The sequence below is a fragment of the Chenopodium quinoa genome, unplaced genomic scaffold (genome assembly GCF_001683475.1).
Source record: "Chenopodium quinoa cultivar QQ74 unplaced genomic scaffold, ASM168347v1, whole genome shotgun sequence".
Taxonomy (NCBI): domain Eukaryota; kingdom Viridiplantae; phylum Streptophyta; class Magnoliopsida; order Caryophyllales; family Amaranthaceae; genus Chenopodium; species Chenopodium quinoa.
This window is the reverse complement of record NW_018744026.1, coordinates 1862906-1934994: the sequence shown is the minus strand read 5'-3', so window position 1 is coordinate 1934994 and position 72089 is coordinate 1862906. Positions and strand designations below refer to the sequence as shown.

Genomic DNA, 72089 nt, shown 5'->3' with positions numbered 1-72089 from the left:
AAGTATTATCTGGTGGATTTCTTCAAGCATAGGAAATCGCCAAATTCCTTTATCGGCTTTCCTCAAGCATGGAAAGCATTATCGGTTGATTTCTTCAAGCATAGAAAAACGCCAAAATCATATGTCGACTTTCCTCAAGCATGGAAAGTGTCATCTGGAAGGTTTCTTCAGGCTTAGAAAGCTACCAAACTCATCTGTCGGCTTTTCGCAAGCATGGAAATTAAAGCATTTCAACAAACGTCATCCGGTGGATTCCTTCAAGCATAGGAAAATACCAAACTCACTTGTCACAGATACACTAGTGTCAGATAAGCGTTCTATCCCTTTACTCTTTTATCTGTAGAACTAACATTTTTCTGCAGGTATCGGCGTATACAGAATGATTTAGGATCGCAGAACGTCTTAAATCATTATCCGTCCCTATCGACTACTTTGACTATCGTTTTTGAAACTGACATTTCTAAAAACTCAGTCAAAGTGGGAGCCTCTGTAGACACCTAAAAATGTCTCCCCAAAACCAAACCCGATGATGAACAACCTTTCACCGCCACTATTGTATTGGTCGGGTTCAATATTTAATCTCGAGAGTGCTTAAAAAATCGTATTTGATTAAATTCGTATTTTTGAATAGTCCATGAATTAGTCTTGATGTTTGGTAAAAGCATAGTTTTAATTTCAGCCCTGTAGACACCTAAAAATGTCTCCCCAAAACCAAACCCGATGATGAACAACCTTTCACCGCCATTAGTGGTCGGGATGATTAATTTAATCTTGGAGTGCTTAAATTCATATTTCCATTTCATAAACCAACCCAAATTCTAGCCCATTTCCCCAAACCATAACTTACTTTCCTCTTTTCGTGCCTTTAAACCCAAAATAATTCATTTCGTGTCCTATCATTCATTTCGTGTCCTTTTTATAAAAACATTTATTCTAGTTTAATTTGGTCCATAATCTGGGTCCAATGATTGAATATTTGGATGGGGCTTTAAAAGATCTTTCCAACGATATATTATAAGCCCAAATCCGAGTTATAACGAATAAGTTATGGCCAAAATATTAAATTGAGCCCAAGCCGAACCTAAGCCCACCTTACCTACGACCCAATGATCATGTGGAGGGTCCAAATTATTTAATCCAATTCCTAAAACACTTAGGATTAATTAGAAGCTTATATAAGTTTCTAAAATCTCTTAATTATCCTTTTTGAAAAGAAAAGATTAAAGAGTTTGAAATTGAATAAAACTTTCTTTTTGAAAATCCTATTTCTATTCGAATTGAATGATGTTAAAAGATAGACAGATATTATTTTCGTGCCTCATATTCTTTATCTGAATTTTATATGGTTGTATAGCCCTTGAAATTATCTTTCCAATGATATATTATAATATCAATTCCGAGCTATAACGGATATGAATAAATGTCAAACTCTATCTAAAACTGACACCGTCTCACTATTTCGTCCATATCTTTTATTCTACAAAATATTTTAAACTAATTCTAATTGGGTTAGAAAGTAGACTTCAAGATATTTCCAACTATATCTTATTCATCTTATTCCTATTTCTGAATAAAAAGATATGATAAAAATAAAAACCGCAAAAACTGTTGTCTATCGTAAGAGTTTTATCCGATTCGAATTCTTATCTTTTCTTGATTCTTCGACCCTATTTTTTCCTTATAAATAGAGGTCATATCTCCCCTTTTTCAATCATCAACAAGCTTGATCATCAAAGAATTCTCTTCTCCCTCTTTAGCCTAAACACTAGCCTCCTCATTCTTTCACTATTCCTTCCTTTAAGCACTCCAAGGAGTCCATACAATACCTGAAGTTCTATACTTTAACCAAGGTGTGAAAGGTATAAATAACTGATGTTTTGGACCAAATCAACTCTACATTTATTTAATTTAATTTTTTCAATTTGATTTATATTTTTATTGAAGTTACTAACAGTTTATTCATGATGTAGCAATTCAAGTAAACGCGGAAAGTGAGTAATTGATTCACTTAATTACTCTTATTTTTATTCTTATTGCTAGCATCGTGAATAGGTTTTTTTATATTTGATTTTACTAACGATATTATTGTTGAATTGCTTCCAATATTAATGTTTATTTTATTCTATTATTTTTATTGATCACCATATTGCATGTTTAAAGGGAATATGTAATTGAAAATCACGCCTAATAAGATAGTTTGGACAACCGGTTTAGGTTCCTTTTTAATTTTTTTGTTTAATCAAGTGATCACAATATTTTAGAATTATGTGTTGCATTAATATTAAACCAATTTAGCCAAATAATACTTTGGAGCAAATTGAATCTTTGTTTGTATGCCTTTGAGATCGCAGGAATAACTTTTCACTATAAGAATCGAGTAGAGGCCAATACGGGCGAATATGACTCCATGACTCACTTCGTACCATCATCCCCATTCCTATGAGTGCCAAGCATATTCACCACATGCTTTTAACGTAGGGGCACTTCGAGCGACGCCGACAAGCCCAAACATATTATTTAATTTTAGCCCAAACGTTTTTCATTTTATTGTTTTATTATTTATTTTTGGCCCAAACCTTTTATTTATTTAATTTGCCTATTTTCTTATTTTAGCCCAAATAATAATAAATCAGAAGAAGGCCCGAAATTATCAATCGGCACTTAAAATGCTGAACGAAATTAGGGTTAAAAAATGTATTTAGACGAAAAAGCGGACTGAGAATTATCGCGCCACGGCAGGAGTCCACCGTGTCATGGGAATCCTTCCCGTCTGACGGTGGGATTTCCCGTGACACGGGAAACCTGCTGTGACACGGGAATTTCCGTGTCCTTTCCGCGTAAACCCTTAACGCGTTTTCTTCCCTGTTTGTTAAATATTTCTCGTGTCACACTAAAATTGCACCGTGTCACGGGAATTTTTCCCGTGTCACGGTGGGACTTCCCGTGTCACGGTACAGTTTACCGTGTCGCGAGATACGTTTTTAGGGTTTTTATCATTTTAGGGTTCCGTGTGTTCCCTCAGCACATTTTCTCTATAAATACCCCCTCATTTCTGATGTACGGGGCATCAATTAATTCTCTATTTTTTTTTCTCTTCTATGCTCTAGCCTAAACACTAGCCTACCCTTTTTTTTCTTTCAAAATTCCTTCTTCAAGCACTCCAAGGAGTCCGTACTTTACTCGTGGTTCCGTCCTTAAGCCAAGGCGTGAAAGGTAGAACTGTTTGAGGGTTTGGCCCCAAATCAACTCTACTTTATTTAATTTAATTTAGTTATTGTTTTATTAATATTTCCTTGAAGTTACTAACTCGTTTATTATTTTGTAGTTGCAAACAAACCGAATCAAAGTAAGAATTATGTTCCTTTTATTTCTATTATTTTTCTAACGATTTTGTATTGTTGGAATTATGGTTAAATTGCTTCCAATATTGATGTTATTCTATTATATTTTTTATTGATCACTATATTTCATGTTTAAAGGGAATATGTAATTGAAAATCACGCCTAATAAGATAATTTGGACAACCGGTTTAGGATCCTTTTTAATCTTATTGTTTAATCAAGTGGTCACAAATATTTTAGAATTATGTGTTGCATTAATATTCAACCAATTTAGCTTAATAATAGTTTGGAGCAAATTGAATCTTTGTTTATATGCCTTTGAGATCGCAGGAATCACTTTTCACTATAAGAATCGAGTAGAGGCCAATACGGTCGAATGTGACTCCATGACTCACTTCATACCATCATCCCCGATCCTCCTTTCGTGGTTCCGAACCATATGGAGTTAGTAATCTCATGGATTATGAATGGGGTGTAACCTTCACGGGTCAATTGTTGTTGCCTTCGTTGTCCCTTTATTCGTGGTTGCCTTTTATGATCCGTGAACGGTTTACAAGTTCCTTACAAACTTGTTGGCGACTCCCTACTTTATTTGCCCTTAATCGTATATGTCAATTCCCACTTCCTATGAGTGCCAAGCATATTCACACATGCTTTTAACTTAGGCGCACTTCGAACGACGCCTACACCCAGCAACAAAAGATAAAGTACTTTGAAAAAGTCACAAGAGAATATAATATTTGGCGGCTATACACCCCTAAGACAGCAACAAAAGCTACGTAGTCACTACAGATCTGGGTGCGGGAAACTCAAAGAACCACTAGAGTAGGAAGGTGACAGCCGCCATAACCATTGTTGTCCACCAGCCAAGTACTCCATCCCAATAGCCGCAGCAATGTCAGGATAAAGGGAAACCTCTAAGTTCAGCACGGCATGGTCAGGTACCTTGTAGTTAGCAGGCAACTCGAACAACCTAACCTCGCCAGCATCCTCCACCTTAGCCCATAAGGTGTTGAAGCGAGCTTGCTGCTCCGCACCTTCACCATACAAACTGCTCACATAGCGGGCTGCAGCCTTCCATCCACCGTCATGGCGACCAGCCAATAACTTAGCAAAAGCAGGGGAGAGCGCAAAGGCCTTAAGTTCCTCCTTCCTAGTAGTTTCCAGCTCGGTTATATGCCCTGCACGCAGATCAACAATCTCTGCTTACAACGCTTGAACCCTAGCCTGAGAGGTTAGCAGTTTCTCCTCATATCTCGCCAGCTTGGTCTGGGTGAGCTGAAATTCTCCCAACTGGACTTACAGGGCGTCCGCCCTCTCCCTCTAAGGAGTCACCTCGCTTACCATGGTATCCCTCTCCGCACGAGCCTGTTGAGCCTCCTAATTTTTCTAAGAAAGAATCAGGGCCTAATTCTGATACTACTTCTCCACTGAAAGAAAGGCATTGGACAAGCCTCTGTAGGCGTCGCTCGAAGTGTGCCTACTTTAAAGCATGTGTGAATATGCTTGGCATTCATAGGAAGTGGGAATTGACGTATACGATTAGGGACAAGGAAAGTAGGGAGCCGCCAACAAGTTTTTTATGGAACTTTTAAACCGTTAACGGATCATAAAAAGGGAACCACGATAGACAACAACGATTGACTCGTGAAGGTTACACCCCATTCATAATCCATGAGATTACTAACTACATATGGTTCGGAACCACAAAAGGAGGATCGGGGATGATGGTACGAAGTGAGTCATGGAGTCACATTCGCCTGTATTGGCCTCTACTCGATTCTTATAGTGAAAAGCATTCTTGCGATCTTAAAGGCATACAAACAAAATATTCAATTTGCTCCAAACTATTTTTAAGCTAAATTGGTTTAATATTAATGCAACACATAATTCTAAAATATTTGTGATCACTTGATTAAACAACAAGATTAAAAAGGATCCTAAACCGGTTGTCCAAATTATCTTATTAGGCATGATTTTCAATTACATATTCCCTTTAAAATGCAATATGGTAATAAAAAATAAAAATAGAATAATTATTAATATTGGAAGCAATTTAACAATATATCCAAAAATATAAAATCGTTAGAAAAATAATAGAAATAAACGGAACATAATTCTTACTTTGATTCGGTTTCCTTGCAACTACAAAATAATAAATGAGTAAGTAACTTCAAGGAAATAATAATAAAACAATAATTAAATTAAATTAAATGAAGTAGATTTGGGGCCAAACCCTCAAACAGTTCTACCTTTCACGCCTTGGCTTAAGGAGAGAACCACGAGTAAAGTATGGACTCCTTGGAGTGCTTGAAGAAGGGATTTTGAAAGAAGAAGGGTAGGCTAATGTTTAGGCTAGAGCATAGAAGAGAGAAAAATAGAGAATTAATTGATGCCCTGTACATTAGAAATGAGGGGGTATTTATAGAAAAAATGTGTTGAGGGAACACACGGAACCCTAAAATGATAAAAACCCTAAAAACGTATACCGCGACACGGCAAAGTGTACCGTGATACGGGAAATCCCACCGTCAGACGGGAAATATTCCTGTGACACGGAGTACTTTTGTGTCACGCGGGAAATATTTAGTGAACGGGGGAGAAAACGAGTTAAGGGTTTACGTGGAAAGGACACGGAAACCCCAGTATCACAGCAGGTGTCCCGTGTCACGAGGAACCCCACCGTCAGACGGGAAGGTTTCCCGTGACACGGTGGACTGTTGCCGTGACGCGGGAGTTTTCAGTCCGCTTTTCCGTCTAAATTCTTATTTAACCCTAATTTCGTTCAGCATTTTAAGTGTCGATTGATAATTTCGGGCCATTTTTGATTTATTATTATCTAGGCTAAAATAAGAAAATGAGTAAATAAATTATATAAAAAGTTTGGGCCAAAATAAATAATAAAACTATAAAATAAAAAAGGTTTGGGCTAAAATTAAATAACAAAACAATAAAAAAAGGTTTGGGCTGAAATTAAAAAAAAAACTATTCTTTGACCAAACATCAAGACTGATCCATGGACTATTCAAAAATTGAATTTTATTAAATATGAATTTTTAAGCACTCTCGGGATTAAATACTGAACCCGACCAATAGTGACGTTGAAAGGTTGTTCATCATCGGGTTTGGTTTTGAGGAGACATTTTTAGGTGTCTACAAAAGCCCCCACTTTGACTGAGTTTATAGAAACGTCAGTTTCGAAAATGATAGTCAAAGTAGCCGATTGGGACAGAGAATGATTTAAGACGTTCTGCGATCCTAAATCACTTTGTATTCGCCGATACCTGCAGAAAAATGTTATTTCCACATATAAAAGAGTAAAAGGATAGAATATGTAACTGACACCAGTGTATCGGTGACAAATGAGTTTGGGAGCTTCCTATGCTTGAAGGAATCCACCGGATGACGTTTGTTGAAACGCTTTTCATGCCTGAGGAAAGCCGACTGAGGAATTTTGTAACTTTCTAAGCCTGAAGAAACCTACCGGATGATACTTTCCATGCTTGAGGAAAGTCGACGTATGAATTTGGTGTCATTCTATGCTTGAAGAAATCCACCAATAATGCCTTCCATGCTTGAGGAAAGCCGACTTGGCGGTTTTCTATACTTGAAGAAAAATCCACCGATAACGCTTTCCATGCTTGAGGAAAGTCGACTTGGCGGTTTTTTATACTTGAAGAAAAAACCCACCGATAACTCTTTCCATGCTTGAGGAAAGCTGACTTGGCGGTTTTTTATACTTGAAGAAAAATCCACCGATAACGCTTTCCATGCTTGAGGAAAGCTGACTTGGCGGTTTTCCATACTAGAAGAAAAAATCCACCGATAACGCTTTCCATGCTTGAGGAAAGCCGAGAACTACTGTAATCGCTAAAATTTGCAAGTATATGATGGTTCGATTATCCCCGAAAGTAGGCCGCAGATGATTCACACCTTCAAGTCGACTATCCGACCATATTAAGTGTTTAAAACGTCGACAAATTGACTTCTGCGCTTGCTAGGGGAAAAATAGTAATTTTGATACCCTTTAAATGTCAGTTAGAATTTTCTGCGTAATTTTACTGAAAAACTAATTGTCCAATTTGTATGGAAAATTGTGCAATTTTAGTCAAAATGCCAGGAATATTCGCCGACAGCTTCAAGGAATGTACATGACACACGCGAGACCACCGTGTCACGAAGCAAAGTTCCCGTGACACGGCAGTGGTTCCAGTCACGCAAAGTTCCATCCCATGACACGGGAAATTTGTGGTTGCCAATTGGTCAACTCGTGTTTTTGACCAGTCCAGTGCACGTGCGCTATGTCAAAATATTGTCGTTACATGGTAACAGATACCATGGCACGGGAAAAACGAGATGCTTTTTGTCTTTAAATTTGAGCTGCTCTTCACCATTTTCTCCATTTCCTTTCTTCTTCTGCTCTTTCTCCTTTCAATATTTTTTTTTATTTTAGGCTTCTCAGATTACTGGGCCACGGCGAGCATACACCGGCGCACGGCCATCTTCATCGTGTCACGATTAAGATCACCATAACACGGCGGTGCTGCTTTGTTTTTTTATTATTTTTTTTATTTTTTTTGCTACTGCTTGTTGCTGCTGTCTGGGTGTTTCCTGCTACTGCTGGAGTGTTTTCGCCGCTGCTGGGAGTCACCGTGCCACGGGAATTGTTGTCGTGCCGCGGGATTTAACCATTGTGCCAAACCCTTAAAAATCAATTTGGGGAATTTTTTTATTTTGAAGTTTATGTTGAAATTCTTGCCATGAATTTACTTGTATATGTATGTATGTGTGTTTGTGAGCGATTTGAGACAAAAATTGCATGATTTGGTGAAGAATGGAGCAAATCACCATTTTTGGTACTACTTGTGGGAAATGGTGTTCTTGTTGTTCATGTTGTTCTTTTGCACTTGAAATGATGACATATTGGTTGTAGATCTTGAAAATTATGCCATGATGCGTCGATCTATTGTTTTCGTGCAATTTTGAAACATGTTTTGTGTTGTGTATGTACTACATTGTCATGGAGAACATAGTATCATGCAATTAGGAGAATATAGTATTACTTCGTCATGAATAAACTAAATACTATAAATAATTCCATTATTTTGCTAATTTTTAGCCTTGAGGTAAAAATTTAGCGTATAATAGAAAATGCAATAAATAACTAAATAACTTAGGAAATGATGCTAAGCATTTAGATTTTTATTAAAATGCAACTTGAAATAAATAACTAAATATCTTAGGAAATGATATTAAGCATTTAGATTTTTATTTTTATAATAGCATGCCTAGACGACGGGATCGCGATCTTTCCACTCATGGCCGGCGTCAGGCTTTTTGGGAGGACACTCCCACGATTCCCGAGGGTATGGATGACGACATCTTAGAGTCATAGAGTTGACCCTCTACGGGTAGGGGTAGGTTGGCTCCACCTCCGTGGACACCAGACCAGTTGGTTTTCTGTCGTGAGAACCACGTTTCTCATCGTCCACTTGCCGGCATAGTCGACGGCACGCTTCGCCATCACAGTTCTGGAGCCGGAGATTTGATTCCTCGACTTCATGGGATTATCACGAGGGATCATGCTACGAATGCCTTATGGGAATCAGCTGGTCTAGTAGACTATTATTTGGCGATCGTAGGGTTTCGCAACCCCCGAGGTTGTGGCGCAACAGTCGTTCGCGCGTTGTTGGAGTATTTTTGGGATACTACCAACACTTTCACTTTGCTTGGGGGGAGATGACAGTGACCCCTCTGGATTTTAGCATGATCAATGGTCTATGCTTCACTGACCGGGCCATAGCATAGATGTCTGATCTTTCTTGGGGGGCGGCTGAGGCAACCGATTTGTTAGGTCCGATCGTTCAGCATATCAGGACTCAGCCGGTGTCTCGAGGTGGTCCTAGGAGCGGGCGATCAGAGTTGGCTTCTGTTCTGGCCCATGGTTTTGACATGAAGGAGAAGTCACCTCACCAGCGAGTGCGAATCTTCATTTTGATTCTCATTTCCATGACTCTTTCTCCTGATAGGAGTTCGCGTGCGCTCGTTTCCTACCTACCTTCTTTGCTTAGGATCAGTGAGATAGGATCCTATAGCTTGGCCAGCCTTAGATATGTCGATCTTCTCTTGTCGTTACATCATAGCTGTAGGCAGCTGAACGACGAGTACTCTGTCACTCTCTACGGTTTATGGAGAGTCGTAGAGGCGACGATCCTTTCCTCTTCTTGTTTTATTTTAATTTGTTCGACTCATGTGCTCAAATATTACTTGTCATTGCAGCTATGGTTCTATGAGTACTTTCCGGGGTTGGCCCCTCGACGTCGTCGTGGAGCGGTTCATGACTTCCCTGTCGGAGCCAGCTGGCGTGACTGAGGCGAGTCACGGGTGGAGTCTGTCTCTGCGCTACGCGGCCTGCTACGCCAAGGCACCTCTTCTGTTGTTTAAGAATTATTTTTGTAGCCCGTTGTTTACTACCTTGACGTTATTGCAACTTTTTGTGATTTTCAGGTTGCTATTGATGTCCAGTATCGACCTTGAACTGGGATGACTAATCTTCCCAAGGCCTTGCAGCTTTCAGCGTACTGCACTGTTTTTGTTGGTATTAGACGCTTTGTCTGGTATCTGGGGGAGCGTGTCGTTAGTCAGCATAGTGGTGATCGCTTTGTGGTGCCCTTGTTTCCACCGGAGTCGATGCTGGACCTATGCTTGCTTAGGGAGTTGATAAACAGGGAGAGCGCTACACTTTTCCTTGGCAAGAGCTTGTGCGTATGGAGGGCGATTATGCGCAGGACTTGCTTCCCTCTTTGGCTCCTCCACCCCATCTTCCTGAGGTATGATTTCTTTTGAGAAGTTTGTTGCTAATCTCTGTTTAAACAGTCAAATAACTTGATTATTCGATCGTATTTTCAGACGACTGTTCGCCGTGTGGGAGGATTGAGATTCCACCTCAATCTGTCCGTTACCCAGGGCCGATTGGTATTACTAAGGATCATATTGGTGACGCGCCAAAGGGTTTCAGACAGGTGCATGAGTCTCTGCCTGATGTTTTTGAGTCGGTAAGCTTTTGATACATTATTCATCCTTTTAAATACCGCTTGTTACTGATTTTTCTCTTTGCTTTGTTCTTAGCCTACTCACCCGGAGATGATGGTCTTCATGAAGCTAGTTGACGCTTTGAAGTACTGCATCATCAAGCTTCGGCGTGGCGCGAGTTGTCGATGCGGTTCTAGCGATGTTCTTGGGGTATGTTCACTTTTTTCATTTTTACCATTTGTTTTGTCTTTCGCCATTGACATCTTTTGATTTTGTGTCTTTCAGGATTGACGGAGGTCCCGCTCGCGCTCGAGGCATAGAGGCTCAGACGAGGGGGAGCCTAGTCGTGGCAGACGATCTCCTAAGGTTCATCGGCATTCTCAGTCTCAGCGGGAGCCTCAGATTTCTCAGCCGTTTCAGGAGGCTCAGTGGCAGCAGCCTCAGTTTTCCCATCCGTTCCAGCGCTTTCAAGGTCAGGGTTAGTGGCAGCAATATTCGTTTTCATAGTCTTCACAGCCTGAGTTTAGGCCAGTTATCACTCCCGTGGATCAGGGCCTATACTCAGCTCCATCGTCTGGGGTGCTTCCTCCCCCGATGTCAGGCCTATTTTCAGTTCCATTGTACGGGACGATGCCTCCACCGACGCTTCCTATTTCTTTGAGTCAGTCTACACCGTTTGCCGGTTGGACAGGTCCTGCTTTGAGTTTGACTGCTACTGGAGTTACAGGGACTAGTAGGGATACTACTCCTTGTACTCGGATGATGGAGGGACTATTTGGCTCGCCGCTCCCATATTCACAGGCTAGAGATGACACTGATCCTCACTCTTCTAGTTCTACAGATTTTTGACTGAGTGTCTTTATTTGTACATACTGTGATGACACTTGACGCTGCCTATTTATTATGACTCATTTTGTACATTATTCACAGTTTATGTATTTATTAGTGTGTGTTAGTGTGTGCTTGAGGCTGATTGTGTATAACGCGACAAAAAAAAAGAAAAAAAACGTAAGTGGAGTAACTGGAAGGTACCAACCTTCCCCAAAAAAAAAAAGAAATAAAAAGAAAAGAAAAATATGAATAAGTTTTACAACTACTCCAAAAAAAATATGTATGGAAATGGGACAAGGTTTATAACTTCCCCTAAGAAAAAAAAATAAAATAATAATAGAAATAAGAGTAAATAATAAAATAAAATAATAAATAATAAAGATGAATAGAAATAATAATAATAAAGTAAAAAATAAAATGATAAAAATAAAATATTAATAATAAAAAAAAGTTGAGATGAAACTCTTGAAAAACAGAATTAAAAAATAAACGGTGAAGATAAAACAATATAAATCCGGATAGATACAGGAAAAGGATTAAAAAAGAAAATGCGTGGGCGCCGCAACACGGCATCGTACACCGTGTCACGGCAAAATCTGTCGTGTCGCGGCATAAATTCTCGTGACACGGTGAGAAATCCCGTGTCACGGTGCGCATATTCTACAACGGTGTGGTTTACGCGTATAGAAAGATAGATTCTAATTAAATCCGAGCGTTTTTGCTATAAAATATGACCATTATATTTGTGATATGCATAATTACAAAACACAAAATAATTAGAATTTCATATTTCAATAATAATGTCTCGGAATTTTGATAATACATTGCGCGACTGGTCTTATTCTTTGACCAATGCTGACAAAAGAGAGTTGGAATTGTTTCATTTCAGGGGTTTACTAGCCCTGAGACATGTAGCGATTGAACATGATTTTCTTAGGGCAACATTAGACTATTGGAGTCCAGAAACACATTGTTTTAAATTTGATTACGATGAAATATGTCCCCTACCGGAGGAATTCGGTGCCATCTTTGGATTTCCTGCCATAAATCTTATTGCCATGCCTACCCTAAGTGAGTATTATTACCAAGACTTTGAACGCCATCTGAATCTAACAGATCCAGATTTAAATAGAATTGTGTGTGGTAATGAGGTAAACTTAGAAAAACTTGCAAAATTATATGTCAATCGCCCTGTCTCTGAGTCATATCATGTATACCGTATAAGGGCTTATATTTTTTGCATGTTTAGCAAGCATTTATTTGCAAACGATAGGGTAGGACATGCTTGTCTAGCATCTGTGCTTGAACATGTTGAATCTAGGAGGTCTCCTATGCCTAAGTGCCTTGGGGAAACTTTTCGCGGCCTTGACGAAGAAAAAGATGACCGGAAAGCCATCAGGAAGGGCTCTGTAGTACTGCTGCAGGTAAAAACACACTCTAAGTAGCCCCCGTGACACAAAACAGGCACCGTGACACATTCGTTAGGTGGTGCCTTGGTGGAGGCTTACTAGGATGGTTGGTACGAATGATGCTCCGTATTGCCGTGACACAGTAAAGTTTCCCGTGGCGCGGAAAATCCCCCCCCCCCTTTTTTTCTCTTGTTGTGACGCAATGCTGAACTGGCGCGTGTACTTGATCGACGGAGGAAGAATTTTTTTTTAAGTGGTCGGGCCCCCTTGAGGGGTTGCCTACGTATCCTTAGAAAGGAATCAGGCCAAACGTAGCTCTATTGGGTCATGAACCCATGCGACTAGGTGTAGAATTTCTTGAGTTGATCCAAGTTGGTTAAATTGTGGAAACTGTTACCGTCCATGTCTACCAATTGTGCCGCTCCGCCAAAAAAGATGGCTTTAACAATGTACGGGCCTGACTAATTTGGTCTGAATTTTCCTCTTGGATCCAACACATTTTTGCGAAGTGCCTTAAGCACCAGGTCACCTTCTTTGGTAGGTTTGGACATGATGCAAAGCTGCCAAGCGTTGTTTGTCAAGTAAGACTAATTCATCATATCTTGCTCTAATCCGGTCGACTTTATCTAGTTGGCTTTCCAACGCGATTCGAAGAGAAGGGATTTCGAGCTCTATTGGTTGTACAGCTTCAACTCTATAGACCAAAGAGAAAGGGGTAGCCCCCGTTGATGTACGAATAGAGGTTCGATAACCCCAAAGGGCGAAATGTAACTTACTTGGCCAATCTTTGTAATTTTCCGTTATCTTTTCGATGATAGTTTTCACATTTTTGTTGGCCGATTCGACCGCACCATTTGTTTGTGGTCTGTAGGTGATGATCTGTGATGCTTGATATGATATTTCTGTAATAATTCCACGCATTCGGCTTGGAAATGTGTTCCATTATCACTGATCATCTCATGAGGTACCCCATAGCGGCATATGATATTTTTCTCAATGAATTGAGCTACGTGTTTCACCGTTAGCTTAGCATATGAGGAAGCTTCGACCCATTTGGTGAAATAGTCGATTGCAACGAGGATGAATTCATGCCCCCCTTGTCCTGGTGGCGTTATTTTTCCAATGATGTCGATGCCCCAAGTGGAGAAAGGCCATGGAGAAGTATATGTGTAAAGAAGCGATGGTGGAACGTGCTGTAAATTTGCGTAGACTTGAAACTTCATACATTTCTTGACGTATTCGTGACAATCTCTCTCCATAGTAGTCCAATAATAACCTTGTCGTTGAATCTTTTGGACTAACATCTTTGCATTCATGTGCGTTCCACATATACTGGCATGAAGGTTTTCCATGGTTCTGTGTGCTTCTTTCTTGGCTATGCATAAGAGATTTCTCCCCATTGCAGTCCTCTTGTGGAGTTCTCCTCTGATGAGCACATATTGTGGGGCTAGGAGCCTCAAAGCACGGCGTGCCCTTTTATCAATATTAGGAGGGTATTCTCCTCTTGTCACGTAATTAAGGATATCTGTATACCATGGCTCTTCATCTTCTTCTTGGGATTCTTGTTCATCATCAAGTGCGTGAACGTAAGTTGGTTCATATCTTCTTTCTATGGTCAACGTCATTCTGATTGTATCCGCTGGAATTTGCACCATTAATGCTAATTTAGCTAGTGCGTCGGCGAACTGGTTTTCTTCTCTCGGCAAATACGTATATTCCACTTCATCTAGTTGCTCCGTGAGAGTTTCTAAATGAGCTTGATACGTAGCGAGACTTTCACTTCTCACCTTCCATCTCTTGGAGATTTGGTTAATGATTAATGAAGAATCACCATAGATTCTGAGCTTCTTAATTCCCAAGGCGACAGCTGTTTCTAACCCCAAAAAACATGCTTCATATTCTACGGCATTGTTGGTGACATCAAAGTCGAGCTTCATGGAAATTGGGATATGCTCTTCATTGGGTGATACAAGCAAGACTCCTACACCACAACCTTTTTGGTTTGAAGCTCCATCGAAATAGAGTGTCCAGCTATCATCTTCGGTCAAGAGTAAATCTTCGTCAGGGAAATCGTACTCATCTTCTTCTTTCTCTACTTCTTCTAGCGGAAAGTCTGCTAAGAAGTCAGAAACCGCAGAACCTTTGATGGCTTTTTGTGGTACAAATTTCAAGTCGAACTGAGCAAGATTGACTATCCACCTTGATAATCTGCCATTGTGTGTTGCTTTTTTGAACAAGTATTTGAGAGGATCCATCTTGGACACGACATGCACTATATGAGTGAGCATGTAATGTATTAGTTTCTTCGCAGCCCACATAAGTGCGAGACATAACTTTTCAAGTGGTGTGTATCGTGTCTCGTATCCTTGAAGCTTCTTGCTCAAGTAGTAAATTGCATTCTCCTTGCTTTCGATTTCTTGTGCTAGCATTGTCCCCATCGTTTCTCTTGTGACCGTAAGGTAGAGTTGAAGAGGAAAGTCAGGTATTGCTGGCGCTAGCACAGGTGGGTTTTCCAGGAACTCTTTGATTTTTTCGAAAGCTTTTTGGCAATCGTCATCCCATGTGACTGGGACATATTTCTTAAGCTTCTTAAATATTGGTTCACATATCGCTGAGAGTTTTGATATGAACCTACTTATATATTGCAACCTTCCAATGAAACCTCGAATTTCCTTCTCATTCTTGGGCGGTGGCGTGGCCATGATCGCTTTTACTTTTGTGGGATCTATTTCAATCCCTCAAGAACTGATCACATATCCAAGTAATTTTCATGACGTGACTCCGAATGCACACTTTGCTGGATTTAATCTCATATTGTACTTGCGGAGTCTTTCAAAGAACTTGCGAAGTGCAATGATGTGGCCTGGGCGATCTTTAGACTTAACAATCATATCATCGACATAGACCTCCACCTCTTTGTGCATCATATCATGTAACAATGTTGTGGCTGCTCTTTGGTAGGTGGCACCCGCGTTTTACAACCCGAATGGCATTACCGTATAGTAATATGTACCCCATTGTGTGATGAATGTGGTTTTCTCCATATCTTCTTCAGCCATTAATACTTGATTATATCCGGCGTAGCCATCCATGAACCATAGGAGTGCATGGTTTGCTGTGTTATCGACCAGAATGTCAATGTGAGGTAGAGGGAACCCATCTTTTGGGCTTGATTTATTGAGGTCCCTGTAATCAACACACATTCTGACCCTTCCATCCTTCTTTGGAACTGGAACCACATTTGCTATCCATTTTGGATACTTGGATACTTTGATGAAACCTGCGGCCAACTGCTTTCGGATTCCTTCTTTGATTTTGAGAGCCACATCCGGTTTCATACGACGCAGCTTTTGTTTGACAGGCTTCCTACCTGGAATGAGTGGTATTATATGCTGAGCTATATCCCTGTCAATTCCTGGCATATCTTGGTATGACCAAGCAAATACATCAACAAATTCACTAAGCAAGTTAATTAGCTATTTGCGTTCATCTTAACTTAGTGTTAATCCAATTTTTACTTCTTTAACAGTCATATCATTGGAAATATTAACTGTATATGTATCTTCGAGAACTGCCATTTTATTTTCGTGTTCTTCCATTGATTTTATTATTTCTTTGTCATTTTTATCATTAGCAAAGCAATATTGATCAGGGCTAGGGCAATGACACGCATCGTAAGCAAAGGTACTCATTTTATTGAATTCATCGGTTAATACATCAAGAGGGGCAAGGTCAGCTGCGACCTCACCGGAAAGAGAAGACTCGACAAGAGACTCAGGATTGGACTCTATAGCAGAAAGAGGGTCAGCCTCAGACTCTAAGGACTCGTCTGCAGACTTAGACTCAGACTCGGACTCGGACCCAGACAACTCAGACTCATCAAACATAGGACCTTCACCAACGGTTATTTCCAACTTCTCTCCGCTTGGCGTAGTGATCCTCAATGTCTTGCGCCATCCCTTTGAAATATTATCAGCTTAGACGATTAACTCAGAGGGGTCAAAATCCTTGTTTTCTATAACAGCTTGAACGAGCTCGGAATTATCATTACAGACGGGCTTAGATTCATTCTTCTCCATTCCAAAAAGAAGGTTAATGTCTAGATCATCAGAGCTTGGGCTAGCTGGTTTCTCAGTTGTGAAGACCTCTTCGTCTTCATCGACAAAGTCACAATCGAGGAACATCTCGAATCCTGGTTCACGCTTCCCATCGTGGACAAATGGCTTAGGGAATTCATAGCATGGAAAGTCTTCCCCTTCTTTGATGTACTGGCCATTGAGGGTTAATGGATATGGATATATGGCCATTTCTGTCTTCATGATTCGAGCGTTATTGCGAGCCTTCATTTTCAAGAGGGCTTGTTTCACATCTTCTTTTTTGGCTAGAATCCCAAGCCAAAAGTATCTTTCTTGAGTGCACCAGGATGGCCCCAAAGTTCAACAATTTTCTTTTTGAGTCCGAGGGTCATTCTAGGGAAATGCCCTTGCTTCTTCAAAATGGCATCAATATTGATGTTTGAATAGGGATCGAAGTCGAGATGGCACTTCTCCTCTTCTTCGATTATGAGAACATCATCGAGTGAAAACCCCCAAAGTTCTTCATCTTCTTCGTCATGTTCGACATGGACGATAGGAATGTCGATAACTTGAATGCGCATGGGAGAGGCATCAATGGTAATTGGAACCCCTCGAACTATGGCTTTCACTTTCTGGTGCAACGATGATGGAATCGCCTTTAGCTCATGAAGCCAAGGGCGTCCTAACAACATATTGAAAGAGGCCTTAATGTCTACCACCTGAAACTTGGTGCAATGTTCAATGTCCCCAGTAGTTATGTTTAGCGTGATAGTACCCACGGCTTGACGGCGAGTATTATCATAAACGCGAATCCCTTGAGTAGAGGGAGTCAGTTCTTCATTCTTTATGCCCAACTTCTTTGCAGTGCGGAGTGGGCATACATTGATTGCAGAGCCATTATCAACCAGGCTCATAGGAACATTCATCTGCCTACACACCACAGTGAGCTGTAAGGCCTTATTATGTTGATCTCCTTCTGGGGGCAGATCCTTGTCAGAAAACGAAATCAGATTGCTAGTACTTGGCAATTCAGTGGTGAGAAAGTTGACCAGTCCTTGAGGAGTTATATCATCATCAACTCCTATTTTCACCAGAGCATTCATCACAGCCTTTCGATGCTCGTGAGAGGTGGCCAAAAGCTTCCATACATTCATCTCCACCTTGGTCTTTTGTAATTGTTTGACCACATCGTTGTTCACAAGGTCGATGGGATCAGCTATCGGATGTGATTGTGGTGGAGGTGGAGGTGGACTAGGTTGTTGCAACCGTCCACTTCTGGTGAGAACCTTGACCTCAAGGTCTCCCCAAACATCTTCACTTGTGCCAAGAGATGAACAGGCTATATCCTTGAGATAGACGACTTCATCATCATTATCCCAAATTCCTTTCACTTCTTCAGAACTCAAGACAAATACAAATTCCGGCAGAGGTTCATTCACAGGTTGAATGAGTATTGACGGATCAAAGGAGACTTCATCTCCCATGATAGCCAAAGCATTGGAAAGAGGACCTGTTTGAATGTTAGGCTTTTTGCCTCCTAGAGGGACAGGAAGTTTATTAGCATCAATTAGGTCTTGGATCGCATCCTTCAACCTCCAACACTTCTTAGTATTATGACCCTTGCCTTGATGAAACTTGCAATAAGCATTGGGATCATAGCTAGCGGTCGTATTCTCTGGTCGAGGGTCTGGAAATGGTCCATTTGGCATAATCAGTCCTTGACCATGCAAACGGTCAAAAGCAGCATCATAAGTCGTTCCCAAAGGCGTGTAAACCCTCCTTTTCCTTTGGAATCTTTGAGAAGGAGCATTAAGGGCCAGCACATCATTGATATTGATATTGTTGGTAGCGTTATTGGGCTTTGAAGACGAAGAAGAAGGAGTGTCGTTCTTCTTGTTTTTCCAAGTGCTGTTATTATTGTTGCTACCAGCAGTCTTCATCAGTTCATCCTCGATATTGATCCCAATATCGTATACAGCTTCAAAGGTACTTAGAGGCAGAAACTTCAAGTGTTTCTTGTACTTATCAGTCAGATTGGCAATGAACAAGCGAACCATCTCTTTTTCCTTGGGGGGATCCACCAAGAGCGCGGCTGTTTCCCTCCACCTGCTTAAGTAAGTGGTGAAGCCTTCATTCTCTTTCTGTTTGAGAATGGAGAGTTCACGTTCAGAAGTCTTGGCCTGAATGTTACACTTATAACGATTCATAAAGCTTTCAGCCACATCCTCCCAGGTCGCGACATGTTTGGATTCTAAAGAGTAGAACCATTGTTGACAGGCATGCTCCAAGCATGAATTCCGAGAGGGTTATGTCCATATGTAGAACACATATGGGTTTTAGAAAGTAGAATCGAGCCAAAAGTGCTAGAACTAGTCAAAACAAGAAGGCAGAGTTCTGGCTCGGTATTGGAAGAACACGGCGCGAGACAACAGATTCTGTCGCCAAAAAATAACTTCGTTGCCAGAAAACAAGGTTATCTCCAGGCGACGAGGTTATTTTTCAAGCGACAAACAATGTTTTCTCAGCGCTAGTTCCTACATGCCTCAGCAGCTTTCTCTGTTCTTAGTATTTTCCAGTTGTCGCAGTATTAATTTGATTCTAGTTGTGAAAGACATTTCTCAAATTTCCTACGTGTAAAATCCTATGTTTTTAACTCATTACGGATGGTCAAAATTACGCACATGAAATACATAGAACTTTTCGAGTCTCATCCACTCATTCTAAATCATTGCCAAAATAAATTTCAAGAATTAAAATAGAAATCTTCCACAATGGAGTCGCCAAATACTATAGGGAATATTTCATTCATTATCCCAAACTTGAACCGCACTGTGATCATACACTTAAGTATGGTTGCGTCCAAAGGGAAGGAAGCTAGAGCAAAAAAGTCGCCAACAAGTTTTAGGAACTTGTAAACCGTTAACAGGATGAAGGTTACACCCATTACTGATCCGTGAGACTGTCAACTCCAATAGGTTTGGAACCATGACTGGAAGTTCGGGGATGAAGGTACAAATCTAACCTAAAAGAGATTAAACTTGCCCTTATAATAGGCCTCTACTTTATTCTTCTCGTATTCATGTGCACTTCATGACTAACATACAATCAATAGGTTTACCCTAAACCTGTTTAATCTATGTTGGTTGAATATTAATGCACAAATAAATCTATTACTGGCGATTCCTTGTAATAACATGCATCTATTCTAGGGATTACTATAAGGTCTATTGCAGGGAAACCTAAAATAGCACCAAATTCTTCCGGCAAAGGGCTAATTTCATCATACCCTATTCTAAAGCAATGAGTATCAACATCCCAATATTCTAGAGCGGTATGAATGAAATCTAAGTCAAGATCTACCCATTTGATACCATAAATTCCCCCCAAGTGAAACAAATCTAATTCTTTTCTTTCTTTGGCATTAAGAGATCGACACCATTCATGGGTGTATTGGGTAAAAGTTTTGGTGACTAGAGACATGATATTATTTTTCTAAGGCCAAGAATTATTATATTTGCTGAAATTATGAAAAGAATCGGCTAGGCAGGGGGCTATTTATGCACGAATTAGGAGCAGTTTTAATCGGGGTAGAATACGGAGTCAGCGCTACTTGGCGCTAGACGCCGCGATTGGCGCCAGACGCCAAAGCTTGGCGCCACACGCTAAGTGTAGCGCCTGGCGCTACACCCAAATGCGTGGCGCCAGCTGGCGCCAATTTGCCACGCCATACGCACTTTCTAAAACCGCGTTTTTACCTTCATTCGAGTATACTAATGACTTTACGGCTCCCTTATCTTTTCTAAACATCTTTTTATTTTTTTAATATAGTTATTATATTATTATATTATTCTTTTTTGGATTTTATTTAGGTTAATTTCCAAGTTTTTTATAAACCCAAGCTTTAATTTGATTTTTCCTTTTTTTCATTTTTCTTTTTGGGGGAGAAAGTCGGATACCCTCCGTCAATAATAAAAATGATGATGGAATTTTTACGCAATATTACTTGCCACACTTTCTTGCACACACAAACATGTACATAAATAATATAAATAAAAAATGAAAAAACATGATAATAAAATAAACTCATAATAGTATGTATATACAAAATATGTCTAAAAAATGAGTCTAACTAAAAGGCAAAATTCTATACAAAGTTAAAATAAAAAAAAAAGCACATGAACAAACTACGGCGCCGGGGGACGTACACCCATCATCTCGTAAAACTGCGTTGTACGAGGAGTAACCTCTCCACCAGCTCCAGCTCCAGCTCCGGTCTCCTCGGGAGGAGGAAAACTCAACGTGGGTCCACTCCACCCAAGATCAACCTGAGGTTGAGGTTGCGGAGACTGCTGCCATGACGAGCCAATCTCGTACATCCCGCCACCTCTAAGAGCCAAGGTAGCCTCTCCCTGGCCTACCGGCGCAACATGAGCACCCTCAGAGGAAGAACCCGAGCCCTCCACCACATCGGCACGGGCAGCCTCAAAGCGACCGCCTCTACCCCCTAACGTAGTGCGGCGACGTCTCGAGCTAGACCTCGCCGGATCCCTCCGCACCTCAGGTCTCGTGCGGGTATGAGAAGCAATAGGCTGACCTTGCAAAAAAAATTAAATTCATAAACAAGGCAAAATCGAAGCGGTAATGCAAAAACATATGAAAGGGAGACTACCTCCTGAACGGCGTCGTCCCGACGGCAGGTAGTCGCATTCCTCATCCGGATGAGCTGGCTCCGGAAGGCATATATACATCGTGCCATCGCCGAAACCACCTCGCGCGAGAACTGTCAAAGAAATAAGTCAGTAAACATGCATAATATATATGGACAAAAGTTGCAAATAAATAAGCTTACCCAAGTCTGGTGGCGAGAAATCGACCCTCTACGAAGCGCTCGTCCTCAGGAGCCGGAGGAATCATCTCCTCGATCGGCCCGTATGTCCCCTGGTAATGGATAGACATACGGGGTGGCACGAACTCAGCAGCATCGTCCTGATGAAGCAAAACAAAATCAGTAAAGCTTTACTTGGGGGCTACTTAACGAAAAATAAAAGCTGAAAAATCGTACCGCCACATCCTCAGCCGGTACATAAACTGGAGCTAACAACGGCAGTAGCTCCTTCGCATAGCATCGCCCCGGGATCGTGCAAGATCGCCAAGGGGTACCAGCTCCCTCTGACATGCTCAATAACCTCGCGGCGTCAAACATGTGACGTGGTGGAGGAGCAGGAACGACAAAAACATCGGAGGAATGCTGTCTAGCAACCCTCTCTCCCAGGTATGCAATCGCTCCATAAGTCCCCAAAAAATAGCGACGCTCAGCAAAATACTGTGCGGCTAACCAAGGGACTTCCAAGCCAACCCATGGCCGGTACACCACCTCAAGCTCCTGCAAAGAACATCAATCAGGCAAGGATCTATCTAGAGCATCACAAAACGGCAAATAAGAAAGAATCGTACCGCGATAATCCAATCTCGGACATACGCAGTGGACATCCCCACACGGCGGCTGCCCCAAGAAGCACTCACTGGAAACCTGCGCGGCGATGGTCTTGCCGGCACAACAGAAGGGAAGTACTCGTAGAACCAGATCTACAAGGAGTTAAAATTATCAGCAAGTGCTAGCTAAAATGTAGAGCTAAACTTTATAGGGAATAATGTTTACCTCTAGGACAATCCTAAAGCCAGACAAAGCAACATTCGTCCCAAAGGACTGGTGTCGACACGAGTCCCTCAACGCACGAATGAAGTCAGCATAGGCCAAGCTGGCCTAGTCATAAGTCCCGATCCGGTGTAGATCGCGGACAATAGGAAGGTAGTAAAGCAGCGCCCTACTACCCTTGTCAGGGGAGAACGTCCCCGACAACAAAATAAGCGCAAAGATGCGCACCCGCTGCTCTCGGGTGGTCGCACCATCATCAAAAGCCACTGCCAGAGCCGAGCGGCGAATCCCCCTAACACTGAACTGAGACGACTCGACCTCAGCTCGGGCCCGAATGGTAATCGGCCCAACAGCTCCTCGACCTCGGGAGAAAAGACGTCGATCCCATTGTCGAACGGCAGTGGCACGAAGCTTAACTCCAGTCCTGTGATGAGACTGAAGTCGGTAGGAGTGACCATCATCTCACCCCAAGGAAAGTGGAAAGTGTTGGTGGTGTCCTAGAAGAACTCCACCAGAGCACGCACTACGTGGTGACCGCCATTGGAGGCAACCATCGCCTCGGAGGTCTCAAACAACGCAGCAAGACCGCAAGACTCCCATAGGAGTCGCCTTAACCGTCACAGCCGGAGCCATGACAACGCGTCCTCCCAAAGGTGATGCCCCGTCTCACCCTCTCGGAAATATGGTGGACGGGGGCAAAGAACAGGGTCCGCTCATCCCACTCGGGGAGTCGACCAAGTGAAGTGGATGGTGTGGCGTCGTCCTCCACGGGCTCGTGCTCCCGTCGAGTGTCGCGGGACCGTGAACCAGAGCCTCGCTGTCTAGCCATGCCACATTGTGCAGAATTCTCATAAATTAAGGTTCTATAGTATCTAAGGTTCGCCTAGCCGCATGATACTATGTTCGCAAAAAATAGAGTACGTAGTACCAAAACAGAGCACAAATTCAAATTGAGCATATACGGTATTTTTCAAGCAATCAAACAATTTTTTGCAATACTATAGTAATTATTGTGACAAATTGGACAAGAATTGCTAGCAAAAAACATCAAGAACAAGTCACATTGCATTCCCGACCTCAAGAGGTCCAACAATGGCAATTTGCTCATTTCTTCACCAAATTGAGTCAAACAAGTCTCAAATTACTCCCAAGGCAATATATAAACATAATCAAGCAATTTCATGGCAAATTTGATAAATAAAGAGAATTAAGCATTCTAAATTTCGAAATTTCATGAAATTCGAATATAAACATGTGCAAAATTCATAAAAACCGGTGTGAGTTTGAAGAAAACATACATAGATCAGGAAAATGGATGAAAAGAGCTTTGATTTGCAACAAATTTGAGTGAATTTGGTTGAGAAACGAGCAAGAACAAAGCAAATGAAATTCTGCGGTTTTTCGAAGCAAACACGACGAGCAAAACAGCGAAAATGAAGAAGAAAGGGGTATTTAAGGAAAATCTCGTTCTGGCGCCAAGCGCTAGGCTTTGGCGTCAAAAATCAAGCTTGGCGCCTGGCGCCAATCCCAGCGCCTGGCGCTAAGGCCAGTTGTGTGGCGCTGATGCTTTTTCAGCGGCGCCAGGACACTCAGCCACTTAATCAGGTTGTTCTACCTTTTTGCAGTATATTTTGGGTTCCTTGGTACGCCAGTTAGCCCCTCTAAGCGATTTGACACGATTTTAGTAATCGTCTTGATTGCACAAAGTGATCGACCTGATGAAAGATCATCTCACTTAGCTTAAAGCGCCTAAGCATTGGCTCATTAACAAAAGGCACCGACATAGTGGTTCATTCGCAGAAGGCACTGACGTACAAGTTCAAAGCAACAAAAGCGTCGACGTACAAGCATAGCGGGAGCAAAGTTCATGCGAGCTTTTAAAGGATTGACAAGCGGAGATCTTCGGTAATTTCTTTGAAAAATTATCGCAACAAATGAGGATGGCTTCAAGCGAGGATATCTTCGACGTCATTCCCTAGATTGTGGAGAGTTGTCACAAACAACTGAAGGTAATTTCAAGCGAAGTTGTCTTCGACCATGTTCCCTTAGACGTGGATGATGGTCATAAAGCGGAAGAAGATTGTTTCAAGCGAAGCAATCTTCGATAGTATTCCCTTGGACGTGGAATATTATCAATGCGGATGGGGATTGTTTCAAGCAAAACAATCTTCGATAGTGTTCCCTTAGACGTGGAATATTATCAATGCGGAAGAAGATCGTTTCAAGCGAAGCAGTCTTCTATATCGGAAGCAGTTACAAGCGTAGCAGTTTTAAAGCGGGATGGCATTCTCTTGGAAGGAGGTCATCAAAATAACAGTAAAGCAGCAGCAAACCGGTTACTTTCAGAGACGTGTGCTCGACGGTGCAAGATACGCGTTTCTTAACTCTTCTATCTGTTTAACTAACGCTAGTTTTTCAGGTATCGGCGTTGCAAGAGTGATTTAGAGTCGCAGAACGTTCTGATATTCTCCGTCCCTATCGATACTTTGACTTTTGTTTTCAAAACTTGCGTTTCTCCAAACTAAGTCAAAGTGGGGGCTTCTGTAGACACCCATTTGTGTCTCCCCAAAACCAAACCCAATGATGAGTACTTTTCACGTCGAATCATAATCAAATGAAGTGAAAATGCGGAAAGTTTAGTGTTGCGGATAGTTTTAATTTCTTTTCTTTTCTCTCTGTTTTTGAAAACTTATTTTAAGAAAACAGCCAATCCAGTTTGGTTGGTCCATGATGTGGGTCCAATAGTAGTGTAGTTGGATGGAGCTTGACAAGACCTTTCCAACGATATATTATAAGCCCAATTCTGATGAATATTGAGGAAGTTATGGCCAATTTACTGAACTAGGCCCGGTTTGAGCCTTATATGCGGCCCAATGATCTAGGGGAGGGCCTAATATGATTTATCATTCATAATGCAATTAGGAATGGTTTTAGTCCTCTAGATTCTTCTAGAAGGTTCTTTTCATTCTTAATTCAATTAGCATTGATAAATTGACTTTTGTTGACTTTTCAGAGTTTTAATTAAAAAATCAAAGAGCATTTTTGAGGAAAATACGATTTTATCCTCCTGTACGACAATTTTTATTTGATTTTAAGAAAACGCGTGATTTTCTGAATCAGCGCCAAACGCCAGCTGTAGCGCCTGGCGCTATGCTTGGCGCTTGGCGCCAGCGTTGGCGTCTGGCGCCAATGGTCAGCGTTCGCGCTAGTTCAGTTTTACGTGTGCCAGACTCTGTTTTGATATTTTATCTTTTTGGCTGATTTTCTTTATAAATAACGTCGTAAAAACTCCGTTTTCAATAACCAGTCTTCATCGATAACCAGTTTTAACGAATTTTCATTCATCAATTCTCTCTCATTCTCTTCAATAATCATTCACTAACTCTCATCAAGATTCTCTTGGTTTCTCTCTCTCTCTCTTTTCTAAACTAGCTTCTCTCAAATATAAAAGTTCCGCATTCATTAGATCTAGAAACACCTAGCCATATTCGAAGTTGCCTTCGCCCTAGACGTGAAAGGTTTAATTTCTGAGGGTTTGGTCCCTAATCTCTATTTCAATTATTTAATTTAATTGTTGATTATTATTTTCCTTGAAGTTACTAATGCGTGTATTTTTCTATTAGAAAGAGGTACGAGGCATCAAAGTAAGTACTTTAATGGTTTTTATTGATGTTGCGATATAGAAATCGTGCTTAGATTGTTGTTATGATTCCTAGTATCATGTCTAGGGTAACTTTAATATCAAGTATGATTAAAAGTACGATGCTTCCTATATTCTTCCTAATGTTTATGATTGTTACTATCATGTTAGAGTTAAAGGTTTGATTTTTATTTGTTTAGTGACATGCTAGGGTTTGTTATTAATCTTGTTAGTATCATGCCTAGGATCTTACTATTATTATGCTTTAACATGAATATTATTATAATTGTTGTGATGATGATTTATGATTATAATTTTATTATTTTTTATTATTATGTTGCTTGATATTTATTATTTATTGTTATTGCTTGATCACGCCTTTTATGCATGTTTAAAGGGAATTTGTACTTGTAATCACGCTTAATAAGATAATTAATAATCTTGTTTAGGGTTAATATGATTATAATTCAAGTGATCGCCAATAATATTTTTATTTTTGCATTAAATTCAACCAACATAGATAAACAAATTTAGGGCTAATCCTATTGATTGTATGTTAGTCAAAAAGCACACATGAATACGATCAGAATAAAGTAGAGGCCTATTATTAGGGCAAGTTCAATCTCTTTTAGGTTGGATTTGTACCTTCATCCCCGAACCCTTATTTGTTATGGAGTTGACGATCTCTTGGATCGTTAAGGGGTGTAACCTTCACCCTATGAACGGTTTACAAGTTCCTAAAACTTGTTGGCGACTCTTTTGCTCTATCTTCTTCCCTTTTGGACGCCATCGTACTTTAGTGTATGATCACAGTGGGGTTCAAGATAGGGGGTTAACGCTTGAAATATTCCCTACACAGACGCTTTCGGTTTTGTGATGAATAAACTTTTAGCACAAGAGGGTTTATCAATTGGCAACTCATTAGCACTATCCCCTCTATTATTCTTCCATGGAGAAGCTTTCATCGACCCACCGTACTTCATGTTCGGATCTTCTATACTCTGCAACCCTCACAATCCTTCACACCATGGCCTACCATCCCACAAAAAGAAACAAAAGAGAGGCGGCTTTTCATATTTGACATCGAAAAATTCCTCATAGCCACCACACATCTTCACCTTCACCTTCTGTAATAAGGGTTTTGTGACGTCAATCATTACTCTGATTCTCACAAACTTATCAAATTCCATGCATCCCGAGCTTTCTAGTCTAAGAAAGCGTCCAATCTTGTTTCCAAGCGCCTCCACATTAGCAGCGTTTAGACGACCCTTGAATGGAAGATTGTACACCCAAACCCACATTGGGATTTCATACAGATGCACATTAAGCGACTTCACATTGTCCTCTATTTCACCAAGCAATAGAGCATGCTTTTCGAAATGCCAAGGCTGATCATCAAGAACCCTCTTCTTGTCCCTCCAATGATGGAATTGAAACACATAGGTGTTCTTCCCAATATTGCTAATCTCCAAACCACGTCTGGGTTGCCAGACACTCTTTATTATTGCTATGAAAGCATTGGAGTTAATTGTGTGTTCAATCCATATCTTTCCTACCAACCCTAATTCCACCGTTGCTTCCTCATCCGCCTAATTATCCTCAATTCATTCCACAGCATCATCAGAACCATCATTAATAGCATTACCCTAACCATCATTATTATTCTTTTCTCTTGAATTGTCTTTCTATTTCTAAATTTTTGTTAATGTTTGAAAGTGTCAAAATTTCTGTATCAGGTTGTTCTATAGAGGAATTCGACTCCATGATCAATCACTAGCATGGATTTGATTACAAAAATCAAGCAAAAACCTTCACAAAAAGAAAACCCTAGGAAAACCTAAACAAACCCTCCCCAGGAACAAGAAAATTAATATATCCCTTCGCATCATTTCTCTTCTTTTCCTTTATTAATATATTGAACCAAACAAAAGCTAAGCAAAAAAAAAAAAAAAAAAAAAAAAAACTCACTGACCTTATTTTACAAATCCACCCATTAGACAAAACAAACCCTTAAAAATTCTTTCACAGGCTAAAACCTCAGCTCACTTCCATTCTTCCACTAAAACCCTGCCTTCATTTCTCTTCCTCCCTTTCTCCCAACTCCCTTCTCCCACCACCACTTCCATCACCTGCTTCCCTCTTTTCCCCTCAATCAAACCCTACCAAAAACCTCAATCTAAACTTCACAATATGAATCAAACTTCCGAGGTATTTCATTCCACTTCTTTCTTCAATTCAATTATTGTTTGCCGAATTTATTTTGTGTGTTTGAAACATTCGGATAATTTTTGTATATATAGCTAATTTTGTTGAATTGCGGTTTTTGTTTTGTTTTGTTTGTAGTCGGCGTCGGAGACGGTGGCGGGAGTGCGTTTCGGTGTTATGACAGATGAAGAGATACGGAAGCTTAGCGTAGTCAAAATTACGAACCGTAATATATTGAATTTGGTTGGTCGGCCCGAGCCGGGTGGTCTGTGTGATCCTGCTTTAGGTCCATCGGATGATCATAGTCTGTATGTTCCTTTATTTTTCCAAACCTTATTGTTGTTAATTTTATTGAATTTGGCATATTTATTTTTTCGGTTTTTAAAAAAATACAAGTATATATTTGTTGTATCTATAGACAAATGTATGTTGGTGAGTCACGAATTCGGATTGTGGAATTGATATTGAAAGGTTATACTATCTCTGTTTCATATTTTTTGTAACTTTTGCCAAAAATGGATGTTACACATTATTTGCAACTAATGTCTTCTTTCCTTTTTAGGTTATCATTTCTCTCTTTCTCTCTCCTCATCACATGCATTCTTATTTTTCTCTCTCTATCTTACACTCACAAACAAATTTTGTCTAGGAGTCCGTGCACCGTTCAAAGTTGCAAAAAATGTGAAATGGAGGTAGTATTAAGTTTACAGAGTATCTGTACACGGTTTTTGGGAAGAAAATGTTGTAATGAAAATAATGTAGAGGGAATTGGGGAGTGTGTTACGTTGTTGAATAAACGCGTTGAAAGAATGGCTTACCTTATACTACGTACTTTGCACTATGTGTTATCCTTGACTCTCTGTGTTTTGGGGCGTTTTGGATATGGGATGCTAACTATTTGTCATTTTTGTGTTTCATATTGTAAAAGAAAATAGAAACTCTATTGACATTTAATTTTAAAATGGACAATAAGATAGTGTGACAAAAATATTTAACTTTAATCAGCAATAATGGTTGGTGCCATAAAGCTCTAAGAACTGTAGAATTGTGATCCAAAAAATCTTTCACAACAGAAAGATTTGGCTTGTAATAACCCTTGTTTTCTGTCTTCTGTGTGTGTATGTGGCGTGCGTGTGCAAGTGCATGTGCGTGCCGCGTCGCCTATAACCCCTGTATTAGATTTATAGAACCCTTTTTTTACCCGTAAGTAATTTTTTATTAGACATGATTAAGGGGTGTCTTTAATTGTGTAGGAGAGGGGAGGGAAGGAGATGCTTTACACTTGAGTTTATTTACTCCTTAATCATCTTCATGCTGATTATATTGCGTTATTTTGTTCAGATTGCTATCATATTAATAATTTGCATTTCTGTGCAGCTGCAAAACTTGTGGTCATCGTGCCTTCTATTGCCCAGGACATTGTGGTCATATAGATTTCGTGTCATTGGTTTATCACCCTTTATTGTTCGATATGCTCTACAGAATACTGCAGAATACCTGTTTGGCTTGCTACCATTTTAAGGCACCTCCAGAGGAGGTATTTTCTATAGTTGTGCAAATCTTGCCTTGACAAATTAACTTAAAATGTTTTTCTTTCCTTAGAGTTTCATGGTCATCTAATTTTATAATTTTGTTTTTTAAACTACAGGTTGAGATGTGCGTCTGTAAATTGAACCTTATAACAAACGGTGATATTGTTGGGGCCAGAGAGCTAGATAATTCAAATGGGTATCCTAATGACAGCTATAAAAGCCTTGGTGGGATTTTTGAGGGCCTTAAGCATCGTAGCTTGACCTCTTTTCAGCTTACCGAAGCACTTTCAGTCTTGAAAAGTTTATTGAAGAAACGAAGTCCCAAATGTAATCGTTGTGGTGCCAAGAATCCTCCCATTACTAAGCCTACGTTTGGTTGGTTTCACATGGTAAATTAATTTATGTCCTTCAGCCCATTAAAAACTGTTTTTTTTTTTTTTTTTATCGCCAATGTTACTCGGACTCGTCTCTAAGTGTCGTGTCCGACAAGGTGTCGGAGTGTCCGATACCTCAGTCCTAAATTTAGTCGACACGGTCAAGGAAGTGTCTTGACTAATATTTAGGATACGACTACTGTATAAAGTGTCTAAAAAATTTAATCCGACACTTAAATAATAATAATAATAAATTAATAATAATAATAATTATTATAGTTTTATTAATAATAATTATAAAGTAGTTAGATTTTAAAAAAATAGTTTAAAAAAGGTATAGTACTTTAATAGGGAGAAGTTAAAAAAACGAAAAATAAAGGATGAGAATGAAAGTCAAAAGTTAAAAAAATACTCCACCACATAAATATGACAGCTGGTCCACCTTTCTTTATTAGATAATAGCTGTCTCATACTCTCATATTTCCACCAACCTTGTTATTATCACCCAACCTTTCATTTTCTTGCTTATTTGCCTCTTTCTCTCTCTATTTCCCTATTATGTAGCTGCTACACGCCGGAAACAATGGAGTTTACCACTAAAATTCTACCGATTAACGGCCGTACCAACACTTATTTCAAACACTTTTCCGATACCCAAGTCGACTTTTTCTCGGAGCCGTGTCAGGGGTCGTGTCGCGCGTCGTGTCGTGTCGACACGCGACACCCAAGGCCAAGGGAGGTGTCGGAGTAACACAGTTTATCGCTATGGTTGTCTTACTAATTGTTTTGTATTAACTCTTTGCAATTAACTCTTTTGAGCAATTAACTCTTTGCACTTACATAAAAATCCTCTCTATTAGAATTCCTGTACTAGTGACTAGTGAGGTGACTTGTCACTTATGGTATGGAATGGACTCCATTGTCAATCTACAAGTCTTTCGGTCTCCATAAGTCCACTTGCTCAAATAAAATGAGAAGGGTTATTAAGTAACAGTATTGCATCGAGTTGATACAATTTCAGATTGATTTCGATCCTTTAAGATTTACCATGTCTCTTTTTTCATTACTACTAGGTTAGATCCCGTGCCATGCACGTTTATTATCATTATTTATTATCGATTTAATGTTATACTTAATTGATAGAATATAATATAAATTGTCTAAATTTATCATGGACAAAAATGAAGTATTTGACATAATGAAACATGGAATATCATGCTTATTAATTAACATTCTAATGTTTCAACCATATAAGAAAATCTATATTAGCTGAATACAGAAATATAAAGATTAAATTTTATTATAGGAATAATTTAAATAAAATGAAATAAATTCCAAAAAAAAGAAAACATTAGGTAGAAGAATTTAAAAGAGGAGAGGCTATGAGTTTTGACAAAAAAAATCTATACTTATATACTTATCAGTTATCAGTGATGTCTTTTTTTAAGTCATTAACATTTGTCTATCTTAATTGTATCCTTGAAGCAGTTATTATGTTAATTGCCACACAGAATCTTATAGTAGAAGATTTTATTATTTTCGAAAAATATTTTACAGAAGATTATATTGTCCATATTAGTTAATTGAATGTCAATATATAAAAAGAAGGTAAGTATCATTGCTATATTTGTGTAGCAAACAAATTTTACTAATAATATCTTTAAATAATTTTTTTATTAAATTAATATTTTTTTTGGAAAAATTGAAAAGAATAATTCCACCTTTGCTTCACATATGGGAACAAGCCAACCTTTGCCTCCTATTTTCTCAAAACAAGCCTTTTTACCTATTACCTATTCAACAGGTTAATTTTTTAATTTTAATTTTATTTTTTCCTTTAATCTCTCTTCTCCCACCTTGCCACCACAACACAACCAGCTTCATTGGCAGCCGCCCTCCCTGACACTCCCACCATGGAATCCACCCCACAAATTCCATTCCCGCCAGAATAACCTCGCTCAACCACTCCAAAACCCCCTCCAATCCAAAACACCACCCACCTCCACTCTCGGTGACCCTACCAGCCACCACGAAAACCCCATCTCCACTCCCGATAACCCCATCAACATTCACAATTTTCCATCCTGCCATCCCAAAAACCACAGCCACCTCAAAAACGCCCCAACAACCTCGAAAAAGTAGCCCTCCCCATAAACCCCAACCACCACCTCGAATCCGCCATCCCGCCATCCCAAAACGACTCTTTCCTCTGTTACTTGTTACTCCCTCCTGTAGATTCGCCGCAAAAACATGAAATTTGTACTTAATGATTTCATCTTCTTGAAACAAAACCCGATTATAAAACAAAGAAACCATAAAAACAAAAACCAATCAATCAATTAATTCAATTACCTTCGATGTCAAAGAAACTGCTGCCGCCATGATGGGTTGTCGGGGAAGGGCAGGGGGGCAAGGCTAGCGGATGACGACGTTCAGGCGGGGGCAGGGCTAAGGCAATAAGGTTGTTGGTGTTTTTCTTTTTTTTTTTTAATTAATTTGTTTTGTTTTTTTTTAATTATTTAAGCATGACCAATTAGAAGGTGACACGTGGCAAGTCACCTTCTAAAACCAGTTGCCAAATTATAAAACCGGTCAAGGGCTTGTTTTGAGAAAATAGGGGGCAAAGGTTAGCTTGTTATCGAAATACTCAAAGGTTGGCTCGTTTTGAGCGGATCAAGCAAAGGTGGGATTATTCTTTTCAATTTTTCCTATTTTTTTTTAAAAAAAATACTAAGGACACACCAGAGTGTAATTGCTGGTGTGTCTTTTAGTATATAGTTATTGATTACTGTGGTAATTAGAATAACCAAAATATTTAAATAAAACAAAAAAAATGAAAAGAAAATAAATTTTAATAATAAGAAAACTAAAGATGAAAGAAAGCGTTTTATAAAAAAAAAAAAAGAAAAAGAAAGAAAGCGTTGAAATTAGAAATTAAGTTACCTGATAAAGCTGCAAATATACTATAATTAAAAGACAAATGATGGAAATAAGAGAAATCAAGGTTAAAACGAGAGAAATAATTGGAAAATAAACCAAAAGACTATCCTAAAAATACCCCTAAAAGTGACATAATTGTCACTCGTGAATTACATCTCTTTCTAGTTGTTTTCTTTATATTTTGCCAAATAATTTCTATAATATAGATTATGCATGTGTTTGAATTTATTAATGGGTACAACCGCAAACTATTACTATAACAATTTGACACCAATTCTTGGATGTTTTTCTATGCCATGTACACATTCGCCATGGAGAAATAGAAGATCATGTTGTGTTCAACACCATTTTCATTTTTATGCCGGAAAACATAAAGAATAATCTTAGGGTCCGTTTGGCATTACTGTGGTTTTCAGTTTTTTGGTTTTTATGTTTTTTTAAAATCATATAATATATGTTATATAATGAATTAAAAATTAGTCAAACTTATTAAAATTATGATAATTTTGAAAACTGACAACAAAAAAGTGGAAACACCTTTTTCTTGTTTCCTATTTTTGGTTTTTTGTTTTCAAAAAAATAGAAAACTAAAAACAAAATACGATGCCAAACAAGCCTTTAGTTAGTAATAATTGATTACTCCGAGAAACAATTAAATGTTTGGACGTATTTGGGTGCAGTGTGTCCTATCTTGTATTCTCTACTGAGAGCATGCAGATTGAGTAGAGTCCTTGTGGACTTCTGGTTTCTTATTGAAATTGTTTTCTAGTAACCATTTGCCTATTTTACAATTGTAAAAACAGTTGTAAATGCAAGCCAAGTAGTCTGTTTTTTTTGGAGCTAAGCTTGATAAAAATTATAAGTTTTTGAGCTATCTAGAGCTATGTTTTTGAGCTATCTAGAGCTTGAGCAAGCTTTTAAAAATCTTGTTCAAGCTTGGCTTGTTAAAAGTTTAGCTTAGTCAAACTTTGTTCACCAATGTTGTTCTTGGTAGCTCTAGCATAAACAATCTTAAATTGAGATGGATTAAATAAACAAGCCCTAATTATCGTTAAAAAATGTTTTATTTTTTAAGTTTTAGTGCATCCACTCAGTTTAATACTTCCTCCGATTCTGATTGTTGGCACGTTCAATTTAGGCACACATATTAAGGAGAGGAGAGAGAATGATAAAGCGAGTGGGGTACACTAGTAAATGCAAGGTATAAATTTACCCAAAAAGGAAACGTGTCAACTAAATAAGCATCCTAAAAAAGAATGTGTTGACAAAAAAAAAAGGAGGTAAGTATAAGATATTTTTATTCTTTCTATAGAAAAGATAATGGTGGTGTTTTATGCCTATATATGTTGATGATTTGTTATTTTTACATATATATACGAGTAATAAATCTATTAATATATATACTAAAGTAGTTTTAATAGAGATTTTTTCAAGCTTGAACGAGCTTTGACAGAGTTATAATTGGGTGTGAAGCCGTGGACAAGCTTATAAATGAACTTAATCGAGCTGTTGACAAACATTATCGATTCGAACATAATGTTGTTTGAGCTTTGTTCATTAAATTGACGAGCTTAAATTTTTTATTTAGGCTTATTTGTTAACTAAACAATCGATCACTAACTGAGCTTGTTTGCAAATATTTTATGGAAGTATCAATTCATTTACACCCCTAATTGTAAACCACATTTTTTTTTGTGGTTCTTTTGCTTTTAAATTACTTTTTAGTTCATCGGATTTGAAAAACTGAACATTAATTATTAGAGCATATCACCAAAAATTTACCTTTTAAAAAAATAACTATGCGTTTCAGCATTATATTGACACATATTATATAACTAATAATAGATCATGGTAGGTTTTACCAATTTATATTAAAATGGCATATGGCAAAGTAACCAATTATAATGTATTAGTTTGTACCATAATTATAAGTCTGGTTAAGCAAACATTGAAGAGAATGATGAACAGTCAGGGTGGGAAGGGTTGTTTGTTGTGTTAGCAAAGGAAGTCTTCTGCTCAATAATCAATACCCCCCTCCTCTCTTTTGTGCGATTGTGAACTTCTGCTATCCTATTGAGCTTTAATGCTTAAACTGCGGGATTGTCATATTGCTGTTAGCACTATGGAAATGTTAACAGAACAAAATCTATGTTACTACTTTTAATGAGGAAAGTTTATTCTTGTAGCTTCATCATGTATGCATTGACTTGTTTCACAAAAATCTGATAATATAATGAGATTATTAATTTGATCTCTTTGATTTCTCTTGATATGTATTTTCACTTTCTTATTTAAAAGGGTGGCTTAAATGATAGCAACATAAAAGCAAATATCATCAAAGGGCATAGGTTGGATGGACCTTTGGCTGAAGGAGATGATGATAATGCTTTGTCTGAGGTAGAAAATGCTGAGGATCATGATGATGGAAAATTAGCATCGCTTAAACAAAGGAAAAAAAAAGATGACCTGCAGCTAGAATTTATGAAGTGGAAAAAGTCACGATCTCTTTTACCAACAGAAGTATGTTATTTTCCTTGGTCATATCATTAATCATTACCATTGATCTCATTTATGATTTATCTCAAATCTTTTCCATTTTTATTCTTTTGATGCGATAGTTACTTGTATACTTAAAAAGACTGTAATTTCCTCCAATAATTGCAGGTTAGAGGAATATTAGAGCGTCTATGGGAAAATGAGGCTCGATTTTGCTCGTTTGTTTGTGATATTCAGCAACATCAAGGATTTACGTCTGAGAAGAAAGCTGCTTTTATGATGTTTTTCTTAAAAACTCTACTAGTACCTCCATTGAAGTTTCGTCCGCCCTCTAAGGGAGGGGAATTAGTAAGTTTCAGCTGCATTATCCCTTGCATTCATCTAATTTGGGGCAGTTTCATTGATTCTTAACCATTGATTCTTAACCATGGTTAACTGACTTGGGAAGATTGCACCGGTTGTTCATCAATGTAAATTTTTTACCCTGGCTTTTATGCATGCACATCTATAAAGAGTTATAATTGTTTATTTAGGTCATGGAGCATCCTCGGACAGTTTTATTGAGCAAGATTTTGGAGTCTAATATATCCTTGGCAAATGCTTATGAGCAGCATGCTGAACATAACTTTATTCTTAGTAGGTGGATGAATCTTCAACAATCTGTAAATGTTCTTTTCAATAGCAAGAGTGCAGCAGGTCAGTCTGTATTTTTGTTTATTCACCTTTCTATGCATAATATATGACTCATGCTGTCATGCATGGTGAAACAATGTGATATACCTTGTGTCCCACCTTACCATACAAGCTGCAGTCCATGATCCTCTGCTAATTAATGTTTGTCTAACCAAGGACTTGTTAGTCATGTGTTATTTTTGGAATTGTAATAAAAGCTATTATTATGTCAATGGCCAATTAACAATCTAATGTTTTTGGGAATTCATATATATATATATATATATATATATATATATATATATATATATATATCGATAAGGTCTTTTTAGCTAATGGAGAGGACCTTCATTTTATGTGTAACTGCAGTTGTTTGTTATAAAATTAGAACCCTTTATGAGAAGTACTTGAGCTGTTTTTTGCTATTCCTCAAAACCGAATTCTTACAACCTATTCTAGTTTCTACTGTGATATTATTATATAAAAAAAAAATCTAATTTATAAACTTCATTACAAGACATGCAAGGCATACCCAAGTGCATGTCCTGTGCGAGTGCCATTACGTACATGAGGCATTATTTGTGAAAATTTTGTTAACACTATTAAAGAGTGTGAATTGTTAGAGGATCAACTCAACAAAAAGCTTAAGCTTATGGTTGAGACCTAAGAATATGTTTTATACTCTATCACGCCCCCTCATACGAGAGCCCGTTTGGGCTACAAGTGTGGACACGACATGGGCCCTCCTCATACTCGACGCTTAATATTCCACTTGAAAGTGGGGGGTGGATGAGATTCGAACCCGTGACCTTTGTGTCACGCTGGTTCCGATACCATATATGTTAAAAGACCAACTCAACCAAAAGCTTAATTTGATGGTTGAGGCCCTGGAATATGTTTTATACTCTATCATGAATCCTAAAACATAAGCATTTTTTGGTATCATCTAGTACAAGTAGTTTAAAAAACGCTTTTGAATTTTTCCTTAAAAGTGAATTTAGCAAATGATTTATATTGTATAGTTTAATCAATAAATATGGATACTCCCTCCGTTTTTAAATACTTGCTCCATTTCTCCATGCGCGGAGTTTTAGAAGAAATTGGAGAAAGTAAAAAAATATGGAGGTAATGGGGTAGGTGGAAGAATAAAAAATTGTAAAAGGGAAAAGTAGTGGAGAGAATTAGAGGAGAGAGAATATGAAATTAATATAATATGAATCATTGCGGGTCCGCTACTCAAAAAGTTTGTGAGAAGATTTGTAGAGGTTGGTAAAAAAATTCCAAATAAGGAAATGGAGCAAGTATTTAAAAACGACTAGAAATGAAAAGTGGAACAAGTATTTAAAAATGAGGGAGTAGTATAGTAGGTATTCCTTAAATTGGGAAAAAAAATGGTTCATGAAATAAAAATGTAAAAACTTGTCTTGTCATTGCCACTTTATGCCTCACATGGCTACTAACCTAAGCTCACATATAGTCACGAAAAAAAAAAAAAAAAGAAGAATCATAAGATAGAATAAATAAGAAAATTAAAACTAAAAGTATATCATATGGAACATAAGGAACAACAAATGAAGTAGTGTAATTAGAGGGACTGAATGAAGAAGTGTTGTTTGGGGGTTTTTTGTACGTACCCGAATGGAGGGTGTGTACGTCCCTCGGGAGACAGATTCGCAATGCAACACTCGAACGGCCCGGTCACCTGCAAAACAACGGACCCCGGGGCCCGGAGGTCCGCCTCCAACGATCAAATTAGTGATCGAAATAATGTATTTTAGAGAGAGAAAGTAGAGAGAAGGGAGAGTAATTGTGGGGGGCATTGCCCTTGGAGAATGAATTAATCCCTTTGAACTGAGATCAGTATTTATAGAGCATTGGGATATGTGCCTTTTAGGTCATTTAACCCAAAAGGCTCTAAGGTTGTGGGCTTAGAGCCCATTTTCACCCTTCTATCATTGAGTGACACGTGTCATGCTCTAATTGGCTCATTGAGCGCTGAGCTTGCGGACACGTGTCGCAGTGATATTGGTCCACATATAGAGGGTATTTTTACTGCCAAACAAGTGTTATTAGCTAACTAGTAAGGATGAGCACTCAGTAGTGTCAGCCTGTGTGCACCAAAGTAATGTGTATCTTTGTGATTCCATGCTCCACTATCATCAGTGTGTATATTAGATGGATTCCAAATTCTTATAGCCTTTTCAAAGTCTAAATATTATTTGAATATAATATTTTGGACACAAACCCGCTAGTAATTCTTCTTGGAACATTTTATTTTTAGCATAAAAGCCGTTTTCAAGTAGTCCAAATGCAATTTATTGTATTATCATTATTATTAATAGGAAAAATTGTCAATAACCTTTTAAAGTGACCACTTTATTTAAAAAAATCCTTATGATTTTTTTTTGTTACTTTAGATTACAAAATTTATTTGTCAAAGACAACCTAGAACTACGTTTCGGCGTTGACCTTATTTCTACCATAGTGTGCTTGTTACGTGACCCTTACTTTTGCTAACTGCACCCCTTCCACCTCCACATTCCTACTTAAAAAAAATTCCTCCTCCTGCTCTCACATTTCCTTAATTTCATCCTTTGCCTTCAACAAAGTGTCGAGGGTTAATTACTCCCAAAAACTAATTGTTTCTACAATTTAAAATCTTCAACCTCAATTTTGAATAGGTATTGTGCTTCTCCTTCTTTAATGTATAGAAATTAGTTTGAAAATTTGGGATTATTGAAAATTAGGGTTTTTTCCCTAAATTTTTTCAAATCGATTTATTGACGAGCGGTTTATCAATTATGTAGTAGCCATGGTTGATTAGAAGGATATCAAATGTGCTTTGTGGATTCCGGAACCTCCTAGATGATGATGCAAGTTTTTTCCTCCCTTTGTTTTTAACCATGGTAGAAAACATACAAAATTAAAAAAAAAACCCTATAAAAGAGGAAAGTTTGTATGACTTGCATTAATTAATTCTTATAGTATTTGGAAAGTCTTCATTAATGGAGCTTGTACCTGTAGATTTGAGTTGCAAAGTGAATGACAAACACTAATTTTTGTCTCCAAATTGAGGGAGTTAAAGAATAGGGGTTTTATGCGAGTGAGCGGGAGGGAAAATGGGTACATTTAGGATGATAAGAAGTCATGTGACATTGTGACAAGCACACTGTGTTCAATGTCGGAAATTAAAGGGCAACGCCGAAAAGTAGGTTTAGGTTGTCTTTGACAAAAAATTTTGTAATCGGGTCTGAAGTAAGTTAATTAATCAATCAAAGCCTTAATCTCATTAATGGGGTCGGGTACATGAACCAAATATGATTATTCTATGTGGTTGTCCACAAAAATCTTCCTCCTTTATCCCTTATGATCTAATTTCTCATTCTCATGCAAGTCCATAAACTTCATATCCTTCGTTTCCCCTTCCAACCAAGTCATTTTTTCCTCTCCCTCGTTTAACCTCTCCATGGTCCCACCCTTCTACTCTTCGCATTGGTGCACCCTCGGGTCTCCGTCTTACATGCCTAAAACAACGTTTACGATTTTCCCTTAGTTTTTCTGCAATGCCTGGATTACCTGCCACACCTACTTTCTTGCGGTTAACCTCATTTCTGACTCTATCTCTTAGATTGTTCCCACACATCCACCTTAACATGCGCAACTCTGTAATTGCCATGTTTTTAATGTGCTCCTTCTTAGAAGCCCAACATTGGTCTTATGATAGTCCTGTAGAATTTTCACTTCAATTGTAAGGGAATGCTTTGGTCACATAACACTCTTGTGGCCGCTCTCCATTAGTCCTATGATAAGCCTGTAGAATTTTCCCTTTAATTGTAAGGGAATGCTTTGGTCACATAACACTCCCGTGGCCGCTCTCCATTTAAGCCACCTTGACTTAATCCTGTGGGCCACACCTTGATAATGCCCCCATTTTTCAGGATGATCGACCCAAGATATTTAAAACATTCACTCATGGTCAAGTCTTTTCCATCCAAACTCACCACATCATTGCTTGTCCCCCTCCGAGTACCAAATCATCATACTAAATATTCAGTCTTATTCCGACTTAACTTAAACCCTTTAGATTCCAACCTTTGCCTCCATTGTTCCAACTTGGCATTTACCACATCTTTAGTTCCATCCACCAAAACGGTTGTTTCTAATTCTAACAAAGTGGTCTCTTTAAAAGGTTGTTTTTAACAATTTTTCCTTATCAATATTGATAGACCAAATATAATCTGATCTAATACAAAGTTTTGGTCAACTCATTAACTGTCCTTTTGGGTCCAATACTTCAATTTAAGCCATTTTGGCCTAGTAGTAAATCCATAAGAACTTTGTGCTTAATTTGAAATGTCACTCACACAAACATGCACATATACTCTGATTAGTCTCCCTCCCTCAGTCCACCTCTCAATTGCCTTTGCCAAGAGACATTCTTTAAAATCTATTTTCTGAAAATTAACAAGTCACATGATTACAGGGACCTGATGTTTCTTTTTAATTATAAAGCATTCCTTTGACCTTAAAAGTAGTGTGAACTCATGATATACTTGTTTGAACATGTGTGTCAGTACAAGCATTTTGGTCTTTTAATCTAGAAAGGCAGAGTTTATTCTAAATTTAAGGACGAAAGGTGTAAATTACAAGCAGCTATCGCAGAATATGGAGGCTGTGCTAGTCTGAAGGGAGCAAAATGGGCAATTTTATGGTGCGATTAGGGGCCCTAACTCTAATAGCCCTCCAAAAAAGAATAAAATGGCTTCTATAACTTTCTTTGTGTGATAATATAATGAATTATGTTTTCCTTTTTTAATTGGTTTATTTATCTTTCAAGCATATTGTTGAGATTGAGCATTAAGATAAATTTCTACTTATATAGTTGGATCTGCCTGTTGGTTATGAATTTATGATAGGTTTAGGAGGCATATGGGAAGAATTTTCAGTGGATATCAATAGTTTGATTGAGCATCATTGTTATTTTCGTTCGATGGCATTGTATGGGTCTGTGGTGTTATCTTGGAATTTTTATGATGCATAACTTAATAGACACAAAATTTTCTCAGCTCTCCTAGCTGTTCATGTTTTGTCCCTTGTAATATTAGTTGTGTAGTGTTTTGCTAGAGCATGTGTGAATGCATCTTGTTCATGTTAGAAATAGGAATGCAGCAAAATATTTCATCCCAACCAGGCTGTTCTGATAGGAGCTGAATGTATGCCCATTTTGGTCTAAATAACAGGTCCTGGACAAAGAGAATTGGCTTCTGGGATATGTCAATCTCTGGAAAAAAAGGAGGGTTTGTTCCGGCAGAAGATGATGGGGAAACGAGTTAATTTTGCTTGTCGTTCTGTTATATCACCTGATCCATATCTAGCAGTAAATGAGATTGGCATTCCCCCGGTTTTTGCATTGAAGTTGACCTACCCTGAGGTGAGATTTGATCTTATCAATTATCATCATGCTGTTTCATGTTATCTTGAACATCTTGGTCTTTTCCTTCAAACTTATAACTGGTCTAGTGATATTTTTTATTGGCTGGGGGCAAATGGTTTCCAGACTTGTCATATTCTCTCCCTCTCTTTCTATATATATTACCTCCGTTAAATGTTATGTGCAACTTTTGCCAAAAATGGATGATCAAGGTTATGTGCAACTTCTCATTTTCTTTCCTATTTTAGTAAACCAAAAAGCTTAAAAAGACCTATATTCCCTTAAAAAAATCAGATTTGAATAATTAAGCGGGGTGGTCCCATTTCTCTCTCCCTTTTTTAAGTATATATATATATATGTGTGTGTGTGTGTGTGTGTGTGTCTATATATATATATGTGTGTGTGTGTGTGTCAAGTTGACTTTTAATAAGTGTATTATAAAGTCTGCTTGTTGCTTGTAATAAGAAATGAAGTATGTTTTTTTATTTTTATTTTATGCATCCTTTGTAGTATTGAAAGAAGATTTTATGGATAGCCACTTGCAGCTAGGTATCCTTCCTGACCATGTATTACACTCATTCTGATTATTCCTAGTAAGAAGTTCAGGAATAAATGGAAATAACTTTTCACTTAAGAGAACAAGTATTTTAAATGAGGAAAAACCATCAATTGGACTGTTATTTAATGTAGATTTTTCTGAAATAGCTCCCAAAACATTTATTGGGAAATAATCCTCACTTACGCGTTATGCGTACTAAAATACTTATATACTCCCTCTGTTCTTTTATAATTGTAACAATCGGGTATTTAGTTATTTACACTATTGACACACCATCATGTGACAATCTGTTGTGATGTTTACGCAAGTTAAAAGAAGTTTAGTGGGGTCTTGTTAGATATTTCTCAATGTATACTATTACAATGTGAACATTTGAGAGCCAACTTTGGTCTTTACTTGAATATAAGGAGAATAAAATATGTTCACATCACCTTTTCCCATTCGTTTTGCCATTACTGTTCATCTTGTGATGTATTCCATTTCTTATCTTAAGTTGCCAAATCTTCATTAATTTAATTTTTTGATGGGAAGATCTAATGCAATTTTTGCGTAGCATCTTATGGCCAAGAGCAAGCTCCCTTGTTGCATTGTTGACTCTAGGACTAGTTCGAACTTTTTGTTAGTTCGTCAGTTCGTCACTGATCTCAAATAGATTCTAGATTTCCATGGATGTACTTAGGCATTGCATACAATCTACTATAAATCTATAATTAAGATCGCATAAATTGTGTTGTTTTCTCTTTATGACGTTGTTGAAGATAGTATCCTTTGACGGTGAGCATCAAGCTGTCTTAATTTTGACAAAAGTTTGTTTCTAAAAATATTATTGGCAAACTAAACATTTATTGTACATTTTTTTAAATTATATTTCGTTTGGAAAGACTGAAAGAGAAATATTCTCTTTGTTGAGATGCCATGTTTTGGTGTACTAAGATAGGTCTCTGTAGATTGAACTTTTCATTCTATCTATGTTCTTATATCATATGTGGCTATATTTTCAATGGTTGTATACTTGTATAAGCCTCTATCCAGCTGCATTTACTTTGAACCTGGTTTATTTATGTATGCTAGAACTCTGGAATTATTTATTTATTTATTTTTATTTAGCAATCTAATGTTTTCTTATCTTTTTTCTTTCTTACTGATTAGGCTACATGAACAATGAATTAAACTTGGTCTAATAAGTCATTAAGTGATTACAATTGGATGTAATTTGATGACCTGAAGAATGCCTCCCCTTCCCCCTCCTCTTCTTACTTTCTGTTGATCATGCTAAATGCTAATATTGGATAATAAAGTTTTTCGATTAATGTTGTCTACACAGAGAGTGACTCCATGGAATGTCACAAGCTTAAGAGAAGCAATTGTTAATGGACCTGATATTCATCCTGGGGCCACACACTATGTTGATAAAATAACATCAAAACTACCACCTATCAGGAAATCTCGTATTGCTTTTGCAAGAAAATTACCTTCTTCAAGAGGAGTCACAACCCAACCTGGGAAGTCTTTCAGTAATGATTACGAAGGGAAGGTTGTACACCGTCACTTGCGCAATGGGGACGTAGTTCTGGTGAATCGACAGGTATGAGGAAACATCAGTTGTTTGAAAAACGGAATGTGGCAGTGGATCTACTGTTGATCTGTTTGTGGGAAAAATGTGATGATGTGTACATTTATGTGTACTTGTATTTAACTTATGTTAAAACTTGTTAATCCTCTTGTGTATGTGCCTATGTGAGTCCTTATAGTTAAATGCTTCTAGTTCCCTTTGAGTTGTTGGTACTTGTATAAAATAAAAATTCATGAATCAACTTAATTATTTTGCTGTTAAGATTGGATTATTGCTTTTGGTTGTTTCAGCTGTAGTGTGGTTCTGGGAAGTGACTGCAAAATGAGGAACCTGAGAAGAAAATTAATGTGTTGCAGCAAGGGGTGAATATTAGGCTATAGATTTTCTGTTTTGTTATGTATTTTGCTTACTTTGACTTCCCAGAACTTAAGAAGAATTAAAGTTGCTTTCCATTTGCATAAAAGAGAAGCTATGCGGGTTTTGCTCTTAGTCTTCTTTTCTTCTGCTTTCTTTTAAGAAAATATAATTGGTATATTCTTACATGGGATTAATTTTTTGGGGCATTTTCTTCTCTTTATTAATCATGTCAGTGTTGACAGTGAAATAGCAAATCCATTATGGAAGTATGTGTGGTTTCTCAATGCCAATGCTAGTTCAGGAGGAAGGATTAAATAGAGCCCTTAACACTATATAAGACTAACGTCTTTCCCTTTATGTTACCGATATGAGAGTGCTTCTGGCATTTAGGTTTATCGCTTAGCTTGTCAGGCTCAAGTCCCATATTGTGCAATTGGTTTATAACGTAGTATAACACAAAACATGGTCTTGCTTTGTAAGATATCTAGGCTTGGGTGACCAGTGCAACATAAGATCCTCCACCATTGGTATGAGGGCACAAAGGGGGAGGTTGATTGGTTGGATATCAATCGATGCGTCATTGGGTGTGCCTTATTCTGTAAGCTAGCTCCAAGGGAGTCCACTCCCCATATGATTAATGAGGGATAAGTAATATACCTTAGAATTGAACTGTCACAGACCTCCCCACCCTCAGCTATAAGGTAAGGAGATAAAAAAATTGTCTCAAGACCAAAAAAGATTATCATGTCTGATAATGGAAATGGATTATTCTATGGATGGCGTCAATACGGAAACATAATTTGAAAACAATGAGAGGCTGACAAGTTCAAGCCATTGATTTCACTTCCACACTAACAAGTTTAGCAATGATTTACAACCAATAATAATACTTCAAAGGTTACTCTTAGCCTAGTGCATATAATTACTATCAGCAAGTCTCCTCATACCATTTATCCAGTTATCCTCATTCTTTTCTGGAAGTGTTGGTGCATGTGTGAAAATTCATTGGATAAGGCAGGCCATACCTCTCTAGAACATTCAGTTTCCAAAAATCAATTCTTACATTTCTCTTTTGCCTTGATTTATTGAAGATGAACTTATTTGCTTAAACTAAAAGAAACCCTGATTTATCAACATAATGATCATTCTATAATCTGTTGTTTAATCAACAAAATTATTTAACTTTCCAATTTCTGGAACCACCAAGAAGGGAAAGCATTGCTTGTGGAAATTTTCTGTTCTGCCTACCAGGTCATCATCTGAATTCGGGATGAGTCAGAGATTCTTGTTGATTTATTCATAAAGCCTAGATCTTCTGTGGTGAAATTACCTCGATGAATTGCGTTGTAAATAGGTGCTTTTATTTATTTATTTATTTTATTTTTATTGCCCCTGTTTTTGTGCCTATGCTTTAAGTAGTTTGGATTTTTGGGATATCTGTGCCATTACTTATGCCAGAGTTGTCTTTTTGGTCTTGTAATATTTGGGGTCCTGTGTTTACTTTTCTATATGCCATTTATAATTTTGTATGTCTTTTACTTATTCATATATTATTATTGTTGTTGTTCTTGTTACTGTTATTGTTCTTGTTATTGTTATTGTAAAAAAAGAAGGAAATAATCAATGGATTTGTCTGACTGTTTAGGGGTTGGTTGGGCATTAGTCAACTGAGCTTGCCTATTCAGAATAACAATAACAATGATATTTTATGGGATTACTTTTGCCACCTTGGTTTTTAGTCACTCTAATATTTTATATGCTTCTCAGCCGACGCTTCATAAACCAAGTATAATTGCACTTAAGGTCCGAGTCCTGCCTGGAGAGAAGACTATTCGTTTTCATTATGCAAACTGCGAGTATGTTTCCTACCCTTTACAATATGGCTTTGTTTTATGATTCTGCAAGGTTCTTGCTGCTGATACTTGTCACTACCTGCTGACTTTATGCAGCTCTTTCAATGCTGATTTTGACGGTGATGAAATAAACGTTCACTTTCCACAAGATGAGATATCTCGGGCTGAAGCTTACAACATTGTCAATGCTGATAACCAATATATAGTTCCTACTCGTGGTGATCCTAAAAGAGCCTTAATTCAGGTTCTTATATAAATTGAGGGTCATATGATTGATTATAATTTACCTTAATCTGTCCTCAATATCTTATTTTTCTCATATTTTCATACTTGTGAATAGGATCACATTGTAGGTGCTGTACTTCTCACAAAGAGAGATACTTTTCTTACCTTACAAGAATTTAATGAGCTTCTATATATGTCCGGTGTGTGTTCTTCTGGCGCATCATCCCTGAATGCCAAATCTGAAAAGAAAATATCTGTAGTAGATGCAGAAAACGTCATACAGGTTCATCCACCCGCTATAATTAAACCACAGATGCTTTGGACAGGGAAGCAGGTTTGAATTACCCTTATGAGATTTCTCTGTAGTAACGTATCAGTCTTCTGTATTTCTTGTTGTTCGCTCTCTGATTTTCTGAATAAAATTTGACAGTCTATAATCGCTCCTGTGTAGGTTATAACTGCCATCTTGAATCACGTAACGAGAGGTTCTTTACCATTTACTGCAAAAAAGCGTGCTAAAATTGCTCGAGAATATTTTGGGAGGGATGAATCCAAAAGGAAGAATGATGAAAATCTTAAGACAGCTGAAGAGGGTTCTCAAAAGAAAAAGAAGAAAAGTCGGAGTTCTAAGAAGATGATTGCTGGAGATTCGGCAATAAGCATTCAAAGGGACCCCAGCCACAGCATCGATGAAGATGTTGTGTTTGTTTACAAAAATGAGCTGGTTCAAGGGGTAATTGACAAGGAACAGTTTGGGAAGTTTGGTTTAGTTCATACTGTGCAGGAGATGTACGGGTCTGATGCTGCAGGAACCTTGCTTTCTGTATTGAGTCGTGTTTTGACAGCTTTCCTGCAGGTGGCTACCCAACCTTCTTATTAGCCTGATTTTCACCTAATGCGAAATGATTTGTGTACATATGTACATGTTGCATTTTGACTTATCTTTATAAAATTCTTGTGTCTTGTAGTTGCATGGTTTTACCTGTGGAGTTGATGATATTCTCCTACTACAACCTTATGACATCCTGAGGAAAAAATTGCTTGATATTTGCCATAATTGTGGCGAGGAGGTTCACCAGCAATTTATTGGCCGCGAGGAAGAAGGTTTAGGTACATGACAGTTCTTCAATGCAAAGTTCTTGACTATAGGATGTAGCTTTGTGTTAATTTATACACTCCCTGCTCAAAAGAAGAAAAATTATATTATTGTTGTCCTAGATCTAACATAATTTCAACAAATTTTTCTTACAATCTCAGTCAACTCCTTACAATTAAAAGTGGGTGGGACTATATTAGGCTATCCAATCATATCTGTTCTATATCTGGAAATTTGACAACTTTACTCAAAGTCCAAACATCCAAAATTATTTTTGTGACTATTATCTTAGGATGAAGATAGCATGAAGTGATTTAAGTTTAGAATGTGAGATTAGTTTTCTTTGAGATTGTGCCCTGTATCTTATCCCCATTTTATACTCCCATTACTTATTTGAAAACTGTGCAAGGCATGTTGTTGAGCCTTTTTATATAAAGAAAAGGCAAGCTTGATAAAGCTGATTTCGTTGTCAAATCACATATCACTCTGATGTTTGTTAGAGCAGTACAATATGTTGAGGTTTCAGTCACATTCCCATTGGTTATCATCTGCTTATTCCATTGAAGATGGTTTTTAGACTTCCATATATTTTATAATAGTATTCTCAACTACTCCTTACATTTTTTTAAATGCTACACTTGCCTTAATTCAGCCGTTTTTTTTTAAATGACACACTTCCTCTTTTGGATATCCCTTATTTATTTACTTTACCCACCAATGGTCCCCACTCTCACTTGTTTTATCATTTCTCACTCCTTGAATGGTTCCCATTCCCTCTCACATCCTTTTACTTTTCAATAAAATAAGAACCCCACTATTTTCTCTTACATTTTTTTTAAGGTAAATACAAGTTTATAACAGAGATAATCAATTCTTGTTTATCACAGGGGTACTTATGTATTTAACATTTGACTTTGACTTCACTGCCATTTCCCATTCTCTCTCCCCTTGACATTCTCTTTCCTGCTTCAACCTTGTTCAATGGCAGAAATAATGACTTTTCAGTCTTCACAATCAAACAAATGAAATCAATGGAGGAAGGAAAGCATAGGGTTAACCGTGCCCTTTATTTCTTCCTTTGTTATTAAGGTTTTTTTTTTCAGCCGCCGAAATGGTTTTGCTGGCAGAGTCGAAGGTGGGAAGAAGTAGATGTACATGAAGGAAGAATAAGAAGATAGGAGGAGGAAGATGATGAATTTTGCAACCATTAGCAAATGTTCGCTAACGTCCGCTAACATCTGTCATCTCCATCTGTCACTGCCATATAACAAATAAAGTACAAAATATATTTTTAATGGGCCAGCGTGGAAACCAATGCATTTGTAGTATACTGAATTGTGTGAGAGAAACAACCAGGTTTATCTCTGTTATAAACCTGGGCTCCATTTTTTTTTTCCCCTTTTTTCTAATTATCCTACCTATCCCACTAGCATCTTATTTTATTTAAATCAATAAAACCTCCTAAAACTCTGTGCATTCACAACTCAAGCCTTTTAAAAAAAACACTGGGAGTACTTTATTGTGGTTACCATAGGTTAATTCCATAGAGGAGGGTTTTTAGACTTGGTTATCATAGGTTACTTCCTCTGTTTTTTGTTTTGTTTTTTTAATTGCATCACTTTCCTAAAAAAGAAGTTTTAAATTAATTGATCACTATCCTTTTTAACTTATAAGTTTGCTCTATCTCTTTCCTACCACATTGGCCCCTTTTTTTTTTCTCTCTACCTCTCTCTACCCAAAAAATGTCTAGGAGTCTATGAAAACAAAAGTGATGCAACTAAACCGAGGAAGTATATGTAGATAGGATCCGGTGAGAAGTATGCTTATGGTGGGAAGCGTGAGAAATAAAGGTACATTAAGTATATAAAACTGATACATCCAATGTGTATTATCGATACATTGAAATAACATCATATATACATCAAGCCTTTTCCTCCTTTTTCCTTTTAAATATGGGAAAATCGGCAATACAATGCCTACACGTGCCCATTACAGAAACTCACCTCTTTCTCAAGCCTTGTTAGAATTCAATTAGTGTCATAAACTTAATAATTAAATTTGAAAAACAAAACCCCCTCTTTCTGTCTTTCTCTGCCAACAAATACATCATGATATTGCTGCAGCTAGCTATAAATAATGACCTTGGTTGAAGACATAAAATTTAAAGGTAATTTATGAGGGGAGGAAGCAGAGATGAGCTCAACAAATAAGATGCTAAATATAGAAGAATCGTATAGATACAATCACACAATAGAATTATCTTACACAAACATCACCATCAATGCTCAATAGATACATCAAAATGTTATAGAGATACATCTATAGCATTTTTGTTTAGAGTTTACAAAAAGTTTTTCATATCTGATTGTAAAACTATAAAATAAATTTGATGGATATATTGTTGAAATAAAGCTTTGAAAATGGAGGAGAGTATGAAAGAGATTAGCTCAATAGCTTGGGAGGCCAAAAAATTGGAGGAAAAATAGAATTTGGGGAAGAAAGGTACTCCTAAGAAAGGCACGTGTATCCCATATACAGCAAGGTACACTTTGAGCTAAATATTTCACATATTTACCATCATGCCATTAATGAATGGATGATACGAGCCATCAGATTAAACTAATCCAATGGTTGACAGCTCTTCTCACCCTTCTCACATAACATTCCCTTTTCACAATGTATATATATATATAATGGAATTCTCAAATACTTTATTGCGTTCTGTCTGTTGCTGGGTTTATGTGCCACTCAAGTGTTATAAGAGCTTTCATTTATTGTAGTTTCTTTTAAATATCTTCCTGGCTTTGATCCTCTGTCTCTTCTCTCATTAGGACACGTTAAGATGGGTATAGAGGAACAGGTTATTGAACATAGATTCACATGAAGGGTTTTCTTTTTTTTTTGTTCCCTCTTTGGCATCACTTTTAGTCCACAGTAGTACTTTACTATAATCCATGAGCTTCTGTGTGCTAAATCTTATTGACCGTTTATCCTAGATTTCTAGTTGAGACATTTAATATATGACTAATCCTTTATCCGGACTTAAAGTCGTCCCTAACTCCCTTTAGTTGAAGTAATAGCTGTAAGGGGCTTGTTATGCAGTATTTTTTGATTATGTAATTATGACACTCTAATTATGTTAGTGGTTTGTTTTTAATTCTTTCTGATTTCATTTTTGTGTACCTCTATCTGTCCAGAATTTTCAGAGATGCAAATCGAAATTGAAAAAGCAGTTCGGCGTAATGGAGAATCTGCAATAGCGCTTCTTGATGGGTTGATGAGAAGTAAGCTTAATACACTGAGCTCTGCGGTCACTAAGCTATTCCCTGAAGGACTAATTAAGCCTTTTCGGAAGAACTGTCTTTCTCTCATGACACTCTCTGGAGCTAAAGGTGGCACTGTAAGTTGTTGACTCTATTGACTTGCTTCAGTTTGATTTTTTTAGTGCTTGGATATTCTTCTACTTTCTCTAGTTTAATATGATTGTAAAAGTCCGATGTAATTTGAGGCACAAAGCATCTCAAAGGCTATGGTAAAGGGAGCAAGTGAAAAGTGCAGCATCGTACATGCTGAGCCTATGCTTATAAATGATTTTGAAATTTAATACAATGAATGCTTTTTATCCAGCATTGTAATAATATTAACATGAGATGCTTATACTCTTATATATGTATCCCAATATTAAAAAGTAAAGAAATTAGAATCAGAATAATTGTTGTTTTAACGAGTCTTTACCTCAACTCCCCCACCCAGTACATCCTATGTTTTATGGTGGACTAGAGATGTGTGTTGTATAACGCCTCACTCTTCAATCGAGGCATGCTGAAGCTTTGAAGTTGAACCCTAGGTGCCTGTGATGATTTTGTGCCTGGAGAAGTTATATTTTTAGTGCTAATGACACTGTTGCACTGTGCCATAGTCACACACTAAGTAAGGCGTTTGGTTTTACCACTGCCTTGCAACTCTCAGATCCTTCCGATAAATTTTAGATGTCTAAACTGTATTGAATGTCCTTATCCTTGGATAAATTACAACTATTTAATTTGTCTAATGAGTCAAGATAGGTAGCTGCCTGCTACAAATGGGTTCACTGGTTCAGCATATAGCTAATGTTCATGGTCTGTATATAATTAATTACATAATAAAGGTTCATAAGGATGTTGCAACCTTGTACAATTAGAGGTGACAACAATTGCTGAAGTATAATGTATCGTGAAACGGTGGAAGGAAGAATACTTGTTGGACAAGAAAATGATGTAATTTAGTTTGCTTAACATAGCAATTGTGACTATAAGTACTATATATGATTTTATATTGTATTTGGAGTTGCAAGGTTTGCATTCCCATTTCCCGTAGTGGTATTGTGGTATATATATGAAGTAGAGTAGACCTCATAGAATAACTGATTAAGTTTCCAACCAAAATACACTTATGGATCCCTTTAGAGTTTTTGTGTTACTTGGTAGCTTGAGGACTTGAAGGCATCTCACTATCTCAGTGTGTATATTTGGAATATTGTAGTGCTTGGCTTGGCTATCTCATACGATGAAAGATAAAAAATAATGGGCGGAGCTATGCAATAGGCGTGGTTCATTATGATGGATTACTGCTTTTTTTTTATTTTTTTTTATTTTTATCTATTTACATGACCCTTACATCCTTCTAAAATTGCGAGTTTCTCCTAGATTCTCCAAGACTGCTGGTTTCTACACTTGTTGCGTTTGTGCTGCTGTCATATTAATGCTGATTGATTCAATTTTCTTTAACTTTTGGCAGTTCAACTTCCAACAAATCTCTCTTTTGTTGGGTCAACAAGAGTTGGAAGGGAAACGTGTGCCTCGAATGGTTTCTGGAAAGACGCTACCTTGCTTTGTCCCTTGGGACTGTTCAGCTCGAGCTGGAGGATTTATCAGTGATCGTTATCTTACTGGCCTTCGCCCCCAAGAATTTTATTTCCACTGCATGGCTGGTCGTGAAGGGTAAATTTGTTCAGTCCTTTCTTCTCAGGCGTACAACACTAGCTTAAAATATTTCCTCTCCCGCCTCCCTTTAAAAAAAAAAAACAATCGTATGGAAGTTTAGAACTCTTAAACTCTTAAAGTATCTTAAGTAGCAAGGAAAATCCACTTATCAGGAAGTAAACAGGCTAAGCTAATTTTGTATGTTTTGTAGATTTGTAGCTCAAATTCATCATGTTGCTATGAAGAAAAAGTCACCTACAGGCTTTGAATCTTTCCCTGTGGGACCGAAATATTCCAGGCCTATGTTTCCTGGAAAAAAATGAACATTAACTGGATGGTTGTCCTTTTTGTTTCCGAAAGAGATCATAATGTAAGTAGGAATCTAGTTTTTGGTTGGGTTGGACCATGCAGTTCCGAGTAAATTGCTATCAAATAAAGTGAGATAAAGTTCCTTTATTTGTTTAGAATATGGATAGTCCATTGTATATGTTTTGTGACCTTGTTTTTCAGAATGGACTGCGTAGCACATTTTCTCTTGACTGCAACTTAGGGCTCTAATGAGGGTGTTAGCGGCGACATTAATGACAAGATGAACAGTTATTTTTAAAGAGCATGCCACTCATTAATTTTTTTTATTTTTTTTAATGGTTTGTTTTTTGATTTATGTACATTATGTTTATGTAGGTTAGTGGATACTGCCGTCAAAACGTCTCGCAGCGGATACCTTCAAAGGTGCTTGATTAAAAATCTTGAGTGCCTCAGCGTTCAATACGACTACACAGTTCGTGATGCAGATGGTTCTGTAATTCAGTTCCGCTATGGAGAAGATGGAATCGATGTTCACAAGAAGAACTATATGCATGAATATGAGGCATTAGCATTGGTTGGGCTTTGTTTTTATCCTACAATGTTATTTTAATTTATTTAACTGTTATTTTTTTTATACTTATTTAACTGTTATTTTTTTTACTTATTTAACTGTTATTTTTTTTACTTCCAGAATCAATCACTGATTGTTAGCACAAATCCTTTAAGTCAAATCGATGATGGATCCTTATCCAAGTACATTGATGAAGATAATGAAGTACCAAATCAACTTGCCAAGGAAGCCAAAGAATTCTATAAAGGTCACCCAAAGGACTGTTTGAACTTTCTAAAATTGGTTAAGAACAAATATTACATGAGTCTTGCACAACCTGGGGAGCCTGTTGGAATAATTGCAGCTCAGTCAGTTGGAGAACCATCTACACAGATGACGTGAGTTCTTTATTCCTCCTCATAGTAGCTACATGTTTGAATTTTTTTTTTGTAATCTGCTGTTAAAAAGCTTTTAATATGTGATTCAAAAGTTGCTACATTGCATTTAAGTTCAAGATAGTTGATGAAGCAGATATATGGGTTAAATTAGCTCTTTATGAGCATTTGGTTTTCCGAACATGCAATCAATGCAACAGTAGATATAATGAAATTGCTCTATAATACATTACTTTATTTGTACAAAGAAATGCTGAATCCTCAATGGACCTGCAGTTCATTTGCAGAAGAGGGGTGAATGTACATTATTGATGATGCTCTGCTTTAACCTGCTCCAAGCCATATGCCAATGTCCTTCAAAGGAGTTTGGTTGGACTAAATTTTCACATATAAATCTGTTTTTATTTTAAAGAATATTCTGCTAAAGTGCTAGATTTTTTTTAGTACTTGGATTAATGTTTTGGAGCTGAGATTTCTAGTCGGGGTAAAACTCGATGTTTGGAAATAATGTTAATGACAACCACGATTCTGAAACTCAAAGTTAGCTTATTATTATCACCTTCTTAATCACAAGAAGTTTTTGAATGGATGTCTGAGTCTTGAGAGAATAGTATATCACTTTAATAAATAAAAAAAAAGAGGTTTGAAAGGGTATCTACTCATGGCCAAGTAGGATTTTAATAAATAAAAAAAAAGAGGTTTGAAAGGGTATCTACTCATGGCCAAGTAGGATCAATGTTCTTTGATTACATCTTTGTTCTTAATAAGCTGACTGCCAAAAAATTTGTCTTTAATTATCTTTAGAAATTGTGTTCAGTTTTTGATCTTTGTAAACTTTTGTATGAATGTATTTTCCTAGTTGTATTATTCTAGCCTCTTATCTGAACCTGTTCTGGCTTCTGACCTATTGACATTGCCTCAAAACTATGTACTAGAGATTTAATTTGAAATGGACAAAACATGCGTAATTATTTAAATGTTTTATTGCCTAGTTATAAGTAAACATTCATACTATCTTCATTTTCATAGGAATCTTCTAATTGATGCACTTTTTGTATCTGTGATTATGAAACTTCAGATTGAATACATTCCATCATGCCGGTCGAGGTGAAATGAATGTGACACTAGGAATTCCACGTCTGCAGGAGATATTAATGACTGCATCAAAATCTATTAGGACTCCAACTATGACATGTCCTTTGCTAAAGTGCAAAGCTAAGTGAGTTCTATTTTCCTGTTTCTTCAGTTTTAATCACAGTTCACTATCCATTCGTGGAAAGTTGGAGACAGGTATGTATTGATGTGTAAAATCATAACCATAGCAAAGCTAGACTTAAGGTTATAAAAGGTGAACAAAGTACAGAAGTACTAACCTAAGTAGATTGAAAACTTTTGTGCCTGTGGAAACTTTTAGACAGAGTTGGATGTGTTTCAAAATACAACATATATGCTTCAGTAATAAATAAATGCATTAAAATTAATTCTTTTCCTTGCATTAACATTTTTAGACCTCTTCACATTCACATTTTTCCATGCAGAAATAGAGATTTAATTCCTGTTTGTTCTGTCACATTCCTACCTAGCTCTAATTTCTTCTGAACAACTTATTGCATATAATGTTGCAACTGTATATCTATTGATATCCTTCTTTCTGGAAGTTTTGCTGATTAGTATATTTGACACTTCCAGGGATGATGCAGAGCAACTTGCTGCTATGTTGAAGAGGATCACAGTTGCTGACTTGATAGAAAACATGGAAGTTAGTGTTGTGCCATTTGCAATTGAGAAACATGAAATCTGCAGTATATATAAGCTTAAAATAAAGCTCTATGATCCTGTACTTTATCCTCCTCACACTGATATAACATTAAAAGACTGTCACAGTACCCTGCTAGACGAGTATATGAGTGAGATGGAAGCTGCTATAAAAAGTCATTTGCTTTTGCTTTCTAGAATATGTGGTATCAAATCTGAATCCCAGCCAAAAGGTTCAGCAGACATGGATGAAGATGGTTTTGGGAGCCAGTCACAGACAGTAGAAGAAGAAGATGATGATGATGATGAAGATGATGATGACAATGATTGCAATGAAGCAGGGGGAGATCATTCGTCAAAAGTACGAAAAAGGAAACAGCAAGATGAGATTGAGTATGAGGATGACTCAGAAGAAGTTGAGGAGGGAAATCCTGTAGCTGATCGTGAGAATGGAGATGAAGATGGTGATCTGGATGAAGATGGAGAAGTATCTGAGGACAATGATGTACTGAAAACCTCTTCTGGTCCTGATTCTGATGAACAAAAGGACAAACCAGAAGCTTATCAAAGAAAAAAATCAGATAATGACAAAGCAATATATGTTGACTGTGATGGACTAATTTTTGAAGTCCATTTTAAGTTGTCAAATGAACCACACATATTGCTGGCGCAGGTATGCTGAAATTGATTTCTTTCCGTTAATTTTCATTATCCTGTCTTAGTAATTGGTTTATTTATGATTGTTTATGACTGCCTTTTTAGCATAGCTGCTCTTTGATTTGAAACTTAACGAAGCTGGCATTGGAGAAACTTCATTTATTTTGTCATTTGTATGTGATCAACATTAGTTGTGCAGGAATGGCCATAGTTAAGAAGTTTTTAGTAATATACAACCCTCGTGCCAAGTATAAGAGGCTAAAAATAGCATGTTAATTACACAAACCAACATGTGAATTTGTCATAATTTTTCCTTACTACTAATATCTAAGGGTATAAATATTTAGGGATGCATATATTATAACTGTAGGTGAAAAGCAAATACTTGCATTTCCAGTATATGTCTTCAGGTGAGCACTAAAACTTTAAGTTGAAGAAGATATTAGAATTGGTGTGTGCGCTGTAGGAATTTCCTCCAAACTTGAGTATATCCCTCTGAGGAGTACGCATATTATAGTTGGATCACTATCTTCCACAAGATATCCCCTGAATATAACTATGTTTCATTGTTTCATTTTCTCATTTATGGTTGTTGATGCAGATTGCGGAGAAGGTAGCTAAGAAAGTTTATGTTAAGACTGCTGGCAAGATTGAGCAATGTAAAGTAGTGGAGCTTCATTTGGACGACTCTGGGATGGGAGGAATCCCAATGCTTAGAAAAGGTAAAGAATCTCGTCCTGCTCTTCAGACTGCTGGTGTGGATTTTGCCGCTTTTTGGGATATGCAAGATGAGCTGGATGTCAAGCTCATTAGTTCCAATGACATTTATGCAATGCTTAGTACTTATGGGGTTGAAGCTGCCAGAGCGACCATTATAACAGAGATCTTCACAGTTTTTGGTCACTATGGAGTCACAGTAGACATGAGACACTTAACCTTAATTGCGGATTACATGACACATACGGGCGCGTATAGGCCATTGAGCAGAAGTGGGGGTATAATTGATTCGATATCTCCGTTTAGCAAAATGTCGTATGAAACTGCTTCCAAGTTCCTAACTGATGCAGCAGCCCATGGTGAAGTTGATACCTTGGAGACTCCTTCGGCTAGGATTTGTGTGGGCTTGCCTGCTAAAGTTGGTACAGGATGTTTTGACTTGATGCATGATTTGGATGTGTAGTATGTCACAATTGATGGCGTACAGATTCCCAATTTTGAGTCCTCACCTTAGATGCAATTCAGTTTATGTGATAATTATGCATGTAAAACTGATGTAATCTTTGGTTACGTATCCAATTTATGTATTTTATTTTTGATTTTTTGATTTTTTTGTTTATGCAAGTATAATTAAATTTAATGTTATGTCTTGTTTATGATCCCTGCAATTTAGCCATTCTAGACAAAAGCATTTATCATAATCCATCTTTTTGATTTGATACAAAGTTTTTAGCTATTCATCCCTCTAGGTTATCCTTGGGAGGGTCTCTTTCTTGCGGTTACCTGGCTAGTTTTTCCTTCTTTGTTCAAGGTTGATCTCGAATCTTTGAGTTTTCTTTGCTTTAATTCATGGCTAATTCATCAAATAATGTCTCGTGAAGAGGAGTTGTTGCGTGACAAAGATGATGAAAACCCTACAAATAAGGAGGTTGAATGGGTAGTAGATGATGAGGAAGACGAAGAGGCCAAAACTTCTCTTGCATTGGTGGTGAAAGTATGGATAGAAAGAAATGTTAATGCCAATGCTTTGATTAACATGATGAAACAACTTTGGAACCCTAAACACGGTTTCGAAGCAAGTTGTATAGAAAAGAATGTCTTTTATTTCCAATTTCACCATTGGAAAGACAAGGAGAAAGTATGGGAAGAGCAAACATGGGATTTTGATAGACATACGATTGTGTTGAATGACATCCATGGAGACGTTAAACCATCAGAAACCCCCCTACACTCGGTGCCTTTCTGGGTAAGAATCTATGACCTTCCTTTTAAGGGCAGAGGTAATGAAGAAAATGCAAAAACCCTAGGCATTAAGCTTGGAACTTTCATCAAAATAGATCGATCACATGGTGATGGGATAAATAAGTCTCTCCGAATTCCTACTTTAATTGATCTGTGCTAACCTATTCAGAGATGGGTGGAGTTGAAGATGAGAGGGGGTGTGAAAGAACGATTTCGGGTTGCATATGAGAAGCTTCCTCTGTTCTGCTACGTGTGTGGCATGTTGGGCCACGGGGAAAAAGATTGCGACAATCACAATGCGGACAATTCTCCGAAACGGCTGTTTAATGAAAGTGCGAGGGTGGCTTCACCATGGCAAACAATTAAGAGGTAGTCTATAGGGCTCAGTAACAGTCCCTTCAGGGGGGCTACAAGAAAATATATTACAAGAAAATCTGGTGGAGGAATGACAATCAACACATGAATCAAGTGGCAAAAAAACTTGAATTTGTGAACATTGAAAAGAAGACAGTGAATGAAGGGGAGGATGCAATGCAGGATGATCTGAACTCTGCTATTGTCTACAATATGACAGAGGCAGTTAACTCTATACAAGCAGACCTGAGTAGAGAGGGTGATACAAACAAGAATCCAGTGGCTTACTTGGTGCACGAACCACAAGGTATTGGTGACGTTATTGCTATTGTCCAGTGCCAACCATTTGCCTTCTCAGCTGTTACTTGTGCTCCTGCAAAAAAGAAAGGACGTAGAGTATGGTCTAGAGGAGAAAAGAGTGTGATGATGGAGATGGAAGGGGGTGATGTGAGCACTGCCAAAAGCATGCCTACAGGTCAGAAGCGACAGAGTAGAGAGGAGGACAATGACTTGGGTTTTTTGTTTGGATGTGCAAGGTAGTGAGAAGAAAATGAAAAGGGCTAGTGAAGTCACAACTCAAGTAGAGGGAAGTGGTGCAAGCCACTCCCTCGAACAACAATGAAAATATTAAGTTGGAAGGTCCATCGATTGGCCAATTCATGGACGTGTAAAGCCCTCCGGGATTGGTGTTGGAGGGAGAGGACAAATATCGTTTTTCTTATGGAAACGATGCTTGATGCAAATAATCTTGAAAGAATAAAAAAGATGTGTGGTTATGTGAATGGGGTTTGTTTGAGTAGTAATGGGAATTCGCGTGGTATTATGTTTTGGTGGAGGGATATCAATGCAAAAACGGTATCTTATTCCATCCATCACTTCATGGTTGATATTTGTGATCACAATGATGTTTCCAAGTGGAGAGTGGTCGGCATTTATGGCTGGCCGGAGTAAGAAAATAAGATCCTCACGGGGGATCTCATGTCACAACTCAAGGCTAGTAGCAATCTACCGTATGTGATGTTCGGTGATTTCAATGAAATTGTGAGCAACAATGAGAAAGAAGGTGGTATGACAAGAAGGGAGAGTCTTATGGGTGCCTTTAGGGGTGCAATTGACGATTGTGAGCTTTGTGATTTGGGATATTGGGGTAGCATATTCACTTGGAAGAGAGGAACAGATCCTACTACTTTTGTGAGGGAAAGACTTGACCAGTTTTTAGGGGATAATAATTGGTGCTCTTTGTTCCCATACTATGAAGTTCGTCACTTTCCTATATATCATTCGGATCATGCTCCTATTTTACTCACTGCTAGTGATCACCCTGAAGATGGCAGAAGGTCTAAGCAATTCAAGTTTGAAGCTTTGTGGTTGTCTAGTGATGAGTGCGGGAAGGTGGTGGAAAAATCGTGGAAGAACAATGCTGCTGAACGTACTCCTTGCTAACTGAAATTGTGTGCAAATGATCTTACTTCGTGGGCCTCCAAAACTTTTGGAAATTTAAAGAAAAAAATTAAAGCAATTGAAGAACGTTTTAAACGAAGCCCAAAACAGATTTCCTGATGCAGCTATGTTGCAATCATGTAGCTCAATATCGCAAGAACTTGATGAGTTACAAGGTCTCAAAGAATCTTATTGGCATGCTCGTGCTCAAGTGAATGAAATGCGAGACGGAGATAAGAACACGACCTATTTCCACTAGAAAGCTAGCATTCGAAAGCACTACAATAGTATATAGGGTTTGCATGACAAGGAGGGTAATTGGCGTGTGGGGCAGAAGGACCTTGAGAAGATTGTTGCAAGCTACTTTTCAGAGCTCTTTTCGACAGCAAATCCAAGTAACTTTGAGCAAGCAATGACTGGAATTGAGCAAGTTGTGACCGACAATATGAATGAGAGTCTTAATGCCGAACCCACGGATCTTGAAATCAAGAATGCCGTCTTTCAAATGCATCCGAATAAGGTGCCGGGACCCGATGGTATGCATGCTTTATTTTTTCAAAAATTTTGGCATATTGTTGGAAATGATATTGTATGCTTTGTGAAAAATTGGTGGGAGGGGAAGGTGGATTTGGATGAGGTTAACAGAACTTGTGTGGTCTTAATTCAGAAATGTGAAAAACCGAAATTTATGACCGAATTTAGACCAATAAAAAGTTGTAATGTGCTCTATAAAATAATTTCAAAAGTAATGGCCAATAAAATCAAACCTTTCTTGGATAAAATTATCTCCATTCAACAGAGTGCTTTTATCCCGAAGAGGTTAATTACGGATAATGCCTTAGTTGCTTTTGAAATTTTCCACGCTATGAAGAGGAAAGGGGAAGGTAAGGATGGACCAGTTGCAATGAAGTTAGATATGAGCAAGGCTTATGATAGGGTGGAATGGATGTTTTTTTTAAAAGGGTTATGTATAAGGTGGGATTCAATGACAGTTGGATCCAGAGGATCATGGATTGCTTTTCTAGGGTGTCATTCTCCTTCAAGGTTAATGGTTGCATTTCAGGGTCGGTCACTCCAACTCGGGGCCTTCGGCAAGGGGATCCAATATCTCCTTATCTTTTCTTAATTGTTGCTGATGCTTTCTCCACCTTACTATTGAAAGCTGCAATTGAGAATCGTATTCATGATGTACCTATGATTAATTCCATTTTCTCAGCTTCTGATAGGAAAAGAATTCTGCAAATTCCTACTACAATCCATAATCAACTTGATGAACTGTTTTGGAGGTTACTAGCTGGGTCGATTAGGTCACCTGGATGAAGCTTCTAGTCAACTTAGTGATGAAGACAGAGTGTTTTGGCGCTCCAACAGACCCCCCCAAGCTGAACCATTTTCTTTGGCGTGCAGGACGTGGCAACCTTGCTGTAAAAGAAACGTTTTTTCATCGACATATTGCCCCTAATAATCTCTATGTAGGTTGTGGATCTGAAATTGAGACAGCGAACCATGTGCTTTTCAACTGTAATGCAGCAAGATTGGTGTGGGATAGTAGTGATTTCTCACCCTTAATTGATGATGCCCCTGCTGACTCTTTTAGATCAAGGCTCCTGTGGTTGTCTAGGAAACTCAAACCAGCTTCCTTAGCTTGTCTCTTGGCTATGGCATGGGCAATTTTGTAGGAACAAGCTACTATTTGAGAATTGCTCACCGAATGCAAATTACATTGTTGCAACATATGTGAAGAATGTGTTGGAGTATAGCGGCTATGCAAAAAAAGTATTCATCAAGAAAAATGTGGTGGAAACAGGTCTGATTTCAAGATGGTGTTGCCCCCTGCTGGTACGGTGAAGATAAATATTGATGCCCACCTTGCTCAGGAATACAATTCTATTGGAGCAGCTATCAGAAACAGTCAAGGTGAGCTTTTGGTTGCTGTAATTCGCAAATACTCATGGGTTTGGGAAGTTGACCTTACTGAAGTGGCAGCAATTCAATATGGTTTGCAAGTGGCTAGAAGATTAGGGTATAACAATGTGTGGGTTGAAAGTGATTCTCTTAATATCACTAAAAGAGTCAGTAGCAGTACAACAGGCCGTTCTCCTCTTTGCTTGTTGATTGATGATATTTATAAGCTTTCCTTGTCTTTTGATAGTTTTGTTGTTTCGCATGTGAAACGTGTAGGGAATACAGTGGCTCATTTGATAGCTAGATGGGACACTCGTGAAAACAATGAAGTAGTTTATATGGGTTCCTTTCCCCAAAGTGTGTTAACTTTGGTGGAGAATGATTTAATATAAGCCCGCCCTAACGTTTCCTTATAAAAAAAAAAAAAAAAAAAAAAAAGCAATAATCCTAGTTTTAGGGTAATATGCATGTCAGAGAACAATTACCAACAGCTAGTAAAGATTTACCGACTCGTTTTGCTGTTTTTTCAATAGTAAGTAAAAACACTTCTTTTAGTATCTACCTATTTATTTTGACAAGTTCTTACAAAACATTAAAAATCACACCAAAGAAACCACGCATACGAAAAAAACCCTAGCCTCCTCTCTCCTATACTCTAGCCTACATTGTCAATTTTGATAGGGCTTCCATCAGATTTTACTGGTGGAAAGTCCAATCCTTATTTTCTTTTTAAGCTTTTTGTTTATTAGGTTACAATAATGTCTCCCTCGAAATGAAGGGTTTATCTCTTTAAAAGACAAGGTTTTTTTGATATCTTTCGTTAGCCAAGGTTTTTTAGAGTCCTTCGAAAGAAAAAAGTTTTATTTGTGCTTAATTTGGTCTCTAGTTGTGCGGGTATACGATGCTTATGGCTCGGATTTGGGTTACGGAATCAGCACAAGAATTTATTTTCTCACAAAATTGAGAAGCGACGACGGATCCAATCAAAAAGTTGTATGACACAACGAATCGAGAATGTGCCGAATTGTTATATTTATGTATTTGGATTCTTAGCTCTTCCCCGATTAGTTTTTGTTTGATTTTGTTCAATTTGTTTTCATTTTCGTTATTTGTTAATTGTAGTTTCGTATGACTTTAATAAATGAAATTTAGTGTTATTTAGGATCTCTTTAAAAAAAAAACCACCAGAGAAACAAAGCCAAACACAAACTAGAACAAAGAAGTACTCGTTGTTGAGCCTTCACAACCAACCAATGAGTAGGAGTTATCCACTGACTAGGAACTTCACTAGAGGAGAAGCTCATCCTGAAGTAATCAAACATAGTAACGTCTACTGAGCCCAAATGACAAATAAGGGAGACAAGAACAACACAATTAGTGTAGATAAAGGAGGTGACGAACACCTTTACTAGCGGTTCCAGGAATTTTTTGATATGTGTTCAAAGTTTTCGAACGTAAAATAATATACATACTTCCTTCATTGATTTTTATTTGACCTTATTTAACTTATGCACTATTTACACTCACCTTTGGTCGCCTTTTGTGATTTATACGTAAGTTGAAATATAGCCACGTACGTTTTTATTTAAATGGTCTTAATATATCTTATCACAATATCTACTAATTGTAAATTTACCTTATTAGGAATTAATCAGTTTTTTCACCATCTACCTGACAAGCGCACTTTAGGGCACGCTTTAGAGCATATTTTAGGATGATTTTGGATGTATTTGGGGCCGCTTTGGCCGATTATTACCTTGTTATGCTTACGTTCCCCATATTACGTGCTTCACGGGTTTTCGGTTTGTTTTTGATGTGTTTTCAGGTAATATCAACCGAGTTTAATCGGATCCCGAGCCCTTGATCTGTAATCGAGCTAGCCTTGACCGGAGTCCGAGGAGTTAAGGAAGTTCAAGTGCCGTGCATTGATTACATAGCACAGGCAGCACGGCCGTGTTACCATAGGCACACCCGTGCTGGCCTATAAGCAAGCAACCCCAGGCAAGGCAGCACGGCCGTGCAAGCCAATAGCACGGCCGTGTCAGTATCCACGCACCCGCACGGCCGTGCAGGCCATTAGCACGGCCGTGCCAGATGTTGCCCGTGCCCGTGTCAGCTTCAGTATGAGCCCCGTGCTAGAGCATATTCAGCACGGCCGTGTCATTTTTAGCACGGCCGTGCCAGGAAGCTGGACGACCGTGCCATATATAGCACGGCCGTGCCAATTTGAAGAAGAAATCCGGTTTACTTACTGACAAGCTAGCACGGCCGTGCCAAATACAGCACGGCCGTGCTGATCCAGGGTTAACTGCGCGCTTGACTTCTCCGCATTAGAAGACGTATATAAGGCCCAACTTTAAGAGGATTCCTCAGAGAGTTTTAGAGATAGTTTTGAGAGCCTTTGTAGAGAGTTATTGGAGAACGTTCTTAGTATTAGAGATTCATTAGTTTTCTTAGAGATATTTCTAGAGATTTTAGTTTTTTGGATTGATTTGAAGCAAGATTTGCGAAGATTCTTTGTATTATTCATTGACGACGGATATCAAAGTTCTGAACTTTTCCATTGATTCGCATCAATACAATTGGTATTATTCATTCTTGTTTATTAATCAAGCTTTATTATTCCTTAATCAGAATTCATGTTTATATCTATTATGCTTTTGGAATTCATTATTGCTTTGATTATGAATATGTGTGAGTAGTCTCCTAGCTAGGGTTTCGGGATGAAACCCGGCCTAGGTAATCTATGTAATTGAGGATTGATTTTGATAAACGGATTGTGATTAAATTGATTATATGCGATTGCATGTTAATTCATTATAATAGGAATAGCTAACCTAGAATCTTGAATTTGATTGCATGATATTCTTGATTTGAACAAGAGATTGTGAATTGAGTATTTCATTATTGAATGTGGTTTGATTATGTATCGAGTAATGTTAAGTGCATGAGAAATCCAAGCTTAGTATTGCCCGTTGTCTTCCTATCACATGATATTGATCAGACTTATAGTCTTTGCATATCCCGTTTGTCTCTGTGATTCCTTGTTGCTTAGTTACCAATGGTTAGGCGGATTCCCGTTCTCCCTAGTGTCTTAGTTTATTGATTTATTCCATCTTATTAGTAGTATTTTAGAACACCATTTTCCATTGATTTCAAACTAGCTTAGGTTTAAGATTGATTTGCAATTACTCTCGTTCCTCGTGGACCGAACCTTTATTTGCCATTGTACTTGGTTATAGGGTGTTCGTATAAGTATTGTTTGATTGAGAGTTAGATTGTAGCGACCATTTTAACCCTCGTCACTACCCCTGAGTTTTTTGTTTATTCAACATATACCTGTGGAAATTTTCAAATACACTATATACCCTTGATTTGTTACAAAAATTCACCATATATCCCTAATGACAATAAGATAAGTGAAATTTGATTAATTATGCATCGAAAATACTTTAGATCCCTCCATCTAAACCTGAAACCACTATTCTTTGTCTAATTCCTAAACCACTCTAAATCTCTGTAACTTTATAGCAGTATTATTGATTTTGGGGGTGAGAAATAAATGTGGGTGATTTCGAAGGTAATGAATTGTGTTTAGGGTGGTTTCGGATCATAATTAATCCTAATAATTAATAAAGTTAATAATCAATAGTCATAAAAGGGTATATGGTGAATTTTTGTAAAAACTCGGAGGTATATGATGAATTTTAAAAAGTTTATGGGTATATGGTGAATAAACAAAAAACTCAGGTGTATATGGTGAAAATCCGGGAACTAATACATTGAAGATAGATTTATACATTTGCAAACATGATGAATGAATCAGGTCAAATAACAAAGAACGTAAGAATTAGTTACCAATTACAAGCTACAACCATAATTTGGGGGTGACAACATGTCATTCATGCAAAATTACAAAAATTTATTACATAAATTCAACAAGTAAAACAAGTGAATAGCAATATCATTAAACATGGTCGTCCAATAAAATATTTTTTTATAAATGATTTAATAGAGTTATATAGTGAAATTCAAGGGAAAGAGGGTTCGAACTGAATCCCCTTGCATTGAATTTGGTTTATTGCCCAACTCACCAGCAGTGCAACAAACTTTAATTTAACACAAATACTTCAACATAGGTATCAAATTTGTGTCAGTGTAAAAGTAAGTCTTGAACAAAGGAATTAGACCACCATCCACCAATGCCTTGATGGATATTATTAACGCATAAATTAATAGGATTTTTTGTGAAAAACTACCTTTTATATACAACTTTTTGTGAAAAACTACCTTTTAAAAAAAAATGTTGTAAATGACTACCTCTTTTTTAAAAATGTTGTAAATGACTACCACTTGCCGGAATTTGGCCGTTGACTCACTTTTCCGGCGTTGACCACCCCATGTGGCGGCCTTTTCTCATTTTTGACCACCCTCACCCCCTCTTCCTCCTCCATTTTCTAGTTTTCGAGCACCCGTACCCCTTCACCGTCACCTTCCCCTCTCTTGTCCAGTTTTCCGACTACCCCTACACACTTCTGACTGTCGCGCTTGTTGCCCCTCCGCCTCCCTTTTCCAATTTCCGGCCATCCCCCACCCCTTGCAGCGCTCCTTTCTCCTAGCCCTCCTTAACCCTTATTGCAACCCTAGCCTCAAACAAATTATCAATTTCCGGGCACTCCCCTCCCTACCCCCACTTCCATTGAATTCTACAACCCTTTCCTTGCCAACCCCCTTCAATTTACTACTCATCATTCCCCCGAACACCTCGAAACCCTTCCCCTTTCCCTCGATTCTTGATTTCCGACCAACCCCTCAAAAATATCATTAATTTTTAGTCAAATTTCATCCCACCCACGCATCAAAAACCCTCGAAATCCCGCCCACCATCCTTTCCTTTCCTTTCCTCAATTGAGAAGTTATGATGTTGTTGTTTGAGGGTCGCGGAATTGGGGGAGCAATTGAGGGTTTGTGTTGGATTCGCCGGGGTGGAGGCGGTTTCAAGTGGGGTTGGCTTGGTTTTGGGATGCGTGGGGGCGGTTGTAAGGGTGTTTTGAGGTGGGTTGAGGTGTTGTGGTGGTGGGGGGGGGTGGTCAAGATGGCGGCATTGCTGGTGGTGCATGCATAGAAAAAAAAAGAAAAAAAATAAAGGTCATGTGACCGGCACGTGGGTGGTCAACGCCAGAAAAGTGAGTCAACGGCCAGATTCCGGCAAGTGGTAGTCATTTACAACATTTTTTAAAAAAGAGGTAGTCATTTACAACATTTTTTTTAAAAAGTAGTTTTTCACAAAAAGTTGTATATAAAAGGTAGTTTTTCACAAAAAATCTAAATTAATATTATATTCTTTCTATTTTCCAAACTATGCAAAATTTTTAGAAGTCCAGTATGGGTTCAGTACTGGGAACCGCCACTTCCCCCAGGTAGGCTTACAACTCCGACCGATGAGCAGAGGAAGTTTGAAAAGCTCTCGCACACCCACCTACCATCCTGTCCGAAGAGGCCTCCCGAAGACCCCAACCAACACCAGTTGTCCACATCCATCCAGACACCATCAATTTATAAGACAAACATTAAGCTCATAAAAAAGGTCCCAGATGCGTATGCTTAAGAGATTTAAACACACACAAGGATAATTCAAGCCTAATTCTCTATAAGATTCGTCTACCAAAAATTGAACAAGAAGACAAGTAGATTAAGTAAGTTAAAGGTCATGCCACCCCTTAATTGAACTACGACTTAAACAAAGCTTAAAGAACTTAATCACCAGCTTTAAGAATAGAATGTTTTGGTTACATAATGTAGACACCTAATTATGTCTCCCCAAAAACCAAACCTAGTGATGAATACTGTTTAGGGTAAAAAGACCCTAGACATGTGGGCCAATCAGAGAGGTCCATGTGTCAGTTCTGGACAGGTCGCCATAGGCCACCCTCACCAGTCGACACATGGTAGCCTCAGATACATCAGAAGAATTGCGGCCTTCAAGGCCCAATTCCCGAGAAAGCCGCAGTTGCGGTGCAGCCCACAAAACCTAAGTCAGAGTGACCTAGGGAGGGGCACTTTTCCAGAATGACCTATAAAGAGGCAGATAATTCCCCATTTTGGGGACACATTCAATCATTTATTACATCCATTTTCTCTCTCATCAGAGAACACCTGATCTCGGAATCCGAGAAGTTCCCACCTAAATTTCCGCAAAATTTCCTCTTATTCAAGTTCTAATTTGATCTTCGGAGGCGGAGCTCCTACCACCAGGAGTCTCCGTTGTTTTTGCAGGTACAACTCGAGCCGGACCAGTCTTCGAGCCGTAACTCTCCCGAGGGACAAAAACACCCAAAACATTTGGCGCCTTTTGTGGGGAAAGTACCTCAAAGATGGTTCAAGAGTCTGTACCACTTCTTGATTCTACCAACCAGCAACCGGCTAATCAGCCGGGAAACCTCAATATTCCTCAGCCGGGTAACCTCAATATTCCTCAGCCGGAACATTAGCCGAAGGTCTTCACTAACCATGAGGATGATGATGACCAAGTGGAAACATATGTGGCCGAGGATGGCTCATTCATTTCCAAATATCATCGCTCTAGAGAACAACAGGAACAACATGCAAGCCAGTCGGGTCTAAGCAGGCCCCCTGGGCGGCCATAAGGGGTAACCTAGTCGACCAGAGGATCAGCTCTAGTCACCCGAGATGAGCTCATGAAATTCATGAACAACTTCAAGGGTGAGATCAAGGATATGATCAACAAAGGCAGGGCTGGCCCAAGTAAGGGTCAGTCGGCAAGGAAGACTCCTCTAGAGAGGAGAAAGCCAGTCAAGGACAGGCAACCGACTCCACATCTAAAGGACAAGGCAGCCGTGACCCTTTACTGGTCCAAAATTCTTCTACCCCAGAAGAATACAAGAAACCCCCGCCTTAGTGAACAGCCGGTGGGTAACAAAAAATCAACTTCTGACACTCGAGAAATCATCACCCGCAGGAGAAGTCAGCAGTTGTCTAAGTCAGCCTCTACCTCGAGCTTTCCAGACAGCTTCAAGAATACATCTGCGGAGAACCCCCAATCCTTGCATGAGAGCCATACAGGCGGTAACACTGTCCACTCCGTCCTTCAAATGATTGGGGATGAACCGTACGTACTGCCTATGGTCTACGACTCGTATTTTCCTCACTTCATGCAGCCGACCCTCTTTAGGGGTCAGGCGGCATTCAGCAATGTCCAGCCCCTGGACAAGCAGCTCCATCTGCTCCGACCCGGAAGACCACCTCATGGCACACATCAACCTCATGTATCTACAGGGGTTGAATGATGCCACATAGTGTCGATGCTTCCCGCCTACATTGAAGGGCATCACCCAACAATGGTTTGACAACTTGCCAGCCGGTTCCATTGACAACTTTAAGAAGCTTGCCTTCTTGTTTGCTTCCAACTTCTCAATGAACATCCCTGCGAAGAAAACAAGTCTTGACCTGAGCACCATTAAGCAGGGAGAGAAAGAAGGGTTACGCTCCAACGTTAGGCAGTTCAATCTGAGAAGAATTTAGATTCAGGGACTGTCTGACGAGGTAGCTTTCACAGACTTCTTTAAGGGTCTGAGAGATGGGTAGACTTTTAAACTCGACCTTGTTAGAAAAGGGGCATTCACCCTGCAGGCGGCCTTGAGGAATACAGAAAGCTATATTCAAGCAACCGACATCTGCTCGCCTGGTAGCCAGTCAGACTCCAAGAAGTCTGACAAACAGAAAGACAATCGGTTTAATCAGCCGGCAAAGAAAAAAGAAGAGAGCAAGAAGAAAAAAGAAGTCTGGGCGGCGGGCGATTCTAACAAGCCGTCCCAGAAGAAAAAGAAAGAGTTTAACCGTACGTCCCCAAGTACGAGTTTAACAAGGACTACAACTCAATCCTCATGGAGATCAAGGATTGGTTGTCTCTTGAGAAGCCGAATCCAATGAAGAGTTCATTCAATCAAGGAACAAAAATAAATTCTGCCAATACCATGAGGAAGTTGGCCATGACACCAACGACTGCTTCAGCCTTCAACGGGTGTTAGAACGTTTGGCTGACAAGGGGATGCTAAAGTCCTACATTTCTAAGTCCAAAGGGACTAATAAGAAGAACACGGGGCAGTCGTCTAAGACTCCCCAGCCTGCTAGTTGCTCGGACACTGATAAGGAGCCAGTCTACACCATAGCAGGCAGGTTCTCATGCGGTGGCCCAACCATCCGGGGGAGCAAGAGCCATCTTCGAAAGATGGAAAAAGATGATGATGCAGGCGTCAGCTAGCTCCACCTCCCTAGACGTTCTGATCACCGAGAAGGAAAAGGACAGCGTCCGCCGCCTGCATAATGACCCAGTTGTCATTGAATGTAAGGTCGCCAATAAGCTGGTTGGGCGAATCCTTATTGACACCTACAGATCGTCGGATATCAACAATCAGAGGTGCTTGCAGAAGCTGAAGTACAAGCCCAACAACATGCACCAGGTAAAACATCCCCTGGTTTGCTTTGGAGGGGGATGGTGTACCCAGTCGGTAAGATTGATATACCCATTCGGCTGGGAGAAAAAGGAGAAGGGCGACACCTGGTCGTCAAGTTCTTTGTAGTTGAGGAGCTGACCGGCTATAACATCATTTTAGGCCGTCCAACTCTCAACGAGGCCAAGGCTGTAATCATTCCTTCCCTCATGCTGATAAAGTATGAGAAGGATGACGGTTTTGTTGGTTCCCTGAATGGGGATCAGAAGACGGCCCGAGAGTGTTATCTCTTAGCCGTAAAGTCCACTGTGGCCTCAGAAGAACAAGGACAAGAGCCAATTGACCTTGGCAATGTCAAGGACATCAACCATCCCCCACCAGCAGCCGAAAAGAAAAGTAAGGCTAATCAGCTGGTGAAGGTGAAAAAGAGAAAAAAATAGCAATCACTGGCCGGTGAACGGTCAGATGAGCTCCGTCCCAAGCTGGTTGGTGCGCATATTTATATAACTCTAGATAACATCCGTCCAGAGCATACTATTAAGGTGGGGAAGGTTGCTTATGCTAAGTTGGGTGCAGATTTGCACCTCCTGCTGAAAGAGTTCAAAGATATTTTTTCCTTTGAAGTGGAAGAGATGCCAGGCATAAGCCCGGATCTCGATGTCCACAAACTCTTTGTGGACCCAAAAAAGAAGCCCATCCGGCAAAAGAAAAGAAATCATGGCGAGGAAAGAAGTCAGGCGGCAACTGCCGAAGTAAAATAGTTGCTGGATACTGGGTTCATTCGGCCATGTAAGTTCTTCGACTGGGTTGCGAATGTTATGCTTGTAAAGAAGCCGAATGGTACATGGCGTATGTGTGTTGATTACACAGACCTCAATAGGGAATATCCAAAGGACAGTTATCTGCTCCCAAAGATCAACAGTCTAGTCTATTCTACAGCCGGTCATGCCTTGATGAGCTTTATGGATACCTATTTCGGCTTCCATCAGATACCTTGTGGATAAAAGATCAAGAAAAGACGGTCTTCATCACTGATCAGGGGTTATTCTGCTATAATGTGATGTCGTTTGGCTTGAAGAATGCGCCCGCTACTTTCCAACGGATGATTAATACAGTCTTCATTAATCAAATTGGGAGGAATGTAGGGGCGTACATTGATGACATGATAGTCAAATCCAAGCAACAGACGGATCACCTTGCTGATCTCCAAGAAACCTTCACCACACTTAGGCGGCATAAGGTCGTGTTAAATCCTAAGAAATGCGTCTTTGGTGTTGAGTGTGGGATTTTTCTCGGATTCCTGATTGATCAAAGGGGGATAGAGGCTAACCCCAAGAAGGTACCGGCGGTGATTGACATGAAGTCACCCCGCACTATCATAGAAGTACAGAGACTAACCGGTTGCCTGGCGGCATTGGGGAGGTTCCTCAGCTGGTCAGGTGACAAATGCCTTTACTTCTTCCAAGCAATCAGGAAGAAGACTAGGTTTGAATGGGGGGATGATGCTGAGGCGGCCTTTCAGAAATTGAAAGAACACTTGCACTCTATGCCAAGGCTTGTTAGCCCTTTTCCCAAAGACATGTTGTACATGTACCTAGCTATCTCAGACCATGCCCTCAGTGCTGTTCTCCTTGCTGAGAGAGACGACATCCAGCTCCCGGTCTATTTCATAAGCCATGTACTCAGAATGAGTGGTGAACATCGTCTCAGTCCCCAAAAAGGATGGACGAGTTCTCATGTGTGTTGATTTTAGGGACCTTAATAAGGCTAGCCCTAAAGAAGATTTTCCTATATCACATATTGATATATTAGTAGATAACACAGTTGAACATGCGATGTTATCCTTTATGGATAGATACGCAGGTTACAACCAAATTTTAATGGCAAAATAAGACAAAGAAAAGGCATGCTTTATTACCCCTTGGGGTACATATTACTACACATTCATGCCATCTAGTTTAAAAATGCAGGAGCTACGTACCAAAGAACGGCTACGACTCTCTTGCATGATATGATTCATAAAGAAATAAAAGTG

The 72089-nt window shown here is 38.5% G+C and overlaps 2 protein-coding genes across 2 annotated transcripts; both read left to right on the top strand.

Annotated features, from left to right (window-relative positions):
* The first annotated feature begins 27660 nt into the window (after positions 1-27660).
* LOC110690286 (DNA-directed RNA polymerase I subunit 1-like) lies at positions 27661-57282 on the top strand. Its single transcript, XM_021867109.1, has 21 exons — positions 27661-28193; positions 28329-28498; positions 29568-29727; positions 29839-30111; positions 35335-35556; positions 35701-35880; positions 36066-36228; positions 41445-41635; positions 43519-43779; positions 45892-45980; positions 46074-46221; positions 46318-46536; positions 46654-47058; positions 47171-47312; positions 50496-50698; positions 52075-52277; positions 52944-53142; positions 53260-53516; positions 54592-54732; positions 55203-55941; positions 56527-57282. The coding sequence occupies exons 1-21, from the start codon at positions 28176-28178 to the stop codon at positions 57103-57105; spliced, it is 4962 nt and encodes a 1653-aa protein (XP_021722801.1). The 5' UTR covers positions 27661-28175; the 3' UTR covers positions 57106-57282.
* A 1934-nt stretch (positions 57283-59216) lies between these two features.
* Positions 59217-60998, top strand: LOC110690338. Its single transcript, XM_021867163.1, has 2 exons — positions 59217-59667; positions 60742-60998. Exons 1-2 carry the CDS (start codon positions 59217-59219, stop codon positions 60996-60998), a joined length of 708 nt encoding a protein of 235 aa, XP_021722855.1.
* Positions 60999-72089: the final 11091 nt, after the last annotated feature.

Coding starts and splice junctions, on each gene's coding strand:
- LOC110690338 (XM_021867163.1), top strand. CDS start 59,217: ATGTCACAACTCAAGGCTAGTAGCAATCTACCGTATGTGATGTTCGGT. Junction 59,668..60,741: donor GAAGAACAATGCTGCTGAAC/GTACTCCTTGCT, acceptor GTTGCATTTCAG/GGTCGGTCACTCCAACTCGG.
- LOC110690286 (XM_021867109.1), top strand. Junction 46,537..46,653: donor TGCTTTGGACAGGGAAGCAG/GTTTGAATTACC, acceptor GCTCCTGTGTAG/GTTATAACTGCCATCTTGAA. Junction 50,699..52,074: donor CTGGAGCTAAAGGTGGCACT/GTAAGTTGTTGA, acceptor AACTTTTGGCAG/TTCAACTTCCAACAAATCTC.